The sequence below is a fragment of the Apium graveolens genome, chromosome 5 (assembly GCF_009905375.1).
Source record: "Apium graveolens cultivar Ventura chromosome 5, ASM990537v1, whole genome shotgun sequence".
In the NCBI taxonomy this organism is placed as follows: domain Eukaryota; kingdom Viridiplantae; phylum Streptophyta; class Magnoliopsida; order Apiales; family Apiaceae; genus Apium; species Apium graveolens.
The window spans coordinates 221,882,751-221,954,839 of record NC_133651.1 but is presented as its reverse complement, the minus strand read 5'-3'; the positions used below and the strand labels follow the sequence as shown (position 1 = coordinate 221,954,839).

The window sequence follows — 72,089 nt, the reverse complement described above, 5'->3', positions numbered from 1 at the left end:
AACCTTTGCTTCAGTTCTTAAAAGCTGTTCTCACATTTCTCTGTCTATTCGAACTTCTCAGTCTTATGAGTAAGCCGCGTTAAAGGGGCTACTATCTTTACAAACTTGAACGAACCTCTGGTAGTGACCGGCCAATCCTACCTCTGGTAGTCGACCCAACCAGGGTCATCAATTCATCAGTGGTCCTTTATCCAATCTCGTCAGGATCCTCCATGGGATCCTCCTCAGCAACTATCCCTTTTAGGACAACATCCTCAACTGCTACATCCTCAATATCAACATCATCCGGTCCTGCGTTAGGACGCTCTATTGGATCCACAATCTGATCTCCAATTAGTAATAAAACATCATCGCGTTGATGTTCCTCAACTTCAGGGTTCGGAGTCCCGCTACCATATACGATAACGAACTACGCTTCTATCGCTACATTTATAAGGGTTCCCATAAGGGTTTTAACTATCAGTACTACGTTAGGTAGTCCGACTATGAACTTGGCAAGAGTTCTTATTATCTTAGTGAACTTATTATCTTAACGTCCCATCATCTCTGAGGTTTATAATGCTCAGCTCTGATACCATTTCTGTAACACCCCCAGATCCGGGGTCGGGGATCCGGGTCGTCACGAGTTCCATTTCCCTTAATAACACCCAATCTTAATAATTACTCAACTACTCTGTACTGTGACCCCACAATAAACACACACACCACACGTTATAGTCTCAGAGATGAACATCCAAAAATAACCACAAGTCATTTTATTCCACAATTATCTGCCAATACACCTTAAAAGGTTTTCTGAATAAATTTACATTTCTTTTCCATTATTACAATTCATAAATATAAATAAATCTGGTACATCAAAAGTTGAAAGCCTAGCCTATTGGTAGTTCCTACCTCAGCTACGGCAGCATCAATGCTTCTAGAAAACTGCGGAACGTCTCCTAATCGCTTGCGAATCGGGAGCTTGGTTATGTTCATCTTTTCTATCTGTTGTTGTGTGATGAAAGAAGAAAGTAAGGGTGAGCAGCAAGCCCACCAAAATAATATGTATAATGATTAATAGTATATGAGCCTACTCATAATACTCATGAAAGTCTTGGTCAAAAGAAATGAACCAAGTTTGATATCTTAATGCGATGAAGTCGCAAAATATTCAGTATATATACATATATACTTTTCAAAATATTGGAAGTCCTCTTCCATGCATAATACACACAGAGTTCCAGTGTATAACTGTATAAAAATACCGTTGCAAGGTGATCTCATATATCTAACCTTGTCTCAACGTTTTTTCTGAAAATCTTTGTCATGCATAAGATAATCATTTACTAGATATAAGTTTTAAAAAAATGAAGTTACAAGATACTCCAATATACTTTATATCCACATACTACTTGAACTACCACCGTTCAAGTTATAATTAGTTTCAAAGTTCATCACATAGATGAGACTACAAGACAAGATTTGAATAGATTCAATCTTTGAAATATTACTGAATGAAATAAAGTTATGAGATACTTTATTTAGTCCCGATATATATATATCCACATATATATATCCCTTAAACATTTCCTGGAACCTCTGTTATGTAAAGTATGAACAGAGTTTGAAACATCCAATGAATTTTGGAAAGGAAAAGAATTTTGGCATAAACCAGATATCTTGCTGATCAGGCAAAGATACCAATAAGTAACCTTTTCTACTAGTAGATGGATGAATCCCCCACCGGTCATCACCCTGGCCACATAAGGACCTTGTGCTGGACCGCCACCCGGCCTCTTACGCGTTGATGGACTGCCACCCAGCCACTTACACTTTGATAGACCGTACCCCGGTCTGTCGCTTATGCCGACTCAATTAGATGGGCTTACTTCCCGAACATTGGGCAAGTAATCAATTCATTTACCAAAACTGCAACCTCGTTGCGAATATAAAATACACCACAAAGCCGGATTCCCCAGGTTTTGAGCGAGTATTTAAATCCCCTTAAAAAGGAAGATCTTAAATATAAAAATGAGTTTTGGGATCCGCTCTGACTTTTAAAAATCATTTTGAAGACTCGAAAACATTTTAAAGAGTGTTTGGAGTAAAGCTGATTTAATGAAGTAAATCAGTCCCCAGAATATTTAGAAAATGACTGAATATTATTATTTAAATAATATTCCCATAAAGAATAATCTTTATAAAAATAATTGAAGTAGAAGTATTAAAACTTATACTTGAAACGAGTATTAAATAACCAAAGATATACTTATATGAAAGTATTATCTTTATTTGAATAATCAAAAATAAGTTTGATTATTAACACCTTATTCTTTAATAAAATAAAGAATATATCTCAGCAAATAATCGGAGTCATAGATCCTCAAATGAATATTCAAATAATATTCATTAAATAATATAAACTGAGTCATAAGCCTTCGAATGAATATTCAAATAATATTCAATAAATAATATAAAAGAGTCATAAGCCCTCGAATGAATATTCAAATAAATAAATAAAAGGAGTCATACGCCTTCGAATAATATTCGAAATAATATTCAATAATAAAATAAAGTTAAAGTTATCGAATAAACCTTATTCGATTAATAGTTTGGAAAACTATAACCATATATATATATAAATATATATATATATATATCCATATCCATATATACAAAATCTACTCGGGATCCTCGACTCCCGGTTTTAGAAAATATTTTCACCTTTGGGTCCCTATACTAAGGGTATATGCAAGTTACCGCTATCCTCTAGCATAGGTATTATCAACTGAACCAACAGATATATATGGCAAGAATACGAAACAGGCATGCATATATATACCATATCAGCATGTTTCAATATATCGCAACATTTGCTAATTAACCAACATGCATCTATCACAAGATAATGCATATGCATATATACATCACAACAACAGTATAACGGGTAGAAAACTTGCCTGAGCGACTTGGGGTGATAAAAGGCTCGGGATGAGTCTGGTAACCTATAAACAACAAGTAAGTTGGAATTAAACCAAAATCACTTGTAAATCTATACTTTAACTAACTTAGACTCTAACACTTGTTTTGCGCTCACTGATTCGCTTAAGTCACTCGGGTACCCTCGGCTCCACCATTTTTAATAATTTAACCTTTACGAGTTTTAAAGCGATTCCTTCGCGAGTGTCTTACCAACTTCCTAACACACTTACCATAAATGTTTCATACATTAATTAACCCTTTTTGGTCTTTAACCTATGTTTCAAAGTAAGGCGAGGGGAAAAGTTTCGTTCGCGAAACGCCGTTACTTGAAACGGTCGTTTCTCCTAAACCGTGCATCGGAATCGAACGAACTACATACCAAAACGAAGCTCGTAACATGAGCTATCTAAACATGGCAGTGGTCATAATCTAGCAGGGGGTTCTCGGGTCCTAATGTTATGCACAAAAACAGTCCAAAGAAAATCGGACGTTACGACGGCTATGTTTACGCGATTACCAATGTTTAAACTACTCCAATTAACCACCAACCAACTCATAACCATCAATACAACAAAACTTCACCTAAACCATACCACATCAGTCCATAATCTCCAAGGTTTTCAACTCAAACAACCACAATCAAGACCTATGAACTATAATCAAGCTTCAATTACCAAAACACTTCCAAATCAAACCAAACTACTAATAATCACAATCCATGTTTCTCATTTCACAACACCAACCATTAAACTTACTAACAAATAAAGTAAAGGCTAGGGTTTGAAGTTTATACCTTCCTTGGGAGGTGTTAAGTTGCTAGGAAGCCTTAGGGAGCCTCCTACAATCTTGATCTTTCCAAAGAAATCAAGAACACAAAGTTAGGCTTTGAAGTTTCTAAAAGTCCAATTTAAAGAACTGTAAAAATGAGGGTCTTACCATGATTATTTGGACGAGACTTGTGAACAAGAGTTGTAGGCCATCTCAATACCTTTCCAATGAGCTATAGAACACAATATTTGAGTGAAAAATGAAGGAGATACAGCAGTTTTAGTGTTCTGGTTCTGTTTTGGCCGAGAGCATGAAGAACAATGCCTTGGTTTCTTTTTGATTTTGATGAAAAATGATTTGCTTGGCTTGGTTGGTTTGATTTTTGTGTTTGTTTTAGTAAATTACCTAGTTGCCCTTGATTTTGTGTGATTAAAAAGCCACCACATCTCCTTCCTTCCCATGTCATGCTTGTGTCATCCTCATGATGTCATCCTCCCCTCCTTGTCCTCTTTCTATTGGTTGGATGACATCATCCCCACTAATCCCCTTGATTAACTTCCTAATCATTTGCCTAATGACCGCTGATCTGTTATACGGTTCGCTTAACTTTCGTTTTCGTTTATCGTTTGAGGGATCATACCCGGGATCTTATTACTTAGGTTCCCTTAACCTTTCTCAATATATTATATTCCTTTTATGATCCTCTCCTATAATCCTTTAATTTAAATTCTTTTTATCCTGTTACCTTTTTCTCAAATCTTTCCGTATCTAGTGTATTTCCGGGAAAAATCAAAGTGTTCGGATTTGGATTCTGACGATCTTTACATACACTTATATCCCATATAAAGTACTAATAAAATCTCAGAATATCCATATCAGAACCCCTACATAGTGTGGCATGAAAAGTTTTCTCATTCAGCAAAAACACTATTCATAAGGGTTTCAAAAATTTCCCAAAAATTGGGGTTATTACAATTTTGCTCCTGTTGGGATAAACATGATTATTTGATTGTTTTGTAAGACATATAAAAATTATACGTCAATTTTAATGGTAAAAAAGTAATCAACCAAATTACCAAAGTAATGAAAATGGAGGGTAATTAATTGACTTGTGAATTACAGATGTGTTGAAAATTTGTGAAGGGTTTGGTTCAGTCGGTTTGTATTTGGTTTAAAAAATATTAAAACCAAACCGCAACCATATTATCGGATCGGTTTTTATTCGGTTTGGTTATTAATTGGTTTGGTTTTTCATGGTGCGGTCTGGTTTAGTTTTGTTCGGTCTTGGTTTCGATTTCAGTTTTTGGTCCGGGTTTGCTCATCCCTAGAACAATCACAAACATGTACAATAAAATCTCGATGAATGAATACATTCGGGAATGTAATTTTTTTTATTTATCGAGATTATTAATTTATTTGATGAGTTTATTTATTTATCGAATGTTCGTCTAACGATACTTTATATTTTATGCTTATGAATATTCTACATTATTTTTTTATAAAATTAGTATAAAGAGGCTAACATGGTTCAATGGTTACAGAGAAAAATATATTTTTAAAATTACTATGATTAGAAGATCATGCTTCGGTTCGCTGATTAGAATAAGTTAGTTATGTTACACAAGAAATTTGGGTTTAAAACGAAATTTTTTATTAAAGTTGTCTATGAACTCTAAATTTAATTATAAATAAAAAGTTGTACAATTAAAATACATATAATCTTGTTGTTTTGCCCTAATATAAAGCTAGTATATAGAAATGAGTTAATTAATCAAGCCTCAAATCGTTATATTTTATAGACATATCAAAATAAATATAGAGTAAAACACGATGTAAATAAATAACCTCTACCTTAACACTTAATGTTATCAAGAGTTTCACAAATATGTCTCTAGCTCAAGTGGTTGATATGCTAAATTTACAAATAGTTGACTTGGATTCGATTCTCATCCAAAATAACAATTTTTAATATTTAATAAACTATAGGGTAAAATAGTAAATACGAATAAAATATTTTCCAACAAACTTGGATGAGTTAATTAGTCGTTATATTTGATGGAGAGCCTCCTGAAAGAAGGGGAAACGGAAGTCCAGCCTACAACTCCATAAAAACTCCAGTCATGTGGCTCATCTAAAGATGCTATTTATTTCAATTTCTTCACTTGTCAGGATTCCTTCAGTTTAATCTTTGCATTTGATGTAGTCATGTGGTAACACTATGATAAAGTTAAATAAAAAAATCAAAGTTAAACCGCTGCACCTTATATTGTAGTGGAATTTCTGCTTTAAAAACCTTATATTTGTAGCGTCTGAACAAGGGGTGTACTCAACCGCATCCAACCGCTTAACCGCTCGTAACCGAACCGTATTTGCGGATAATCGTGAAACGCGGGTTGGTTGTGGATTTAAATTTTAAAAACCGCTCATTCGCGGTTTGGATGCGGTTTTAAATTCTTGAAAATCGCAAAATCGCAACCGCAACCGCAACATATATTTATAATAAAATATATTTCCAAAAATTAGTTGATATCATATAAATTAATAAATATACACATTTATCAACTAATCTTAGGTTAATGTTAAGATTGTGTTCATAAAATTCACAATTATTATAAGAGATATAACCAAACAAATGAAAAATAGAATCAACATGTAATTTTTTTAATCCTTTTTTTTCTCTCGCCTCCACATTTTTGTATGTTTTTAATATCCTTACTATACACGGAGCATTAGTTTATATTTTATTTTTGAATATAATTTATCACGTAACTTAAACTTCAATTTATTAATATTCAGAATTTATTTTTTTGCAAAATATTAATTATTTTAAAATAAGTGGTTGAACCGCAAATCGATCCGCAATAACCGCAAACCGATCCGTAATAACTGCAAATTCGCAACCGCAAATGACGCGGTTGCGGATGACAATTTTTTAAAACCGTTCTTCGCAATTTGGTTCGATTTTTACCCCAAAACCGATCCGATCCGAACCGCGTACACCCATAATCTGAACCTCCGGTTCCCAGCAGGATTTCATAAGTTTTATTCAATGAAGTAGGTGGTCATAACTAGTACCGCTGCCTCGTTGGTAATAGCGGATTTGCATTCTGTGTGCGTTCACAAAACTTGTCTCAGTGGGGATCCCGTCTCATTGCACCTGGACCATGATAAAGTGAATATTGTGATACGTTTGCACCATAAAAGATTGCTCATATCCAACTGCACTTGTTAAATATCACTTCATTATGTCAAATCCATGAACTAACAAAAGAGAAATAATCTCTTCACGATAGAGTATCATGTTGCAGTTCAGCGATAGTTGTAAGAATATATGCTGTTTGGTTAACTGATACTCTAACAAAAGATTTTATAAATATAAACTTTATGAGTTTGTACTAGAGAACAAATTTATAAAAAAATTGTTAGAGTTTATACTAAAGTACAAAGTTCTATGGAGTAGGTAGAGTGCTAACAACAAGCTGATTGATTCTACAACTGGTCCTTGAATTTAAAAGATAATTATACAGTTAAGAGTGGACTGATACAGCCAAAAGACTATAAACAAAAAACACCAATATAATGTCAGACATCACATAACCAAAGAACACACCCTTTAAGTTAAACAAATTCACACAATCAAGCTAACCAAACTTGACTAGCAATAATACGAAGCTCCTGTGAATTATATAGACAGATATGCCAAACGAAAAGGTGCTTAATTTAATGATTCTTGCAATCATAAACTCAACAAAATGTATAATTTAAACACAATAGCTTTTTCCAGGAAAGTGATATCATATCAGAAAGTAACCAGATAAGGTCATCAGAGAACCTCTCTTGAGATTACAAATGGAACCCTCCTATAGGAGTTTCGAGAAAGCGAGGAGTCAGTCAAGGGGATGCAGGAATACAATCTGTGGTTGGTTTTTGGAACAGGCTTATCTAATAAATTTGTTGTGAGATAAAATATATTGCTAAATATTATTCGAGAAAAATACGATTTTAATAATAATAAAAAAATAATAATCTACAGAAAGACAGTAGATGCCACTGTACCAGACACTACAAAAGACAAAAATATAGGATGTTTTACTACTCAAATAACTGTAGCATTTGAGTTGAACAATAAGCAGGTATTCAAACATAAAACAGTAATACTTATTTAACCAATACATGAAATCCAACTGGGAAGTTTTGTTTGCTTTGAAAACTATGATATAACCAAGTGTATCCAGTTGTAAATTATAAAAAGTTTTTAATAAATAAATGTATTCTTTAAAAAGTTAAACAAGTCAATCTGATTAGTTTCAGATCATGATCAAGCAAATATCATATACCACAAATTCTTATCAGATAAGATCATCTGAAAGCGCCTCACAAATGGAACTCTCTACTAACAGTTCTCAGGAAGCGAGGAGTCAAAATGGTGCAGGAATACAAACTCATGTGGTTGGTTTTGAGGATGATGCAAGGAGACTAGTTGAGCAACTTATGGGAGGTAAAAAGCAGCTTCAGTTCATATCGGTTTTTGGCATGGCTGGACTAGGGAAGACTACTTTGGTTAAAAAGATCTTTAATGAGCCTTCAGTTGTGTACTATTTCTATGTTCGCGCCTGGACTACTGTTACACAGGAGCCCAACAAGAGGGATCTCTTGGCATTTTAAAATCAGGTTTTAATGAGGAGATTGAAAATTGCAGCGATATGGAACTGAGTGCAACTTTAAAAAGAAGGCTAAGCGGTCAGAGATATCTTGTTGTCATGGATGACATATGGGATAGTAAGAACCGGAACGATCTGATGTTGTGTTTCCCAGATGACAATGTTGGAAGTAGAATAGTATTCACAACTCGACTTGCAAATGTCCCCCTACAGATTCAATCCAAGTGCTACCAGCATCCTTTGCGTTTGTTAACAGAGAAAGAAACTTGGGATTTGCTAAGATACAAGGTTTTTCTAGAGGATCAATGTCCATCGTCGTTTATTGAGATTGGACTAGATATAGCTAGAAAATGCAAGGGACTACCACTTTTAGTCGTAGTGACTGCTGGAATTCTTGCAAGTGATATGACAGGAAACTGGTGGAGTAAGGTGGCCCAGGAGATGATTTCTTTCACCAGCAATGCCCCAGAGGAGTACATGGAGACAGTAGTTCTGAGTTACAACCATTTGCCAGATCACCTGAAACCGTGTTTCCTTTACTTTGCAGCATTCCCGGAGGATTATGAAATACCAGCGTGGAAGTTAATATTGTTATGGGTGGCTGAGGGATTCATCAAAACTCAAACAGCAGAAAACAACTTGGAGGATGAAAAAAACAATGTGGAGGAAGTAGCAGCAGGTTACCTAACGGAACTTATCACTAGAAGTCTGGTGATAGTTTCCAAATGGAAGTCAAATGGTGGAATCAAAGCGTGCATTGTTCACGATGTTTTGCGTGATTTGTGCATCAAAAAAGCAGCCGAGGTTAATTTTTCACATCAAATGCCAAGAAGCCAACCCTTTGTTTCTCTAATTGAAACTCCTGCCACGACTATAGTACATAGACTTTACTCTCGAGAAGTTGACGAGGAGAATTTCATTAGTCAGCTTAAAAGGTACTTTCATCTTGAAACTCCATTCACACTCTTGGTTGATAGACTCTACACTTGTTTTGGTTCATATAAACGTACCCACAACATATCTCCAAAAAGTTTGTACCCCGATGTTCGAACAATTTTATGTTACCAGAAACCAAACCAAACCAAACATACTCAATTTGAATCCGGTAATCCCTTTGCAGAAACAAGGCATTCTACTTATTATCTTTTTAACATACTAAGGGTATTCAAATATCTTAGAGTAATGGACTTGTACAGTATTGGATTGTCTTACATTCCAATTGTAATAGGATCTCTACTAGAACTGAGATATATTGCAGTTTGCATCAAGGCCAGAGATAACGATAGTGTGTTGTATATACCCAAATCAGTACTTAAACTCAAGTATCTGGAAACTCTAATCATACAGAACAAACACAGTGAAGGAATTCATGTGCCCAAAGAAATATGGATGTCATGTAGACTTAGACACCTTATACTAAAAGGGAACATAAGTGCTGAAGAAATTAAAAGTCCATATCTATCAGGAAACTTGCAAACTCTTTCACACTTGCAAACCCTTTCGCACCGTATATCACTTGAGCATTGGGAGAAAATCCTTGAAATCACTCCAAATTTGCGAAGGTTACGCATCAATGCAGGGCTGTATCTTTTATCCTCAAAGTTGACAATTACAAATCTTGACAACTTACAACATCTGGAAAATTTGAGTGTGCAAAATGATCTATACTCAGGAATTCCCTCCGACAATTTGTTATATAGAGAGATTTCCAGTCCAAGTATGTTCCCTGTAACACTGAAGAAGCTTACACTAGTATGCACCTTTTTAAAGTGGGGCGAAATGAAGAAAATCGGAATGCTACCTAACCTTGAAATTCTCAAATTACAGTGCGAGGCATTCCGCGGAGGACATTGGGAGACAAATGATGGTGGATTTTGTCGGCTCAAATATTTAGCATTTAAGTTCATTAAAATGGTTCAATGGAGTGCCTACAGTGAACAATTTCCAAACCTTCGACACTTAAAGTTGGACGAATGTCGGCAACTGCAAGAGATTCCAATTGGTATACGAGATATATACACCTTGGAGATGATTGAGATTAGAAATTGCAACCACACTGTTGTGCAGTCTGCTCATGACATAAAAGAAGATCAAATGAGCAAAGGAAATGATATGTTGAAGATATCGATTTTTCAAGCATAATGTATGTTGTGACAGTTCTTAATCTTATTCTCGCTATTACAGTTTAATTGTTGCAGAACTCTTGAATTCTTGGTTTGTTTATCTAGACTTGACTAATTATTCGGTTGTTCTCAGAAGTTTGCCTTTTCGTTCTTGACGGTTGCGTCTTTTAATTCTTGTTCCGTAGCAGAGATACGAACAAGGAGAAATACAGTAGGTTGGAAAGAAATGAATATCTCCATTGACTCATCTACAAGGGGGTATATCTGAGTGGGATGCATTCTGTGACGCTGTTATCTTCTTTTTTTTGTGCACAATGAAAAAAAACCAAGTATGTTTAGGAGAGCCACACTTTATGTTTACAACTGAACAATATAATCTTATCAATAATAACCAAGGGAATCATTATGTTTACAGTTTACTATTGAACTACGTTATAGTCTGTCAATAATTACTACGAAAACAGGTTGCGATAGATGATTGTTAGCATACTTATTATCAATATAAAAAGTGTGGTAAGTTCAAAATCCTAAACGTTTTGCAAACTCCAAGGGTGAATTACTCCGGTACCTGCCCTTTCCCAGATTTTTTTTCTTCTGATAAATCATATTTTAGACAACTAGTCTTAATTCAATTGTAAGCAAAAAAATCCAAATTTTCTGTTAGAAATGATAATATTAAAAAATGATACAATAGATAAGTTCACACCCACCTTAACTTAAAAATGTCCATTATCAAATATATTATAGGATCCATGATGCATTCTGATAGCCTATATTAGTGCATGCCCAATAAAGGGAGCCCAGAAAGCACTCAGCATCAACTCTGGAGAGCCCAAGACGCGTGGCAATACCACCACTGTCCAGGTACCCCGGATCCAGAACATTCCTACGGTCCGGATTCGGTAGTACATCGGCTCATCCCAGGCGTCCACACGTCCTACAGTCCAAAAGACACACCTACGGGACAAACCCTTAAACCCCCATAAGGGAGTGGGGGGCAAATGATAGTCTATATTAGTGCAGGCCCAATAACAGAAGTCCAAGGCCCAACAAATAGAGCCCAGGAATCACTCAACATCAACCTTGGAGAGCCCAAGACACGTGGCAATACCACCACCATCCAGGTACCCCGGATCTAGGACATTCCTACGGTCCGAATTCGGTAGTACATCGGCTCATCCCAGGCGTCCACACGTCCTATAGTCCAAAAGACACACCTACGGGACAAACCCCTAAACCCTAGTGGGAGGCCTATAAAAAGGCCGGACAAAAGGAAGGTTACAGTTTGACACACTCACTCTCTCTCAAACACACACATGTACACACACCACAATAACCACGTATAATTCCCGTTTTGCCCCTTTCTCCTTCAAAACCCTTTCTCATTCTCACGTCGGAGGTGCCGCGGGGACGCTACCCCCCTCCGGTTCTGTTTTGTAGATTCCCACCATACATCTACACCGCTTGCCACCGTTATTCCTGTCCAATTGGAGTGATAATCCGGGCCACGCAAGGAGAAGACCCCGGGGTGAATTGGGATTATCACATTCTTTACTAAAACTCCAGAAAAAATATGCTCAACTGTGGAAACAGACATATACAACACTTAAACACTACCTCTTTTGCCAAGAGACTCTTTACATATCTTGATGAAGCCAATATCAGATACTTCATAGTGGTAGAAGATAAGCCTATATTCAACCAGGTAAGATCACCTGGCCTCCCAAATGGAACACCCAACGGATAAAGATTCAAGGTGAAATATTCCATCTGTATCCGGTAGCCATCGAAGTAGAGGACTTAGGAGGGTTCAAACCCGGAAGGGTACCGACTCTGAAAAAACATGTCATGTATAAAATCTGGTATTCAATTTAATTATGGATTTGTGGGGGATTGTTAGAAAATGGAAAGTTTGAGGCATATTTTATATATGTTCTTGATATGATTTCTGTAAACTAACACTTGAAGGTTGTTCCTTGACACGAGGACTTAAACTTTCATATTTGGATCTAAGACATTTTCTTAGTGGAATCCATAAATTTATTGAGACAAAGTTGCTTGTTTAAAATGGGGTATGGGGATTTTGTCCTACATTGAGTAAGGATTTATTGAGTAAGGATTATTTTAATCATACTCTGAATATGTTTTGTAATATTAATATTAATTAATCAGGATATTATATAAATAATAAGGAAAACCCATTTTGTTTACTTTTTCTGTTTTGTTACTTGAGATACTACATCGAGTAAAATAGAAGAAGAGCAACTTGAGATGCCTATATATTGAGAGGTATACTTGAGATAAAGATAACACAAGTCTCGGTGCCTACCTCACAAACATATATGAGTTGCATAGGTTTTTATGGGAAAAACTGAGATGCGAGTCACCGTTGATCATTGCTGGTTATGTGGCGATATTGCTGCATTCCATCACAACTTAAGTGGGGAACAATAATCTCTTTAAGAACAGTCAAGTCTTCTTGAAGGGTTTGGTAACTCAGCTGTTGTGTTCTTCTTCTTATTAGAATTTGGAAAGCGATAAGAGATTAGTTTTCTTTACTTTTTTTGTCAATTACAATCTTTATAGTTTTTTATTACCTTCGTATTTTGTTTCGTTAGTTGATTATTTAATTATTTGTCTTGTTTTTGTTATTATATATATAACCGCCCATTGTTGATGTGTAATTAAAATTATACCCAATAGTTTCCTCTACTTTGCAGCATTCCGATAGGACTATGAAATACCAACGTGGAAGTTAATTCTGTTATGGGTGGCTGAGGGGTTCATCAATATCCAAACAGTTGAAAAACAAGTTAGAGGATGAGGAAAACAATTTGGAGGAAGTAGCAGCACTGTACTTGAAGGATCTAATCACAAGAAGCCTGGTGATGATTTTCAAAACCAGATCAAACTATGGAATTACATCTTGCGTTGTTCATGATGCTTTGCGTGATTTGTGTATCACCATTATTTTTCCCATCAAATTCCCACATTTTACAAATATAAAAAGATATACCAACATTTTGCTTCTAAAATGGAGACTCCTACCACATGTTTGGTACAAAGACTTTACTTTCTAGAAGTTGATGGGGAGAATTTCATCAGGCAACTGACAAGGTACTTTCATCCTGAAACTCCATCCACACCTATGTTACATACTTCTAAGGGCATACTTAGACTCCACTTTATTATTCCGAAAGCATTTAAGAAATTCAAATACATATTTAGAAAGAGTTTGTACCCAAATGTTCAAACAATATTGGCCTACAATGGATCCGGTAATTCTTTTGTAAAAGTAAGGTAAACAAAATGCTATCTTTTCGATGTTCTCAGAGTATTCAAATTTCTCACTGTAATGGACTTGTCTAGTGTTGGAATATATAGCATTCCCGTGGTAATCGAATCTCTACTACAATTAAAGGTACATTGAGGTGACAAATCGACTTTATGCACACGAGCCAGATCAGTACGCAAACTCGAACATCTAGAAACTTTTGTTGTGCACAGCGAAAAGATAGAAATAATTTTTATAAGCAGTGGAATGTTAGAGTTGAAAACACTTTCAAATTTCCAAACTCTTTCTCTGCCAATTTCACTCGTTGATTGCGAGAAAATCTTGGAAGTCACTCCAAACCTGGGTGTCAATACTGGCCTTTATCTATCCTCCACAACATTAATGATTTCTAATCTTGCCAAGTTACAACATCTAGAAAGTGTGAGTTTGCAAAACAATTTAGGCCCGGTTCCTCTGACAACTTATCGTGTAGGGAGTTATCCAGTCCAAGTATGTTTCCAGAAACACTAAAGAAGCTCACACTGGTATGTACATTTTAGAAATGGGACGAATTGCAAAAAAACGGAATGCTGCTAAATCTTGAAGTTCTCAAATTACAGTGTGAGGCATTCCATGGAGAACAGTGGGAAACAAATTATGGCGGGTTTTCCGGCTTAAACATTTGTCATTTAAATTCATGAGAATCGTCCATTGGAGTGCGTACAGTGATCAATTTCAAAATCTTCAGCACTTAAAGTTGGATAAATGTAAACAACTTGAGGAGATTCCAATTAGTATCGGAGATATATACACTTTAAAGATGATTGAGATCAGAAATTGTCACCAGGCTGTTGTTCAAATTGCACGTAAAATTAAGAAATATCAAATGAACAAAGGAAACCATTTGTTGAAGGTGTCAATATTCCAGGAATAGTGTTTTCTGGGTCAAGGTACAAAATGTCAGTGTGCTTTATGAAATTACTTTTAGAACTAATGTTGGTATTTAATAAGTAAAACCTAGCTAATGTTTTCTCACTCTTTACACTCTTTAAACTGATTTAGTTTTTACAGTTTGATTGCTGTGAAGCTCTCTCATGGTGATCTATCTCATGTAGCTAGACTTGAGAGAGATTATTTTTTGTTTTCTCAGTTTGTTTCGTCAAGGTTGGTACAGTACTGAGAAATAAGGAAAAAAAACAGGCTATAAGTAAATGGACATCTGCAGCGACCTTGCATCTTAGAGGCGGTAATCGCTAACCTGTGTAAAGGAGATCTCTAGTATCTGCTTGCAATGTGATCGTTTTTCGTCTCTTCTCTATCTTATTTGGAATATAGACATGTTCTATACTTGTGAATTTGTGGTAATCTAAACTCTTATTTAAATCTGAACTAGTTCCTTTACCCCAGATTCCAGAAAGTAAAAGGAGTACAGACTTCAGTTATCACCTCGAAGCTAGGAGTGTTCCACAATTGCAATGTAATCTCTTTTCTGTTCTGATGTTTTCTGTTCACTTCTGTGACAACTTCTTTGTTCTTTGTTATCTATGAAGCTGTGTTCTGGCACTTCTATATTTTTTACTTGCTAGCACATTGATGCTATGTTACTGTGTAAATTTATAAAATACATTACAACGACTTACCAATCTGCAGGATGCCAAATTTCTTAAAAATGAAATGGAACCAATATAATTAAGTATAACTAGAGCTTTTAGGACAATACAAAGCTGATCTTAACTTACAAGTCTAAATGTAATAATATGGGGATCACCATCACTTAGGCCAAGCCATTTTTTCCCATTTTCATCGAATACCCCTACATTCCCACAAACAAGCTTACAAAAAGAGCAAACACTTGGACAGAAAACTATCTTATACCCATCACCATTCTCATTCTTTTCAACCTTAAACCAGTTACTCACCGTATTCACCCCTGGGTGCCCCGTTAACCCTCCACTCTTAACGTATCTCCGTCCGGTTATCTCATCAACCCCTCCAACTTTCCACCCAGTGGATTGCACACAAATTGTAGCAGCATGAAACACAATATTCATATCACTAGACAAGCTTACATTGGCATTCATTTTATAGTTCACTGGTAAAAATCTTACTGGTAGGCCATTGGATTGTTTATGACTCTCTTGCATCACATTAAAAGGGCAGGCCCCAGCTCGCGACGAAAGGCCAAGACCACCACCATTTCCTCCACCCTGGACAGCAGGTAATATGTAGTACTTTGCACCAGGTTGCAGCACTTGACCATCTACATCCAGCACTGCCTGGAAGTTTCCAGGATCCAATGATTGACAGAGGATTAAGCCGGAAGACGAGAGGACTATAATACACAGAAATGCAGCAGCAGATAATTTAAGGTGGCTATAGAAGAAACACATGGTGTACATCTCTAAACACTTATCTTAAGATAATATTGATGCAAACCATACTAAGCAGTGGAAGGCCTTTATGTAGGAAAATACAAACCATACATTGGACATTTGGACTAAACAGAACATTAACTATGTAAGTGGTCAATTAGTGGTTACCTCTGTTGGATTTCATGACAACTTAGGAAGATTTTTGATGTGGTCCAAATGCATAACAATGTATTATCAAATGAAGACAAAATTGAACGTTCACGAGGGGAGATAACATTAAATTTTCTTAGTGTTTTGTAAGTTAACAGATCACAGATGTAAGGTCATTTCTTTTCTTGGTTGGCGTTGCTTATGAGAGGGAATTCTTGAATGCAGGCAGTTGCTATCAACAAGAGAACATGTGACACAACCTAACCAAAATAAATGCTTTATAGGGCATAGGGTCAACCTTGTAAATTATTATCATTTGAGCTACAAAAAAAGTGGAGATGCAGGGGATCGAACCCTGTACCTCTCGCATGCAAAGCGAGCGCTCTACCATTTGAGCTACATCCCCTTTCATTAATCTTAATTATCCTTTTTACACTTTGACGTGAATATCATCCTGCCTAGTCCTCAGTGCTCACCATGCAGTCGCCCTTTTTACATCAATATTTACAGGTTTAAAATTTAAGTTTGTAACATCTGATATTTTTAACGTCAACCGTTGTTCAGCCAACAATCTATTTTCTACGGTAAAACTCACAACACAAGTCATAACACTAATATTACAATAACGGCATAATAAGTAATAACATTGACATTAGTACGGGAGAGTGAAATAAATTTATTACGACATTTCAATTCTGTTCTCATCGATCAATCATTCACTTGTTTACAACAAAGAATACATTATCACCTGACTATCTATTTTCCAAAATTACAAAATTAATAGCATAAAAATCAGTCTCTAAGAGTACAGTTGGATAGCTCAAGTGGTTATGAGTTTATCCTCGTCCCAGGTCCTGGGTTCGATCCGGCTCACCCCGAGAATTTATGAGAACAAATACTCATTTGTAGGCTATAAGCCATATACTCATTTGTAGGCTATAAGCCATCCGTAAAAGATTTCTATCTACACTCCATATATTTGATCCTGCATGCCACTCTTCATTGCAGGCTTGGTGAAGAGTGAAGTGACCAAGTACAAGTAGAATCATGTATTGGAAAGGCAGTCCTTGCTTGTTGAAAGTTGAAATGCTCCTAGTTCTGTGCTATCCATATCTCAGCAGCAAATCTGTCAATTAATCACAGTGCAATTTTCGCTTTTGGCACCGTTCCAAGTACCAGGTTGCATGTTTCTGTAGGCCCATGCCAACCATCATTTTGAGAGTTGTAAGCATCATGAAGGTTATGGCTGCTAGGAAGAAGATACAAAAGAGTCTCCACAGAAAGGGGCCTTGAGGTAGATGAGCAGCGTACACAGGAAATAATACTCGAATAATCTGACATGGGAATTGTAAATATTTGAAAATATTCTCATTTTTCACATGTTAACACACTTTAGGTGGTGCTAATTTACAAGACATCACTTCTTTTATACATATAATCATTCTGCTTAGAATAAAACAAATTGTAAGCTAAAAAACGCTATAAACAAATTTTATGCTTACCACACATGCAGGTGCCAGGGGAACGAAAGTAAGCTTTTTCTTCCCATTTTCTTCTTCTAACTTGAGTCTCTGCAACAGTTGAACACAATCTCTATGTCAATGAGGCAAGCATGATGAGCACAAGTTTAGTCTGATATGTAAAAGCTCATGTCAGATACACACTACAAACAACATAATCCATCCAATACTCAAATAGCAATTATGCTGATTGTAATTTTCAAGTAAACAACTTGCCATTCGAATCCAGAAGTGTTCTATTCTACGATATATAATGAAAGACAATATTTATTTTGAGTACTCTTTTTTTTTGAAAAAATATAGTGTTATGCTAATTAATAAGTAATTTAATAAATAAATAAATAAATAAAAGGAGAGTAGCAAGTACTACATATGCATATAAGAAACAGCAACAGCTGCCAAGCGTTTTGAAAAATAACGTTGAGACTACAACCTGGTCATATATCATCTACTTGCAAGAAAGCTTAAGCATATCACAAAAAAATAAAAAAATTAGCCCTTACCCATAGACAATTCACTAATTCTAGCAAACTAATACCCATCAGCCAAGAAGCAGGGACACTTCGGTCGCTGCCGAGTCCCTGTGTCGGATTCTCGGATACACGTATCCCCGTATCGGACACACGGATTCTTTCATGATACTAACATGAAATTTTATCTTTATAAATTGTAGTTAAAATCTATTTTAGCAAACTACATTTACAAATTAAGTATCCATGTCTATTAGTTACTATATAAGTATTGATTATCGTATTTATTTTTGCATAAACTAAAAGATTTTACTTGTAGTTTTGTGTTTTAGATTAATAAATGATGCATTTGATTCATTTTTCAAGCAATTTCTGGTATTGTTAGTAAGTTTTATTATGTTTAACATGAAATATATATATGAATATTTTGTTTATTTTTTCCGTGTCCCCCCACACCCGTATCCCCATATTTTTATATTTGTCGAATTCCCGTATCTCCGCACTACGCACTCGCACTCCCCCACCCCGTGTCCTTGCTTCCTAGCCCATCAGTCTCAATAATATCAAAATAAAATATAAACTTTCGATTTCATTGCTGGTTAAAGGTAGGAGTTTTCTGAAGTACCTCGTATACAAGGCCACACATCAACTATCATAAAATTTCTAAATGAAATAGAAACACTTAAAAATTTATTGCGATTAGATTTTCACTAAGATTCTTTAGAATCTTCATTTCATTCTGCTGTATGAGCTACAGACCTACCAAATATAAGAAGGCAACAAGAAGATTGCAGAAAGTAGTTGGTTATCGTAACCATACTTTTCTTTTCAATTTTATGCATAATAAAAATTAATGTCCCCTGGCGCTATAATCGGTCATAATTGTCTACTACAACTGTAGATAAACTAAGTGATCATTTCCAACCAGTTAAACTGCAGACTGCCAGTGTGTTGGGAGTGGTGGGAGGGTGTGGTGCACGTGTGGGTACTAGAAATGCATTTTAAAAGAACCGTTGCTTCTAATGATTTAAAGCCAAAACAAGAACAATTTTAGTTCCAGCACAATGCAATAATAAGTTCATATTGTCAGATGATATACCTGTCTGTATAGGTCTTCCAGGAATTCGGAGAACACGATGGGCTTTATGTCATTGAACTTCGCAATAAATGAATGCTTGATTATGTCAATCATTATTTCACAAATATAAACCATAGAAGCATTCTGGAATTCAGGAAAAGGACAAATGCAAACAAAAGCCAATATAAGACAAACAAATTCCTGTAATATTTTTTTTACTATTAAATTCAACATGCCACATCTCGTATTAACTCGGAGAGATGAACTAAACTTACTACAAGGAATTTTTCAAACCAAGGATACTCTGCTTCCACGGTATATTGAGCGAAGACAAATAATATGAATGAAGAAATGTGGAATCTCTCGACTGAATCTGGTAATCAACAACACAATTGAACATATCAAACCAATCATGTCACATGTTGTCGTAATTTGAAAAACTTGAGCATAAAAATACTAGCTAAATTTACGTCCTCTTCTTTACATACAACTGTTTTTAGTATCAAATAAGGACAATTTTAGTTTGATTGCAACATCTCTTCTAGGTACTGAAATCTCACTTACATATACAGTTAGAGTCTCATCCTTTATCAAAATCTGACAAGTAAATACATTGTCGGTTATTCCATTATCATTATCGGTCAAAACTCATCAATTTAAGAGTTGATAGCAGTATGGTAATTGCCTAATCAGGGTACACGTTTCGTTCACATATATAAGGAGATATAGATGGGGATAGTTTCACTTTTGGAAAAGGAACGTCATTAAGTATAAACAACCTTGTTCAAGCATATAATGATATATGTGTGTGCGTTTAAAGTCAATTTCAAGTATTACTATCAGTACATTTTACCTTGACATATGAAGGGAGGTGAGATCTTTTTGATAACCTGAGCACGTTTTATTAGGTAAGTGGCTAATAAAAATACCTACATTCCCATGTTCGCTATATTCTTTTCCACCCAGTCCACCCACCTCATCACTATGTTAGTTTAGGAATCAGAGGAACTCGGGACAGCAAAGCAACAAAGAGTTCAAAACAAGAAAAAAACAGGAAAGCTGGTGTAGTTCTTAAAAAGGCTTAATTACAACTTGAACCTTGAAGTATGATGATGTGTGCACATAAACCCTTGAAGATAAAAGTTGTACACATCTACCCCTTATGTATCGAATTTGTATAGCTTGACCCTTACTCCAACAAACACTCCTAAATCGTTAAATGATAGTTATCTTGTGAGGGTTATCTCAGGAAATAAATTAGAAAAATACATAACATGTAATATAGGAGAGAGGTTAATGTGTTGGACGAGAAATTGACTTAGGACTTTGGAGACAGAAAACAATTTTCTACCCCCGAAATTTGCCTGAAAATGTGACATTTCAGAATCCAATACTTTTGCTGAAGTAAGGGTCACGATGTATACATTTGATACATTAGGGGTTGATGTGTATGACTTTTTTCTTTAAGGGTGTATGTGTACATCAGATCATACTTCGGGGTTTAAGTTATAATTAAGCCTCTTAAAAATGTAAGAGAACATTCTTTAGGAAGAATCTTACCACTATATACCATAACTTGTACATTATCCCTACTGAAACGCTTAAAAACGCTGCCTTTGATCTCAGCAAAGTTGTTAGATACTAGCAAAGCCAGCAATGCGTTATTGTGAGCAACCACACAGGTTGAAAGAGTAATTGCCTCGGCTAATAATACAAATGAATGAACTAGTATAAATAGTTAAGGAATAAAAAGTTTAGGTAGCATATAAAATAACTATTCTAGTACCAAAATGAACAATGGTATAACAATTAAGACAAGGATATTTGATGCAGCCACAGCTAAAACTTCATCAGAAAGAAATCTCCCCAACCAGTATCCCGTTTCTTGGTCACAATTTGCCAGTCCCTCTGCAGAACTGAAAAGGGTATGCAACACATCTCCACCAAAACTTTGGCACATTTTGTCAAATATCTGTTACGCGGGGAACATATTAGTTCAAAAGGATTCTCTCTAATATTTAATAAACCCAATGCAAGTAATAGATGAGGCAACAAGAAACTTTATCTAACCATCAAGTTGAATGCGGATGTTTTCAAAGGATAAAATGGCTATATCATCATTTAACTGGAGCCTATTTTGCAGTACAGAGTCTTTGGGGTTAGCCTCTATTTTAAAGTTGTAAAATTATTTCTCACCTCCAACACATTGTACACCACGTAGAGTTTGATTGTCCCTTGACCACGAATTATGTGATATATTAGGCTGATATCTGAGTCACAGGACATAAACAACACCTGATTTTAGATGCTCTATCCGATCTCTACTTAGCAAATGCGACAAAAGGTAGAAAGAAAATGTGAAGGAGATGAATATCCTTATCAAACCTGTCTGCTGTAAAAGAAAAATTCCGCAGGTCAGCGCAACAAAACAACCGAAATCAGATAGCTCTGCTGCAGAAGGTCTTGTGAAGCGCCTGCCACAAACATGATCTGGTTTATTCAAATTATAGAGTTGGGCATACTCAACAGCAAACTGTTAGGTACATGACACAAACCAAGTTTCATAACACATACAGGTGCAAACACAGAACCTATCTATGTAACCAGAAGTTCCTTGGAACCTAAGTGGGTTACTATATATATATATATATATATCCATATTTGTTTCATTCAATTTAAGGTTGGACAAAGGAACTGTTGGTTCTGAGGTTTTGTGATTACACAAAAACATAAGAACTTGGTTACCGAGACCACGCATGGTCAGCACAAATTGTATAGTCATATCTATTATTATGTGATTCAGTTTACCAAATATTACTACGTAACTTATAGTGACGGTGGTTAACACAATAGTTCAAACACATTTTTTTTATAAGCTGCATATGTATATATAGAAATAAAGAATATGCATGGATTGACCCTTGCTCTATGACATGCCATAGAGAGACCTATTATAAACAATCTAAAGAAACAGATAGTGAATAAAAAGTGAAAAAAGGGCAAAACATCCTAACGCAGACAAGCTACAATCAAATGCTATCAGTCTCTAAGCTAACCTGCTTCATAAACCAAACAGAGGTACAAAGTCTACTTCTAATATCAACAATGATCCCATCAAGCAACTTATTCGGAGTGAAGCAGCCATTGTCGTGAGCATGAGCGTTTCTTTCCCTCCAGATATGATAAGAAAAAACCTCAGCTACCATGGGAACTAGAAGTTGTAACTTGTAACTTATTTTCAGGGATCTTGAGATTTCACAGGTAACTACAAAAACATTGCCACCAACGAGGCCTCTGTGTGTGTCCTGTTCTTCCACTCTTTAGTCTTCTGACTTCTGGCCAGCATAGTTTCCATCAGAAATACATAAATTCCTCGTTCTCAAAACTAATATGTAGCAACTATATGTCATTTGTATTCGTTAATCGATAATATGTAATTTGAACCCGGTCTCTCTCTCATTCCAGCAATCAATACGCACCCCGCATGGAGTAACATTTACTCTTAGCCAACATTTTGGGTATATTAGGGCACCAACCTATTTCTATTCCCAATAATATTACATCCCTTTATTGTTTTCAGAAGACATATGCTGCGGGACATGTCTTTTATATAGACTTTGCCTAACACAATTACACCAGTTTAACTGAATAAATGTAAGTGGAAAATGTTAAAGTAAATCACTTAAAAAATAGTTGACCAAAATACACTCAGGCCAATGATACTTTAAATATATTTTTTCTTCTTTTCCGCATACTACTTGTACAGCATTCAGATTCAATATAAAAGCAGGATAGAAAACATAATTGTGCATTTTAATCAACGTTTAAAGAATGGAAAACTAAATCTAACCTTGCATTAAAGCTCCTCCAAGCAACCATGACGAGTCTTATGGGCATTACGGTCACGATTGATAGAAATGAATCGAGGCATACAAAGTAGCCGACACTTATGAGCTGCATAAGCAGAGCTATCTTTAGAATTATCGATCAGTAAAAAAATGCAGGGCAGTGTATTGCATTGTGCAGGACAGGTCTCAGATTTATAACATTTATTTGCAATTATCTTTTACTGATCTATAAAGGCATCTAAACTCTTACATGAAAGAAGCCTGCTTTCGTAATAATGAATGATGTACATGCTTTTTCAGTATAATGAGGAAAATGCATCTCACCAGTTCACAACGCCAAGGCAAGTGGAATATGGTATCATATACTCTTTCCCGATCTTCCTCATTGGCAAGAGTTGATGTTGTCCGTAAGGAATTTCCACAATTCATTTCTTCTATAAAGAATTTCAGTGGAGACTTCTCCACAGAAAAAAAATCTGACAAGATAAAAAAGATAATAAGTCGAGAAACAAAGCCTAAGTGTATGTTCTTATATTATCACCAGCCCAAATTATCCAAACTTCATATATGATCGAGCTAAATAAAATTTGACTTTACAAGATTTAAAACCATTTCACATTTTTCCCTACCATTTAACAGTGTCATAACGATTGTCATGTTGGTCCAATGATTTATTTGCCCGATTCATGACTGTAAGGCGTAAGGTCATAGGCTCAACTCTCCTATCGGATATGTTATGGGTCATTTTCTGAGTAGGGGTAATGTAGTGTACATCCCATCCAGTGAGGTCATAGGTTCAACTCTCGTGTCGGACGTGGGTGTAAGGCTACGTACATCTCATCCTCCTCACACCCTAGCTACTCTTCGACAAGTGAGTACAGCCACTTCCCCTTTTCAGTGTCATAACTTGTCACAACTTAAGAAAGTATGCAAATGGCTACTGGTATACTTTATAACAACATATACTGTAGTAAGCTTTGTGCTCCCACATTTATAACATATACTGTAGTAAGCTTTGTGCTCCCACATTTTGTGTTTTACCCCAACTAAGCTAAAATTGGCAAGTTCTTGCATACGAGGAACAGCCTAACATTTAATTTTAACTTAATTTGAATCGTAAGCTTTTCTTTTCTATTAATTTTCCATATACATTAAAAATGACTGGCAAATATTATACACTTGAAAAACATAGCAATGAAATTAAGTATTTACAAAGAAGCAAAATGTATATTATTAACAAAAACTCACAATTAGGATCCTTCTGCGCCATCAATTGTTTCCAATTCAAGGATTCCTCGCGCTCCAGCTTCCTAGACCTCGTATGATCATCAACACCCTCCACTCCTTTACTATCACCACTAAAGTTGTCATTCGCATTCGCATTCTCATTCTCATTCTCATTCTCCTCCCTCACACTAAAACTCCTCTGACGTAATTCTCCGCCATGCAAATTACGAAACTCAATGCTAACGATACTCTTTTCCTCAGGCACACTCATTTCCTCATAAACAACAGTTTTATAATCTCCATTTGTTTCTTCTAAACCATCGCTCGCAATCTTCTTTTTCAAGCTTTTGTTTTTGCGTTTTCGACGATTACGTTTCGGTGATTCCAATACAAAGTCGGTTTGAAGAGCAGGTGGATCGGATCTGGATCGGCTAATGGCGGTGTTGGTGTCATTGTCTTCAAAGGTGGTGGTGGCCAGAACGTCGAATGAGAGGTTGCGTAACCTTACCATTATTATTACATATATAGATTCTTTATATGGCGGGAATATATAGTACGAGGAGCGTTAGGGTTTTGGTTGTTGATCGTTTAGATTTGATTTAGCTTTCAAAGAAGAAGAGTTTTTGTTTTATGTGACACTTTTAATCGAACACAAAGTGCATGCTGCGAGCGATAGAGTGATGTATTACCGCCAATTAATCAATGCCACGTCTGCAATTTGGTTAAGTACACGTTAATCGATTTTGTTGCAATTTTTCTAAAGTACACTTAAAAAACTTTCAAGAAAATAAATAAATTTGATAACACATTAGTTTATTTTACAGTTTTTCTATACTGTGTTTATAGAATAAATTTTTAGATAATATTTTTGTATTGATATTTGGCTCATTATGCACAAAAAAATTATACTAATTAACAAAGATAGGACAATTAATCAAAAATACATTTAATTTAGTATTTTGAGTGTACACTTGGAAAAAAGGGGATTTTTTTATTCTGTCCAAAAAAATAGGGGAATGCGCATTTGCTTAGAAAAAATTTCGAGTACCAGAAAAGTCCTTTAATTTTTTTCCCTTTAATTTAAATCCTGTACAAATTGGCAAAAAGACAAAGCAGCTAATAGGTGGTAATTTATGAGAGGGACAAAGCAGTTTCAGTTTATCTCAGTTGTTGGCAGGGACTATTAGGTTGTAACAGCCTCAGTTGTTGGCAGGGACTATTAGGTTGTAACAGCGGCTCCGTGCCTTTTTTCATATGTTTCAATGGAAAAGTCATTTATTTGGTAAATCTGTTCAAAAAATCTCATTTATAGTACAGAACACATGTACTTGTGGAAATCTCCCATTGACGCCATTTTATTATTTTTTTTTCTCTTTTCTATGAAATGAACTTGTGTTAGTGTGTTTTTGAAGGAAATAAAATTAGGTGAATGGCTGTTTTTCAACTCCTATATTAAATAAATGGAAATTGTTTGTAGTTAATTTTTTTTGTTGGGTTGTAATGTTAACCTATTTATGTGTGTATTTTTTAATTTAAATAAAAAACCGTATAAACAAGACTTTTCTAACTCCAAAAAGGGTGCCGTGCAATGTGAGTGCAAAATTTTTTAGATGAGGGCATGTTTTGTCACGTGCGTATGTAAATAACCGTAGATTTTTTGGGTTCCAAATTTTTTTGTTGTGTTGTAATGTAAACCTATATTTTGGGAAAATTTTAATTTTGAATTAAAAATTTATATGACTAACACTTTTGTAACTTCGAAAATGATGTCTTGAGCGGCGAGTGCGTAATTGTCACGCGATGACAAATTTGTGCACTGGCATATTTAAATAACCGAAAATTTGTTTAGGTTCATTTTTCTATTGTTTGGTATGTATGTAAATTTTTTTTGAGTCTGTATGATTAAATTCAAAATTTTATTTATTCGAGAAAGGGTGTCATAACGTTAAATGTAAAACCGTTAACTGTTAGATGTAGACATAAAATGAATGTGCAGTGAGTATTGTAAACCAAAATATTATGATATAACAAGTAAATAATGAAATGGAAAACAAGGAAACAGAACCATATTACAAGTAGACTGCTTGTAATAGCAGTAGTACATATGTTTGGCAACAAGATCACGTGTTTTAGTATGGGCGTCCTGGGCATTTCTTACTACGCTTGGTGTGACCTTCGTGGTTACATAAACTACATTTCTTTCCAGACTGCGGACCATCAATCTCCGTTCGGATCTGCACCAATTGTCCCTTATTGTGATGACGGAGAATTTTACGACGTAATTAAGTCAATAAAAGTATGCTTTATGCGATGTGATTATAATTATGTGTTAAAGTTTTGATTAATTGTCTTTACTGTATATTAGAATCTAGGAGCGTAAGTAAAAACGTTCCAATTTAAAGAGTCAGCTTAGGAGTTAAACTGTGTTGTCGGGCCGTCAGGTGGAACGGAACCCGTCCTAATAAGGAGTTAAAGAATATAAAATGGGAAATATGTGTGATTGAGTGAAATAAATGTTTAAATAAAGTATTTCATCCTAAGTGACGTGTCGGTCGATAATGTTAATGAGAAGCATAATCGAAACGCTGAGCGTCAGGCCGTCAGGTTAAACGTGACCCGGTACGCGTAGAAAAGGATAAAGATTAAAGAAGGACAAATTCTCTGATCAGACCTGAGTTGTTATGTGTTCGTATATGTGTGATTGCTGGTCTGTGTGCATGACTATGTGCTCTATGACATTTTTATGAATTTAAAGGAATTATTTGATTTAAATAAAGGTTTATTTAACCTTCACGCATTTTTATAAAATTATCTGAGTAAGATAAAAACATGAAATTTGTTCTGTTATTATCATAATAGTCCTAGAGACTTTTTAAAAATGGTGGACAGATTTATTTGTTGGTCGTTGCATTTTAAATTGATTTTTATGTGCTAAATTGCTATTACTAGCACGAACTTGCGAAAATCATATAAAATCAACCGTTCGCTCAAAATTTTATTATGAGTAATGGTTTGAAAGCTAATTTCGAGATCTACGTATTAAAATTATCATTTGCAATAATTTTCGACTTTCTGAGAGAGATATATTTTATATTTAATTTTTATTGTATTTGAGTAAAAAGAAAGGATCAAATAAGCATAAAAGGGAATTAGTAAAGTACTAAATTGCCATTGTCCCTGATTGTTTATAAACTCCTCCCCCCCCTTTTCTTTTCTTTTTCCCGTGCACCCCATTCTCTCTTCTCTCTTTCTTTTTCACTCTCTCTCGGCTACTCTCTCTCTCTCTCGGCTCTCCTTTTTCTCTCTTGGTATACTACTTGTTTCTTTGATAACTCTCACCAATCCTTCTCAAAATCTCTTGTTAAACACATATAAGTAGTTATTAGAGTGTGCATGTGTGTATATCCCCTTGCATGCAAAGCTCGATGTGTGTGTTTACCCGAGAGCTTCTCGATTCTTGGTGTTATTGTTGAAATCATTTTGTTTAAGCATGATTCTTTGTAAATGATTGGTATATAAGATGTGCATGTTAGTTGTTTTGAGTATTTAATGGAAAAAAGAGGTTTCGTGGTTGGACACCCTCGAATGAGGGCACCACCGTGAGGCCACCGCCACCGGTGATGAACTCCGGTGAACCGGTGGTGAGTAATGATGTAACCACTGAACTCTACTACATCAAACTTGTTCTTTTGATTATTGCATGTGTTAATTTTGAAAACCAGAATGTTTTTGGTTTTTGGAAGTTATTGATTTGATTTTGTTAACTAAAGTGATTATGGGTTGATATTAAGATGATTTATGATTGAAGGATTAAGAAAAACATTTGCATGTGTTGCTTCTTGAAAACCCGAATGGGATCTTGGTTTTTAGAAGATCAAAAATGATTTTAGTAATGGATATGACTTGTTGATGTTCATTCTTGGAAATTAATGATTAATTAGAGAGTTTGGATGATAAATTACTTAATGTTTGCATGCATGTATCAATGAGGGTTATGTTTCTTTTGTGATTTAAGTATGTTAATTGATAACAATGAATTTTTATGATATTTGGACTTGTATGTTTGATTGGATGCTTGAGAATCAAATTAGGATTGCATGATGAAGGTTTTGGTTCGACCATGTGCCAATAAGAAGGAAAAGATTTTTGTGACTTGATTTTTGGTATAATTTAAGTTTAACTAGGAAGAAATGAGATTGCATGTTGATTTAAAAGGGGAATTGATGATGCATGTCTTGGTTTGATTGTGATTGTGATTAAGGCCGAATGGTTTATAGTACTTAAAATGGGTCAATTCTAATTTAAATGCTTGATTTGATCATAGAGATTAATTAAGGATTGTAAGTGAGATTTTTGCTTAATTTGCTATATTTGGTTCGAATTAAAGTATAAAAAGAAAGGGGATGATTGATTTGTAGTTGTCGTGTTGGCTTAAAGATGACTTTAGGGTCGATATTGCAAGTTGTGCCGTTTGTTTATTCATATAAGAATTTCTAGTAAAAAGAGCTATGTGTACTAATATAAAGTACGATTTGACTTCGAAATGAGATAAGGATGTTTATAAGCGATGGTCGAGTCTTTAAAGGTGTAAAGGTTAAGAGTAAAATATATGACGTGTGATATGCTATGTGCTTATGTGTATAAGCTATATTCGTATACTCGAGTCAAGGGTATAATCGAGCTATCGTATTGAGTGATCTTTCTGGGAACGAGAGTTGAGAACTGATTAAGATTTTGGTTTTTATTGTAGATTCGGAGCGTGAGGGCATTCAGGCTAGGAAAGGAAAGAGTATACTAGGTGGTAGTAGTTCAACTTTCTAGAAAGAAAATTCAGGCAAGTAACTCTCATTACTTGTGAAAATAAGTTATAAAGAGGTTATTGTTCATATCATGTAAAGTATGGAACTGTTAATGATTTGAGATATCCCGTTTTGATCTTGATAAACTGTTATTTATAAGCTTACTGATTCAACCCTTTGGTAACCCGTCTTTTCGGTTCAAGTTATTTGTTAAGCCATGAACTGTTATAAACCCTATAATTACCTTTGCGAACCCCTAGTAATGATACCTTATTTCTTGATCACCATATTTCCTACTGATTCCTGAAATAGATATTGATCCTTATAATTTAAGTACCCTGTTATCCTTGATTCAAAAATCGTAAGAGTTGTTCCTTGCTTATCTTTGAATCACTCCCTAAACTTTATTTTCTTGGAATTTGACTTAAGAATGAGTTCTGACTCAAAAGAGTCCGAATGATTTCATATTCTTGGTAATGATAAAATGAATTTAGAAAACCTATCTTTTTCCAAACTCAAGGTTTTCCAAATGAATTCCTGATGGATTGGATTGGGACGTAAGAGGCTAGTGGGACTAGTCCAGTCATGGTAAGAGGCTAGCGGGGCTAGTCCAACTTAAGGATGAAATTATGCCGATTGGTACCTTAAAGACGTGATGGAGGTCGGTACGGGCTGATCACCCGTATTATAATGAAATGAAAGATAAAGTGATCCAATCAAGGGTTTTAATTGATTATTTAAAAGAGAACTGAAACTTTCTGTTCAGTAAATTGATTCTTGAAAATGAAAATGGTTTATATTGCTTTGAAAAGAGTTGATTGTGTTAATGTGAAGCTTAAAGCTCGAGAACCCTGATTTTAATCTGTTGATCATATGATTGATTCCATATAGTGAAATACTGTTGCTTTCCTCTTCCTGAAAGGTCTAATCTGATCCTTTAATGATTTGTGATAAATGTCGGCTTTCACCCTGCGTTGAGCCTTGTTCCTTGAAAGCCTTACATTTTTCCTTCATAACCCTTCCTTAACCCAAAAGATGGAAATCTGCCACCTAGATCAAATAAAGTAGAATGCCCTGAGATTGGTAAAGTATATTGTGGATTTTGTATCGTAAAACCGCTTTATAGTTACTTGCTGAGTTTTATACTCATATGTTTTGTTTTAATCTAACCTTGGCAGTTAAGCAAGAAGATGGCCAGGCTTAGGCGCACTGCTCGTAAGAGCGTACCTGGTGGTCCCTATCGTGTTGAGGGCTTCCAGTTACCAGAGCAGGTAGTGGTATTTCTGAGTGAGCAAGCGTTTAGAAGGAAAGTTGTAAAGATACAATAGGTTATCTATCGGTTCCCAGCCGGAATCGATTATATTTATTTAATAATATTTTGGGGCTGTAAGTTATATTTTATGATTGGTAGTTATAATCTTGTCTCATACTTTTTCCTGTTTGATCCTGTTTGTAGTTAATCGGGGTTTATGCATATTTAATTACTAGAATAAGGGTGTGTGGGTCCTCATTTCCTAACCCCGAGATTGAGGGCGTCACAAGTTGCTATCAGAGCGATATGATCTAGTCCCTGAGATAAATTAGGAATAAAAAGGGTATTTTGGGTATATATCTATATCGCGAGAGAGTTCGACTCATATAGAGTTGAGTTAGACTATTAGGTATAGTCTAAGGAAAATATGTATCAGTTAGAGTGGAAACTAGAGTTAGGGTGTGAGTTAGCTGGAAGCTTTATTTAACCCCAACATTGTTTCTTGGTTGTTATTTTATGTTTTCTCTTAGGATCCCAGTAGTGGTAGTGACTCAGATTCAGAGATTAGTTTGACCGGTACCCCAGTGGACCCCATTCCACCCTCTCCAGAGGAGCCTGTGTATGTTAGTTCAGACCCAAAGGAGGACCCTTCTGAGAGTAGTGAGATCCCTATACAGATTTCACCCTTGAGGCCAGATTCAGAGACCGCTGCCCCTGAGCCAGAGTCTGAGATGCCTAAGACTGTACCTGTCAGTGTTGGTGGCAAGTTAGCCCAAGACCGAGACTTTGTTTACTCCCGCATTCCTGAGTTGGGAGCTTTGGTGGATAGGCTGATTCGAGACTCTAGGCAGAGGACTTCAGTAGTGATGGAGGAGTGGAGAGCTAGGATTCAGTTGGTGGAGCAGGTTGCCAGGAGGAGATTGGATGAGGGACCATCCACTAGTGATGTTGATGCTGAGGCCCGGAGGCTGCATAAGATCATTCGCTGGATGTTGGTTGTGTTAAGAGAGATTCTGGATGATTAGACGGGACTGTTGGTTGAGCCCGTAGATTGTTGTTTTTCAGCGCCGGTAGGCTTTGGGATACTTGGTCAGATGCCGGGATCCCTTTTTCATTTATCTTGTTGTATTTCAAAACTATGTTGTAGTAGTAGTTGTTAGAAGTTAGGGGTAGATAGGGGGATATTTTCCAGTTTTTCCTCTGTTTAACCCTGCTATATTATTGTACCTTATTTCAGAACTTGTGATAGCCAGACTTTTCTTTATGTACCCTTTATTTAAATAAATCCATTGTCTTGTTTTCCATTGTGCACCCTAGATATCTCATAAACTGTTCTCAATATCATGTTTCCATACAACCATGTTTAAAATTTGTAATACCCTATTCTGTGCCATGATAAAACAACACTGATATGAGAATTATGTAGTAATAGGATTGCATGTGCAAAAAAAAATTGGGTAAAGCTTAAAACCCGCAAGGGAGATTTTATAGAAAATGTTGTTATATATGCCATGCTATCATATTGCTAAATAAGTGCTCAATCAGGTTTATAAGAAATGGCCAACTCACCAAATCACCAAGAAGAAGAAATTCCAACCCAAGACCCAGAAGTAAACCTAGAAACCACCATGATGAGCAGACTTGCTCAGCTTTTGCAATAACCTGTGGCCCCTAAAGTTGAAAACTTCAAACACTTTCAATCTGTTCATCCCCCAGAGTTCTTAGGTTTTTCAGACCCGATCAAAGCACAGTCGTGGTTGAGAGAAATGGAAAAAGCTTTTGAGTTAGCAGAAGTTAAGGACGACAAGAAAGCTCAGTATGGAAGTTATTCCCTTAAAGATGAAGCAAGTTTCTAGTGGGAGTCTTCGAAGGCGTTGTTGGAAGGTAAGGACTTAACATGGGAGAAGTTCACTGAGATATTTCTGGAGAAGTATTTGCCGAGCTATATGCAAGATCAATTGGAAATGAATTTTCTGGACCTTAGATAAGATGATATGTCAGTAGCGGAGTATCAAGTGAAGTTCTCGGAGTTGTCTAGATTCGTACCTGAATATGTGAATACGGAGGCAAAGAAGGATAAGAGGTTCCAACAGGGACTTAGGCCGTGGATTAGGAGTCAAGTAGCATTGTTGGAGATCAAGAATTATGCTGCCTTGGTTCAAAAGGCAATGATAGTGAAAGGTGAGCGTGAAGCTGCGAGGAGAGATAATGAAGGAAGAAAGAGGAATTTCGAAAGCTTGGAGCAAGAGCAAGGGAGTTCAAAGTTTAGAGGAAAGTTTGGCAAGAATGGTGGAGGTCAGAACCAAAAGTTTCAGAAGTTTAAACCCGGTAATGGAGCTCAGAAGAACCGTTTCCAGAAAGCTGGACAACCGGGGAAGGATAACAGACCTCAGATTCAGGAATGCAAGAATTGTGGAAAGAGACACCCGGGAAAGTGTAATAAGTTGGATGTGACGTGTTTTAAATGCAACCAGAAGGGGCATTACTCTTCAGAATTCCCAAGTGGAGCGAGGAAGCCTGATTCGGCTTGTTTCAAGTGTGGTAAAGTGGGCCATATGGCCAGAAATTGCAAGGAGCCTGTTTAGAAGGCCAATATTCTTAGGATTGCTGGAACGCCGTCTCTCCCAGCACCATCAGCTCAACCCAGAGCTAGAACCTTTAACATGACAATGAAAGATGCGGTACAAAATATGGACGTGGTAGCAGGTATGCTTGTTATTAACTCAGTAGAAGTAAAAGTATTGATGGATTCTGGAGTAACTAGATCTTTTATTTCTAAAAGTATTCTTGATAAGTTAAATTGTGTTGCGTACCCTCTGGAACCTAGTTTGATTATAGAGGTAGCAAATCAAGAGAAAGTTATTGCTTGTAAAGTTTGTCCCGATTGTGTTGTGGCTATAGAAGGTCGGCACTTTTCTACTGACTTAATCCCCTTTAAGTTAGGAGAATTTGAGGTTATACTAGGAATGGAATGGTTGTCAAACCATGAAGCACAAATAGAATGTAAAAGTAAGAAGGTGAAGTTAAGAACCAAGGATGGTGAAGAAGTGGTATTCAAAGGAAAGAGGCAAGAGAAGAAATTGCTAACAGCAATTAAGACGAGAAGATTAATACGTCAAGGATACGAAGTATATTTGGCTCATGTCATGGATGTGGAGAGAGAATCTATAAGGATCGAGGATATTCCGATAGTAAGAGATTTTCCAGATGTATTTCCTGATGAATTGCCTGGACTACCTCTAGACAGAGAGATCGAGTTTACGATTGATTTGGTTCCTGGAACGGAACCAGTATCGAAAGCTCCCTATCGCATGGCGCCAGTCGAGATGAAGGAATTGGCAGCTCAGTTGCAAGAATTGTTGGACAAAGGAGTAATCCGACCGAGTGTATCCCCGTGGGGTGCATCGGTGTTATTTGTAAAGAAAAAGGATGGAAGTATGAGGTTGTGCATTGATTATCGCGAATTGAATAAATTGATGATTAAGAATTAATACCCTCTACCGCAGATCGATGACTTGTTTGATCAGCTAAAAGGAGCTTCGTGTTTCTCTAAGATTGATTTAAGATCTGGGTATCATCAGTTAAAGATTAAAGCGGAAGATATACCCAAGACAACATTCCGAATGAGATATGGACACTACGAGTTTTTGCTAATGGCATTTGGCTTGACGAATGCGCCAGCCGCATTTATGGATCTTATGAACAGAGTGTTCAAGCAATATTTGGATAAGTTCGTTATTGTGTTTATTGACGATATACTAATTTACTCCAAGACGGAAGAAGATCATAAGGATCATTTGAGGATTTTCTTGGAAATTCTGAGAAAAGAGAAGTTGTATGCTAAGTTTTCGAAGTGTGAATTTTGGCTAAAGGAAGTGCAATTTCTTAGTCATGTAGTTAATAAAGAAGGAATCAAAGTGGATCCAGCCAAGATAGAAGCTGTAATGAATTGGAAAAGACCCAAGACTCCTACGGAAGTCAGAAGTTTTCTGGGATTAGCCGGATATTACAGGAGATTTGTGCAAGATTTCTCTAAGATTGTCGTTCTGTTAACGAAGTTGACAAGAAAGAACGAGAAGTTTGTATGGACGGAAAAGTGCGAGGAAAGTTTTCAAGAGTTAAAGAAAAGGTTGGTAACCGCCCCAGTGTTGGTATTACCAGATGAAAAAGGGGAATTTGTGATATTCAGTGATGCTTCGTATAAAGGACTTGGATATGTGTTAATGCAACACGGGAAGGTAATAGCATATGCGTCAAGGAAACTCAAGCCGCACGAGCAAAAGTATCCAACGCATGATTTGGAATTGGCAACAATTGTGTTTGCCCTTAAGATTTGGAGGCATTATTTATACAGGGAAAAGTGCGAGATTTATACAGATCATAAGAGTTTAAAGTATATCTTTACTCAGAAGGAATTGAATATGAGACAAAGAAGGTGGTTGGAATTGATCAAAGATTATGATTGTGCGATAAACTATCATCCTGGAAAGGAAAATGTGGTAGCAGACGCTCTAAGTCGCAAGGAAAGGTTGAATATGTTAATGTCATCGGAAGAATTGATCAAGGATTTTGAAAAGATTGAAATAGAGGTGTAGACTCCAGAATTTGGAGATGAAGCTATATATGCGATGTCATTTCAACCCGAAATCTTGGAAAAGATTCGATGCTGTCAAGAGCAAGTGATGAATCGCGAAAAGGATAAGTTGATAGGAGAAGAAATTAAAGCTCAAAAGGATGGAAAGGGAATATACCGTGTTAACTCACGTATTTGGATACCTAATGTTGTGGAGTTAAAGCATGAGATTTTGCAAGAGTCGCACAACTCGAGATTTTCAATTCACCCTGGAAGTACGAAAATGTACCAGGATTTAAAAGAAAGTTATTGGTGGCCAAACATGAAGAAGGAAATTGTGGAATGTATAAGTAAGTGTTATACGTGCCAAAGTCAAGGCGGAACATCAGAGGCCAAGCGGATTTCTTCGACCCTTGGATATACCAGAATGGAAATGGGAACATATAATGATGGATTTTATGGTAGGATTACCTAAAACCAAGTCAAATCATGATGCGATTTGGGTGGTAATCGATCGGTTAACAAAGTCAGCACATTTCTTGCCGATAAATAAAAGGTTTTCGTTGGAAAAGTTGGTCAAATTGTATTTGGATGCGATTGTAATGCGTCATAGAGTTCCTGTATCTATCGTATCTGATAGAGATCCAAGGTTCAACTCGAGATTTTGGAGACAATTCCATGATCATTTGGGAACTAAGTTGAAAATGAGTACGTCATATCATCCGCAGACAGACGGACAAAGTGAAAGGACAATTCAGACAATTGAAGATATGTTGCGAACCTGCGCAATAGATTTCAAACGGAACTGGGATGATCATTTACCGTTAATTGAGTTTTTCTACAACAACAGTTATCACGCGAGTATTGGCATGCCGCCTTATGAGCCGTTGTATGGAAGAAAATGTAGGTCCCCTACATATTGGGACGAAGTTGGTGAGCGCAAATTAATTGGCCCGGAGCTAGTTTAACAAACGAAGAAAAGGTAGAAATGATTCGAAAGAGATTAATTGCAGCTCAAGATCGACAAGTAAAGTACGCAAATCAAGAACAAAAAGATGTGCAATTCGAATCTGGAGACAAAGTCTTATTATAGATATCTCCTTGGAAGGGTTTAACCCGATTCGGAAAGAAAGGGAAGTTGAGTCCTAGGTATATTGGACCATTTGAAGTATTGCGACGAGTTGGGAAAGTGACATATGAGTTGGCGCTACCTCCGTAAATGCAACATTTGCACAATGTATTTCATGTATCTCTTCTGAAAAAGTATAATGCTGATGCGAGCCATGTGATTGAGTTGGAGCCAGTGGAAATCCAACCAGATTTGTCTTGTGTGGAATAACCAGTGTGAATTTTGGACCGAAAGGAGAGGACACTCAGGAATAAAGTTGTACCTCTAGTTAAAGTGTTATGGAGAAATCCATTAGTTGAGGAATCGACTTGGGAATTAGAAAGCGAAATGAAAGAAAAGTATCCCCATCTATTTGCTTAGATTAGATTCTGGGGACAGAATCCTTTTAAGGAGGGTAGATTGTGACGACTGAGAATTTTATGACGTAATTAAGTCAATAAAAGTATGCTTTATGCGATGTGATTATAATTATGTGTTAAAGTGTTGATTAATTGTCTTTGCTGTATATTAGAATCTAGGAGCATAAGTAAAAACGTTCCAATTTAAAGAGTCAGCTTAGGAGTTAAGCTGTGTTGTCGGGCCGTCAGGTGGAACGGAACCCGTCCTAATAAGGAGTTAAAGAATATAAAATGGGAAATATGTGTGATTGAGTGAAATAAATGTTTAAATAAAGTATTTCGTCCTAAGTGACGTGTCGGTCGATAATGTTAATGAGAAGCGTAATCGAAACGCTGAGCGTCGGGCCGTCAGGTTGAACGTGACCCGGTACGCGTAGAAAAGGATAAAGATTAAAGAAGGACAAATTCTCTGATTAGACCTGAGTTGTTATGTGTTCGTATATGTGTGATTGCTGGTCTGTGTGCATGACTATGTGCTCTATGACATTTTTATGAATTTAAAGGAATTATTTGATTTAAATAAAGGTTTATTTAACCTTCACGCATTTTTATAAAATTATCATAGTAAGATAAAAACATGGGATTTGTTCTGTTATTATCATAATAGTCCTAGAGACTTTTTAAAAATGGTGGACAGATTTATTTGTTGGTCGTTGCATTTTAAATTGATTTTTATGTGCTAAATTGCTATTACTAGCATGAACTTGCGAAAATCATATAAAATCAACCGTTCGCTCAAAAGTTTATTATGAGTAATGGTTGGAAAGCTAATTTTGAGATCTACATATTAAAATTGTCATTTGAAATAATTTTCTACGTCCCGAGAGAGATATATTTTATATTTGATTTTTATTATATTTGAGTAAAAAGAAATGATCAAATAAGCATAAAAGGGAATTAGTAAAGTACTAAATTGCCCTTGTCCCTGATTGTTTATAAACTCCTCCCCCCTTTTCTTTTCTTTTTCCCGTGCACCCCATTCTCTCTTCTCTCTTTTTTTTCACTCTCTCTCTCTCCCTCGACTCTCCTTTTTCTCTCTTGGTATACTACTTGTTTCTTTGATAACTCTCACCAATCCTTCTCAAAATCTCTTGTTAAACACATATAAGTAGTTATTAGAGTGTGCATGTGTGTATATCCCCTTGCATGCAAAGCTCGATGTGTGTGTTTACCCGAGAGCTTCTCGATTCTTGGTGTTATTGTTGAAATCATTTTGTTTAAGCATGATTCTTTGTAAATGATTGGTATATAAGATATGGATGTTAGTTGTTTTGAGTAATTAATGGAAAAACAGAGTTTTCGTGGTTGGACACCCTCGAATGAGGGCACAACCGTGAGGCCACCTCCACCGGTGATGAACTCCGGTGAACCGGTGGTGAGTAATGATGTAACCACTGAACTCTACTACATCAAACTTGTTCTTTTGATTATTGCATTTGTTAATTTTGAAAACCCGAATGGTTTTGGTTTTTGGAAGTTATTGATTTGATTTTATTAACTAAAGTGATTATGGGTTGATTTTAGGATGATTTATGATTTAAGAATAAGAAAAACATTTGCATGTGTTGCTTCTTGAAAACCCGAATGGGATCTTAGTTTTTGGAAGATCAAAAATAATTTTAGTAATGGATATGACTTGTTGATGTTCATTCTTGGAAATTAATGATTAATTAGGGAGTTTGGATGATAAATTACTTAATGTTTGCATGCATGTATCAATGAGGGTTATGTTTCTTTTGTGATTTAAGTATGTTAATTGATAACAATGAATTTTTATGATATTTGGACTTGTATGTTTGATTGAATGCTTGAGAAATCAAATTTGGGATTGCGTGGTGAAGGTTTTGGTTCGACCTTTTGCCGATAAGAAGGAAAATTGATTTTTGTGACTTGATTTTTGGTATAATTTAAGTTTAACTAGGAAGAAATGAGATTGCATGTTGATTTAAAAGGGGAATTGATGGTGCATGTCTTGGTTTAATCGTGATTGTGATTAAGGCCAAATGGTTTATAGTACTTAAAAGGGGTTAATTCTAATTTAAATGCTTGATTTGATCATAGAGATTAATTAAGGATTGTAAGTGAGATTTTTGCTTAATTTGCTATATTTAGTTCGAATTAAAGTATAAAAAGAAAGGGGATGATTTATTTGTAGTTGTCGTGTTGGCTTAAAGATGACTTTAGGGTCGATATTGCAAGTTGTGCCGTTTGTTTATTCATATAAGAATTTCTAGTAAAAAGAGCTATGTGTACTAATATAAAGTACGATTTGACTTCGAAATGAGATAAGGATGTTTATAAGCGATGGTCGAGTCTTTAAAGGTGTAAAGGTTAAGAGTAAAATATATGACGTGTGATATGCTATGTGCTTATGTGTATAAGCTATATTTGTATACTCGAGTCAAGGGTATAATCGAGCTATCGTATTGAGTGATCGTTCTGGGAACGAGAGTTGAGAACTGATTAAGATTTTGGTTTTTATTGTAGATTCGGAGCGTGAGGGCATTCAGGCTAGGAAAGGAAAGGGTATACTAGGTGACAGTAGTTCAACTTTCAGGAAAGCAAATTCAGGCAAGTAACTCTCATTACTTGTGAAAATAAGTTATAAAGAGGTTATTGTTCATACCATGTAGAGTATGAAACTGTTAATGATTTGAGATATCCCGTTTTGATCTTCATAAACTGTTATTTATAATCTTACTGATTCAACCATTTGGTAACCCGTCTTTTCTGTTCAAGTTATTTGTTAAGCCATGAACTGTTATAAACCCTATAATTACCTTTGCGAACCCCTTGTAATGATACCTTATTTCTTGATCACCATATTTCCTACTGATTCCCGAAACAGATATTGATCCTTCTAATTTAAGTACCCTGTTATCCTTGATTCAAAAACCTTAAGAGTTGTTCCTTGCTTATCTTTGAATCACTCCCTAAACTTTGTTTTCTTGGAATTTGACTTAAGAATGAGTTTCAACTCGAAAGAGTACGAATGATTTCATATTCTTGGTAATGATAAAATGAATTTAGAAAACCTATCTTTTTCCAAACTCAAGGTTTTCCAAACGAATTCCTGATGGATTGGATTGGGACGTAAGAGGCTAGTGGAACTAGTCCAGTCATGGTAAGAGGCTAGCGGGGCTAGTCCAACTTAAGGATGAAATTATGCCGATTGGTACCTTAAAGACAGGATGGAGGTCGGTACGGGCTGATCACCCGTATTATAATGAAATGAAAGATAAAGTGATCCAATCAAGGGTTTTAATTGATTATTTAAAAGAGAACTGAAACTTTCTGTTCAGTAAATTGATTCTTGAAAATGAAAATGGTTTATATTGTTTTAAAAAGAGTTGATTGTGTTAATGTGAAGCTTAAAGCTCGAGAACCCTGATTTTAATCTGTTGATCATATGATTGATTCCATATAGTGAAATACTGTTGCTTTCCTCTTCCTGAAAGGTCTAATCTGATCCTTTAGTGATTTGTGATAAATGTCGGCTTTCACCCTGCATTGAGCCTTGTTCCTTGAAAGCCTTACATTTTTCCTTCATAACCCTTCCTTAACCCAAAAGATGGAAATCTGCCACCTAGATCAAATAAAGTAGATTGCCCTGAGATTGGTAAAGTATATTGTGGATTACGTATCGTAGAACTGCTTTATAGTTACTTGCTAAGTTTTATACTCATTTGTTTTGTTTTAATCTAACCATGACAGTTAAGCAAGAAGATGGCCAGGCTTAGGCGCACTGCTCGTAAGAGCGTACCTGGTGGTCCCTATCGTGTTGAGGGCTTCCGGTTGCCTGAGTAGGTAGTAGTATTTCTGAGTGAGCAAGCACTTAGAATGAAAGTTGTAAAGATACAATGGGTTATATGTTGGTTCCCAGCCGGAATTGATTATGTTTATTTAATAATATTTTAGGGCTGTAAGTTATATTTTATGATTGGTAGTTGTAATCTTGTCTTATACTTTATCCTGTTTGATCCTGTTAGTAGTTAATCAGGGTTTATGCATATTTAATTATTAGAATAAGGGTGTGTGGGTCCTCTTTTCCTAACCCCGAGATTGAGGGCGTCACACTTATCCCCGCGATTTTTCTTTAGCTTTTTCAAGGACTCTTCCGGCACTAACTTTCCATACCCCTGCCAAGGTACGGGTAAGTCGTAGTTCCAATATTCAGGTGGTTCTAACAGATAAATTATTGGCCTGTACAAGTCCTGCATTGTTTGGTTCTTATGGAAATTTTTGATGAAATGCGCCCAACTCAATTCATGTGTTATACAATCTGCCATTGCATGGGAGCACAACATGTGATAGGTCGCCCATTTTCCACAGGTGCACGTATGGTCATTGAGGTTGACAACCTGGGTTTTATCTCCCTTTACCGTCCCCTTAGTAGTTGTGTACTGATGTGTTAGTATTTTCATAATGCCGCGGAGATGATGGAAAGTAATAACCGTATGTCCTGTTGCCTTCCTCCGAATTTTTTCTAACATAGCGGCGGACCGTGCACATAACTGTTGCCCCTCTTGTAGACCGTCATCCACTATGTTTTGATGTTTGTCTACAATTGTGACCGCCTTGTAGAAGAGGTACTCCATCATTGCTGTTATTGGAAGAAAATGAGCCCTCCTTATGTTATCGTTGAAGCCCTCAAGCATGTTTGTGGTTGTTTGACCGTTGCGAACACCACTATCGTGGGAAAATGTCCACCTCTCCATAGGTATTGTAGCAATATATTGTAGGGTGGTGGGGGAAATTTCACCAATCCTTGACATATATGTGTCTTGATTTGAGACTTGTGTGGTTCTTCCAGCTTTCCACATTAATTTTTTTAGTTCACCACCTGGGTGATGACTACAAAAGTTACTTCTTACATGGAGGAGACAGAACCTATGGATGCCGAGTGGCTCAGCAAAACCGTTCTGAGGGTCTCGTTGGGCGGAGATAATGCTTGCTGCACTGTTAGAAATGATGCAGATGCCGGTCCGTTGCTGACAGACATGTCTTCGAAGATGCTGCAAAAACCAAGACCAGTTCTCGTACGTCTCCTCATCGACCAAGCCATAACAGAGAGGGAACGGGTGGTTGTTCGAATCAACACCCATAGCAATAAGCAGCTTGCCCCTATATCTTCCTTTCAAGAATGTCCCATCTATTGAAATCACAAGACGTGCATGTTGCCACCCGTCCATCATTGCCTTTAAAGACCAAAAAATTCGCTTGCAGAGGGACGTGCCCCGTTCCTTAGCATGAGGGACAACATCGATCTCAGCAATGGTTCCAGGATTTGTCTTCATAATGGCTACCAGGAACATGGGTAGAGCTTGGTATATTGTAGCTCAACTGCCATACACTTCCTCAATTGCTATTTGCTTCCCTCTCCACGCTTTCTTGTACCCCACTATGTGGTTGTGCTCATTGTTGATCAGCGGGATAATGGTTTTAATGGGAATTTCTGGTATATTTATTACCTGTTTCACATAAAACAGTAAATGTCAAAAAAAATTCGGCCTTAATAAGTGGCGTTTGCTAAAGATTTACTTACAAATGGTTTTACAATCTGCGCAATCATCCTTGCAGATAACTTCTTGTGATCTTGTTACGGCTGATCGACCATGCATTTGTGTTCCTCTTTATTAACATTAATCTGCCAGTAACCGGAATCATGCATGAAAGCAGCCCTCATCCTCTAGTTATACCCCTTAGCCTGGCACTGTACAATAAGTTGTTCTTTGTTACTCCTTGTAGTTTTATATGTACGATCAGCGTTAATATGTGCACGCCTCACTGCTCCTAACAGCATTGCTTTGTCACGGTAACACATTCCCTCACCCAGTTCCCCTTGTCGAGGTCTTCATCAGCATATATATCATTAGGGTTATCTATGATTGGCGGAGTGTATTGCTCTGTGCGAAACCATGGAACCCTTGGAACATGATGTTCTTCTCCAACTACCGGAAATGTATTGGAAATTCCTTCATTTCTCTCTGAATGTCCTTCACCATCTTCGGTGGTAGAAGATTCCTCATCGTCATCATCGTGAAGGTGAAAATTCTCCTCACTTGATGAATTGGCTACAACTCCATCTGCCAGCAGGGCTAACCGCTGACCTGAACCTCTTCCCACCACATCACTTTCATAACTAGCCCCCCTTGAAACCCGCCACTGTATTGACTACTTTCCCCTCCATACCCTCCACCATGTTCAGTAGTCCCCCCTCCATACCCTCCACCATATTGACTACTCCACCCTTCATAACCTCCACCATGTTCAATAGTCCCCCCTCCATACCCCTCACCATATTGACTACTCCCCCCTCCATACCCTGCACGATATTGACTACTCCGCCCTCCATAACCTCCATCATATTGTACACTCCCCCCTCCATACCCTCCAACATATTGACTACTACCCCCTTCATACCGTCCACCATGTTCACTAGCCCCCTACCAGACCCTCCACCATGTTGAGTACTCCTCCCTCCATACCCTACACCTTGATCAAAAAGTACATTTGACCACAGTGGTTGTACATCACCACCGTATGTTGCTGTTGTTGGTTGTGATCCGAAATTATGTTGGAATGAGTATGGGTCATCAACAACAATTTCTTCTGTTTCGATGAACAAAGAAACATCTCCTTGAACATTTAGCAACATGGCATGAACATTTAACATGTGTGTAACAACATCATCACATAAAATATCCATTTGATAAAAACCTTCAACTAGGTTGTACTGACCAATATATGGATACTTCAAACTCAATTTTAAATTCCACTGATACGAATTAATGTTCATTAAATTATACACGACACTTTTAAGCTCATCGTACGTGGTACCAAACCTAATAAACATCATTTTTTTGGATCAATAGAGTAGTTGATATTACTACCATCTCGAATAACTACTCCACCCCAAAAAAATTTGACGTTCACGTGGCCTTCCATCTCCCTGCATTGAAGAGAACATTAACAGTTAGGAAACCAAAGTAAAGATTGTAAATGTAAACAAACATACATATAATGATGACATAACTTTTTTGATAGAGGAGTGTTCTACAAGTATGAACGATATTATTTTGCTAAAGATTTAGGAACTTAGAATTGCAGTATGTTTTGAATACATGCAATGTAGGAGGACACATATAAATATGATTAGAAGCTATAGGCTAGAGATAGATAAACATTTTGTGAATTCGGATATGAATGCATTATTGATTCTATCCAATGGAGATTTCTGATAGGATTTTTGTTAAAGATAAATCTAATATTTTTGTCCCATTTGGAAGATATGAAAGAAAAGATAAGATTCTTGAAATTTACAACAAAAGCAAATGTTGTATTATGTTTTCTATGTTTTTTTGTTTAATTTTATTTGAGTCCGTGATTAATAATTATGTCTTACACCGAATGGACTTTGGCATAGGTAATTGTCTTACTCATCGTCAGACAAAAAACAATCAGAAACATAATCAGGACCTATAGCGAAATGATGATACATCATTGCTGTGTGGAGGTCGCCGTCTTCAGCATACTCCTTACTTCTTCTTTGTAGGTCTTTACGGTTTAAGCGCATCCTCATTCGATTCTCTTTCTCTCTAGCATGAAATAATGCTAATTCCAGCTCATGAGGCGTGTCTCGCTGCATGTGTATGGCGCGTTGTTTTGGTATTCGCACTCCTTCCTGGACACATTGGCCCATACAACTGTTGAGACATTCAACACGCCATTCCCATTCCCTCTGCATCGTGATTATTGAACTTCCTGCGTAACGTTCATTCGGATCCATTGAGTACCTAAAATTATCATCACAAAACCATTGAGTACCTAAAATTGTCATCACACCCCTTGTGCGAATCTCCTCGAAAATAAGATAAGGTGAAACAAGTACTGTGTGTTTTCAAAGGTAATGCACATGTAATAATTCAGAACTTTAGTCACGTGCACATGTTTAAAATGATTTGATAACTCAAACTATTAAATTCACCTTCATCATTATTGCCCCAGTTCAAAGTTTAAAGTTTTACCAGTCCATTTTTTTGCCTATAAATATCTGTGAACCTATAAGTCATCATCTCAATTTCACCCCTCTCTAGTATAACATTCTCCATATTTTAAGATTCATACACTGAGGTCATGGAAAAGGGCAAGGGACACGCAAGCTCGGAAATGCGTAATAACGGGGAAGTTAATTGATATATATGGACTGAATCTCAGGCACCTACTGAATCTCACAGAGCAAAAATTAGTGAGGTCAAGCAATTTGTCCGAAGAATGCGAGCTATACGGGCTGCACAAGGATTCGCCGTCCGTGACAATGAACAATTTATTGGGTGCGGGGAAATGTACTTCGAGTTTATGAAATCATCGATCTGGTACGAAGATAACATTAATAAGAATTTCAATGCTGGTAATATTTCAAAGGAAGAACATGATTATGAATTAAAAGAAATTTGTCGATACTACCACTTCATGGAGGATGAGCTTGAGATGAGGAAAAGGGAGGCCGAGGATGTAGTCACAAGGTGTAGGAGTGAAAAGATACGTAAAGAGGAACAACAGTGGGATAAGAAATATGCTAAGTATATTATCAAACTTGGGGATTTTTCTCAAGGCCATGATGATGCTGATGTGGCTACAAACATCTATTATAGCACTCACGGCCCCGACCCGTGGCCACCGCGTCAAACTCAGTCGAGTAGGCACGCATCGACCCACAAAAATGGGGAGGGAGGTCATAAGCATACCTCCCCTCACATTCAAGGGGATGAGGAAGAAAATGATGAGAAAGCTAACGAGATTGAAGATCAAGATTTTGATCATTATGTAGTTAATCTTGCAGATGACCAAAGAATTTGAGAGTTCTTTCATTATCCCTTTTTCAGTTGCAATGTACTTCCTACATTATCATTTTCATTATCCCACTTTCCGTTACAACGTACTTTTTAATTCATTCTCCCTCATGACACCCTTTCTCGAGCTTCAAATTAAAATATAAAATGTAACATGTACACTACAAATATATTTTACATATCTACCAAACAATAGAAAAATGGACCCAACAAATTTTCAGTTATTTAAATTTGCCCGTGCACAAACATGCCCTCGCTTGACAATTACGCACTCGCCGCTCAAGACACAATTTTCGAAGCTACAAAAGTGTTAGTGATATTAGTTTTTAATAAAAAAAATTTTCCCAAAATATAGGTTTACATTACAACACAACAAAAAAAATTTGGAACCCAAAAAATCTACGGTTATTTACATACGCCCGTGCCAAAACATGCCCTCACTAAAAACATTTTACACTCACATTGCACGACACCCTTTTTGGAGCTAGAAAAGTCTTATTTTTACGGTTTTTTTATCTAAATTAAAAATTACACACATAAAATAGGTTTACATTACAAGCCAACAAAAAAAAATTAACTGAAAACATTTTCCATCTATTTAATATGGGAGTCCAAAAATAGCCCTTCATCTAATTTAATTCCGTCCAAAACAAAAAAAAACACAAGTCATTCTGGGCAGAGAAAAAAAAATATAAATGACCCCAGAACGCCACTTGTTCTGGGTGTCAACTGGGAATCCCCGAAAGTACAGACGTTCTGTACAATTTTTTGAATTTTTTGTACACGTGTACCAAAAACCTGAACTTTTTGTTCATCTATACCATAAAAGGGACGGAACCTGTAAGAGCATCTGTAACCATATAAAAGTCTTAGCTAAAAATTATTAATATATATTATAAATAAAAAATATAGAGATTATGTAAAAAAATTATCACATTCCCCTTATTTATAAATATAGCCAACCTCTTGATGTTGACTATATTTGTTGAAACACTACTGAACTGTAAGAAATTTATAAAAAAACTTAATCATTTATTACCATATTGAAGTAATATATTACTCCCTCCGTCCCACTGGATTGTTTACGTTACTTTTCGGCACGCTTTTCAATGCTCGTTTAAAGTATAGTTTCATAATATATTTTTTTAATTTTTTTTTGAATAAAAGTTTTATGTTTAAACTTTTATTCAAAAAAAAATTTGAAAAAACATTATGAAACTATACTTTATAGAAATCTCGAAATGCGTGCAGAATACTAACGTAAACATCCCAGTGGGACGGAGGGAGTATATTTATAACAACATAAAACTTTAATAAAATACTATTTTTAAAACATAGTTAACCAATATAGTCAACTATAATGTCTTATATAGGTTCAACAAATTTTATATGTTGTCCAATATGTCCGATTTAGCCAATCAATTATAGCCAACACTATTGGACTCTAATATGTCTATGATATCATGTCAAGCAGCTATTGTACAGGACTACAGGGGTGGTGATATGATACCCCTGCTGCAATTAACGTTAATTGTATCAATATTTAATTTTTTTCCATAAAAAGCTGAATATGGAAAAAAAACTATAAAAAATATTATTCATATTCTTATATTTATTTTATTTATCATTAAAGCTCCTAATATTCTAAAACATCTAAAATACTACTACATACAGTTCCACCATACCTGTAGGTTTGGGTGTTTCGGAATAGTAATATGAAAAATGGAGTGCTGAAGACCAGACATATACCTGTGCTGTAGAACACTGAACTGGAGTTTTGATAGGAAATATCATTAAAATACTTCTTGTTACATTTTCTTTTCCCTGAGATAACATTGTTAAAAATAAGCGTTGTAATTAGCATAAGCATGATTGTGTTTTTTGCACTAGTGACACATCATGTGGTGGATGCAAAGTTCATACTGTATGGTGCATTACAACATGTTGACGGAGGAATCTGGTAACAACAAAATTTGAGATTTCTCGCTGGAATTAAGATCTATGACGGTGGTTCTTCGCCAGAAAATTAAGCGGTGTGTGGTGGTTTGTGGTTGTTTTAGGTTGAGATTGATCAGAGTAAGTGGCAGCTCCCTTATCAGCTCTCAACTTCTTACCCCTCTCAATGTGCCTACGTACCCTTTATATAGGGATCAAGCCTGACGTAGTTCTTGGGGAACAAAAAATCTAATGGGCTTATTCTTCTTATTTCTAGGCCCGGTAGAAGCCCATCCAGAATTCATCTTCCGCTAGCTTTAGGAATGCCCAACTATGAGGCCCAACCGTGAAGGCCCAAGGCTCGTCCGTAATCATAGGACTTCACGGATAGTGCATCTCCCTACGCAAGGAAAACACTCTGCTACAACTATCTCCCTTGATTTACGAACGTAGGTATAGCCACGGTTCACCCCAAATACCGGACGCGTCACTGTCTCCCGAATGAGGATAACCCACCAGATAACAGGACAGGTGATCCCAAACTCTTGGGTGCAAAGTGCATGATGCCTCCATAGTTATCCAACGAGGACAACCGTTGAATACAAGAGCAGAGTTCTCAAAACATACACCAATAATAACCCCACATCCCCAACGAGGACACCCGTTGAATACAGGAGGAGGCCTTCAATCATCAGGCATACTCTTGGAGGCCTTCAAGCTTTTCACGGAAATCCCCCTCCTTGACCGTCTCAAGGAGGGAATTCTTTAAAGAGTACTTGCAAAAAATACGTTAGTAGAAATAATCATCCATTACCCCTTTCCATGCATGCTTTGTCCTGAGCTCTCCTCATGAGAATGTACTGACCACACATAGGATGCGTCCTAGGACATTGGACGCGTCCTGACCTTCATGAAGCCTGTATTGTTTTCTCAACAACTACCTCTCACAGTATTCCACAGTGACAGGACGCGTCCTAAGCCTCAGGGCGCGTGCTCCAACCTTCATTGCTAAAAGACCACAATTGTTAGATACCTCCAACATTGTGGACGCGTCCTACCTCTTTGGACGCGCTCTACACCAGGTAGGTGCTTCCAAACTTCCTTACCACAGAATCATCCTTAATAAACATTCCCACGAATGGTGGGCGCATCCTGTGCACCTAGGCGAATCCTAACCCTTTGCAATGCAGTACCAAGTTTGACTGTAATTATCCCGTGTTTGCCCCGAATTGATCCAATGCTAATTTTTGGGTATAACAACTACCCCCCAAATTTCATATACAGTTGAAAAAAAAATTGGAATTTTTATCTTTAGAAATATTAGCAAAAAATTTGGGCTTGCAATCCCAAGACATCAGGACGCGTCGTCAAATTAGGCGCGTCATCAATTTATGCAAGTATTTCCAGGAATCGAATCATTTCTAGCCGTTGCATGACAGCTTTCCATACATCATCATCACATTCTCTCTATAAATACCCTCATAAAGTGGCATGAACTACTTTACTCTCTTCTCTCTCTTAAACCGTCGTTGCCACCACCGAAGTTTGATAATACGGCGATCTCTCCGTTTATTTCTCGACTTTTTTCATTCAATCCACTCCTCTACTTACAAGGTATGTAAATCCATCTTCATTTTATTGTTTCACCACGTAATTTGGCCCTAACAGATGAAAAACCGTTCATGTTCTATACTTAACTGTTCTTCCTTTAATATTGTATGTATATGTATATATCTATAAAAACATCATATTTTGCGCTTTTGATAATGTAATTGCACGTTTCTAGGGTTTTAATTGAATTTTCCCAAATTGACCATAATCGATTGAAATTCTGCTGCATTACAACCCTGGTGGACGCGTCTACCACCGAGGGCGCGTCTTGTTCCCTATTGTATTTTATTAGTCTAAGTTATTTCCCAACATAAATAGAGTAGACACGCTTTCGTATTAGGACGCGTCATACACTATTTTGTCTTGATTAACTCCCTGCGATAGATTCTGTAGGACACGTCTTTTCATAATTTCTCACCTGCTCTTTCATACATATATGTTTCTTTGCACTTCCAATTATATGTTTCTAGGACGTGTCTTCTATGCCGGACGCGCCCTAGTTCCTGTCTACTGCATATAGATTTAAGAAGGACACGCGACCATACTAAGACGCGTCACGTAACAACGACGCATCTTCATACCAAATCCCTTCATTCCACTTCCTTTACTCTTTCTTTTACTATTTTATTTTATTTTTTAAGTCATCGACGCGTCCTCAAAATTTTCTTCCTTCTTATTTCAGCTGGAGGAAGCTTCTTCTTCCCCTTTTCATCCTTTTAAGGCTATCAACAAGCGCATAGGGATCTACTCTCCTCCCCCAATTTCTTTCCTTCCTAATCCTTCTGAATCTCATAGGAATACTCCCTTTCTTGAGGCGGAAGCACGCATCCTTGAATTTCTCAAATCAAAATCTTCGATCATGGTAGACTCCAGTTCTGACTCTATGGATCACGTCCCCATAAGCTCTAGGATGGGAAAAAAAAATTTAAACATAAAAGAACTCAGATTCTTAACACTAGGTCAGCTATCGAAGATTGGTCTGATGATGAGATTATCCCCACAACTAGCCAACCGCCTTGTCGCGTGATTGTTTCTGATGAGGACGCGTCTCCTTTTCAGGAGGCATCACTTTCTCAGGGTGTGTCCTCTTCTCATAGTGAAGGGGAATTTGAACAAAGGGCTCCTGATCCCGACAAATATCCCATTTCTCCTCAAAAGTCTGACACTCCACTCGAACATTGGGAACCAGAAGATGTAGAACTTGATTTTGACTGGAAGGAGCTCGAGGACCTTCCCGAAACAGAGAAGAATGTCTAGAGGAAGAGAGAAAATATGTTGGCTTGTGTTGGCATGAATTCCACAGCCACAGAATTAGAGATTGGCTGGAACATGAAACACTATGACATGGAGCGGATCTGGGTGCGTCCTCTTCGCAAAATGAGGCCTCATCTCTTTTCCATGGAGAACTTGAGGATTCCTAGGATGGTGCTCACCTCCAAACTCATTTCTCTAGGTGTGGGCACGCCCTTGCACCCATACATCAAGAAAATCCTAAAATGGTATGATGTAGCCCCTGTACAACTCTCTCCCAACTCATACAAACTGGTTTGGGCCTTGTACATCATGTACCACAACTTGGAGTTGGGCGCGCCCTCTATGAAACAGTTTAGCTATTTATTTAGCATCAGTAATTCTTTTCCTGGATATATTTCTTTGTAGTCAACAAATGGTTGAATAATAAAGGATTTAATGAAGGCAAAGTAAGCCACAAGAGAGACTAGAAAGAGCCGTTTTTCTACGTCTATGATGTAAAAAGAACCCGAGTCTGTTTTAACCTTAATCCCAGTAAGAAATAATTTCTGGACGCGTCCTATGCACAAGATGCGTCTTCTTTATGCTTACTGTTCTTCCTCTCTTTCCTTGAAGTGTACCCTATTATTAGTTCCTCTTTTATTTTTCTTTTTAGATAAGAGAACTCAAAAGGAGTTAACTGGAAAAAGAAAAAAAAAGAGCATTGAAAGTTCTAAAGTATGCCGAGGATCGCTTCAACCTCAAGGAGATGATCACTGAAGAAAATTTAAAGAAAATTGGGGCTTTATCCCCACGAGTAGGTTCTCTTTGTAAGTTTCGAGAGTTTTATAAGGGGAAACCCATCCACACAGCTTCCGAAAAGGCTAGAGGGCTCAATGCCACAGAAATAGTCCAACTGGATATTAGTAGACAAGTGGATTTAGATCAAGGTAAGAATTATTCGACATATGACGCATCTTGGGATTATGATGCGTCATGGGTGCCTTGCTTGATATACATATGCATTTACATGCCTTTACATGTATTTTACTTGACATGCATACACGTATTGATAATTTGTATACTCTGCTCAGGGCACGTCTTTCTATTAGGACGCGTCTTGGCATCCCCTATGTGGTCTAGATGCTTACATAAAATTGTTGCAATGCACGGTTCTCACGGGATACATCATATCATACATGACGCGTCCAGTTCTTCACAAAATTTTATTGTGTATAAAACCGTTATGTGCACTTGCGTTTTAATATTACTGTCATAACTTATTGGGCACATCCTCGTAACTTGGCGCGTCCATGTCTAATGTTTTTTCATGTTTATGCCATATACATGACTTCTCTTCCTAAAGGGTTTGCCATTGGGGCCACTAAGAAACTGAGAACCAGGAAGCAAGCTCCTGTTAAGCCAGATCCAAAAGTCAAAGATCCTTTGCCTGCTGTCACTCCTTCCCCTCCGCCAAAGATCATTGATACTACAGTGCCAGACATTCCTGATAAGGAGGACGCGCCCTCCAAGCGTCAGAAGACACTTCCAGATGATCAATCCTTCGTCCTCAGATACCTGGGCAAGTCCTCATATGGGGCTTTCACTGAGGAGGAGGTAAGGGGATGGACTTTCAGAATAGAGCAGCAGACTGAGGAAGCTATGGTGAAAGCAGCCGCCCAGCTTCACTTGCATGCAAGACATAGTGCCAACATGGCTGTCAGACTTAGGGCGCGTCTTGCTATCACAGAAACTGCAAAAGGTGAGGCTGAAGATAAGATCAAATCTCTACAAAAAATAATTACACCGCTCACCAAGGAAAAGGATGTTGAAATCCTTCAGTTGAAATAGGATAAGGCGCGTCTTGAGGGTGAAAAGGCGCAGCTTGAAGGCAATGTCATCTTTGTGGAGAAGGCTATGGAGAACGTAGTCACTCTAAATTCCACCATGCAGCTGGAGCTTGATACTTTGAACGATGACAGACTGCACAGATGGAAAAAAGAGAAGAAATTGGTGTATCAAAATAGGTTTGCAACTAGTTTCGAAGAGTGTTGTTCTGGGTTCATAGCCAATGACCCAGAATACACTTTTTCCAAGTTCGATGAGGATACCCAAAAGTGGGTGAATAATTTCAAAATCAGGGCCGCAGACTCAATCAAGAACAAAAGGATCATCCTAGGCCTGAAAGAGGATGACGCGTCCCCTGCGCCTTCTCCACTTCAAACTCAGCCTCCTCCTTCTTCCCCAAAAGACCAGGACAAGTCTCAGGACGCACCCCCTGTCTAGGCCGCGTCTCATATTTATTCATGAACTTTTTATCTGAACTGTCTCAAGGGTGCAGGCCCTTTTAAGCCTTGCAAGTTGTAAACTTATTTCTGAATTTTATTTTCTGGTATTTTCATAAGGGTTTTCCCTTTTAAATTATCTCCATTTCTATCTTTTTTACTTTTCTTAATCTTGTTCTGTCATACATATGGGCGCGTCCTAAGCTGAGGATGCGTCTCCTAATTAATCTTGATGTTATCCCCTTTATCATTACAAGCTGAGCAGATGTCGTGCAAGGGCGCGTCCTCATTTTAGGATGCGTCTTCCTTATGTATTAATTCCAGCACCATAGACCGTATGGCGCGTCCAAATACTTGGACACGTCTAGATTAATCCATTTACTTAGGTTGATTTGAATTTCCTGGATGGTAATTTTTTTCCTTAGTATGATATCATGTTGTTATACTATTTTCTACCCTTGCTATGCAATGCACAATATATGTGCGCATCCTCATGTTTGAACGCGTCAACACCTGACTTCGAATGATAAAATTAAAGGTTTAACAGAGAGGACGCGTCCTACCAGAGGGAGCATCAACCAGGATTATGCGTGTATTTTCAAAGTTTTTATTAATAATGTGCTCTGTTGTCAAAAGTGCACCAGTCCCATGGCTACTATGCTCTGTGGGGAATTTTATTCGAAAAATGATCCTTCAACTAGTTTTAAGGTAAGTAGTACATGCACTACCCCCTAGGCTAGGAGGAATTTTATTGCTTCTAACCTATAATTTGGGCACAACCCTAAGTATATAATTTAAATATAATATGTAAGGGGCCAAAGCTGCACCTTACTGATAATACTTTCGAAGATGTTCCGCGTTCCATGCTCGCAAAACCAGCTTTCCTTCCAAATCTTCAAGGTGATAAGTCCCCTTCCACAAGATTGCTTTTATCTTGTATGGTCCTTCCCAATTAGCTCCAAATACTCCATGCTGGGGGTTCTTTGTGTTTCGCATCACCTTTCTCAGCACCAAACCTCCTACCTTTAGCAGCTGTCCCTTTACCTTCTTATTGTAATACCTCGCAGCATGTTGTTGGTATGCCGCAATTAACTGAGAGTTTTCCCTTACTTCTTCCAAGAGATCCAAATGAAGCCTCTGGTTAACTTCTGCATTTTCCTCCGTGTAATGATCTCTACGAAGCGATCCTGAGCCAATTTCTACGGGACCATAGCTTCATACCCGTAAGTCAGCATAAACGGAGTTTCTCCCGTAGTAGATCTTGGAGTAGTGTTGTAGGACCACATCACTTTTGAGAGTTCTTCATGCCAATTCCCTTTGCGCTCTTCCAGTTTCGTCTTAAGGGTATGCTTTATTATTTTATTCACGACCTCTGTTTGCCCATTTCTTTGAGGATGATAGACCGCAGCAAATTCCTTCTTAATTTTCAAATCCTCACATAACTGCCGCAACTCCTTGCTGTCAAACTGCTTTCCATTGTCAGAGACAAGTTTGTAAGGAATACCAAACCTGCACACGATAGAGTTGAAGAAAAAGTCTTTAATTTTCTTTACGGTTATAGTTACCAACGGCATAGCTTCTGCCCATTTAGTAAAGTAATCAACCGCGACCACTGCATTTTTGACATCTCCTTTAGCCTTAGGTAGTTCTCCAATAAGATCAATCTCCCACATGGAAAACGGCCATGGGCTCACCATAGGCATCAAGAGCATTACTGGCATAGATGAGTAATTCGCAAAACATTGGCAGTGATCGCAGGATTTGACAAAATTTGTGGTATCCTCCTTCATAGTAGGCCAATAATAACCTTGGCGTAAAACTTTCATTGCCAACGAGTTACCCCCGAGTGATTACCACATATTCCTTCATGTACTTCCCTTAAGATGTAATTTCCCTCTTCTTCATCGACATACCTGAGCAGTGGTAGCGAAGTCATCTAGCCTTGAACTTATCCTCAGGAAGCGCTCCCTTATGAATATAAGAAATAATAGGCGTCATCCATGTTTCCTTGGGAGCCTCATCTACTTGCATCACCTCAACCTCTGGGATACTAGGAATCTCCTGGATTTCTAGGGGTATAGATCCCAACAACACAGCCTCCTGCTGGGATCCCATTTTTTCCAGGGTATCCGCGTTGCTGTTCTTTTCCCGTGGTACACATTCCAGCCTAACCTCTTTGAACTTTCCAATCAGGCGCTGCGTGCACCTCAAATACAATTCTGTCTGCAATCCTCGAGCTTGAAACCCCCCATTCACCTGGTTTACCACCAACTCCGAGTCGCTCTTTGTAATTAGGTTCCGCACTCCCATTTCCAAAGCGATCTTCAGGCCATTAATTAATGCTTCATATTCCGCATCATTATTCATTGCATAAAATTTGAAGTGAATTGCACTCATCAGATGATGTCCTTCCGGAGACAAGAGTACTATGCCCGCGCCCGCTCCTCCATTGTTAACCGCCCTATCCACATGCAAGATCCACCAGGGATGTGGGAACTCCTCTAAAGACTCCTCAGTAGGAGGGGGATGTAGCACTACCAAAGCCTTATCATGAACCGCAGAATTAAATTCCAACAAGAAATCGGCTAAGGCATGTCCTTTAATCGTTGTACGGGGCATGCATTCCAAGTCAAACTGCCCCAACTCCATAGCCTATTTCAACATTCTCCCCGATGATTCTGGCTTATTAAGGACCTGCCGCAGAGGATATGCTGTACGGACTTCAATTCTATGGGCCTGGAAGTATGGGCGTAGCTTCCTTGATGTAAGGATCAAGACATAAACCAGCTTCTCCATGCTTGTATAACGAGTTTCAGCATCGTGCAATCGCTTGCTCACATAATACACTGGTGATTGTTGCGCATCCTCTTCTCTTACTAGCATAACGCTGATTGAATACTCAGAAACTCCAAGGTATAGGATTAGGGATTCTCCATCTAATGGTTTTGACAATATAGGAGGGTTCCCCAATTGTTCCTTGATCCTCCTAAAAGCCTCTTTACATTCTGGTGTCCATACAAAGCCTTTCCCTGCCACTTTGATCGCCCTAAAGAAATCTTTGCACCTTTCGGATGATTTAGAGACAAATATGTTCAACGCGGCGATCCTTCCAGTTAGGCTTTGCACCTGCTTCACACTGGTGTGAGATTTCATATCTAGCAGTGCTTTGATCTTTATAGGGTTAGCTTCAATTCCTCTATGATTAAATATGAATCCAAGAAACTTGCCCGACTCCACACCGAACATGCACTTCCGCGGATTCAGTTTCATGCGAAACCTCCTTAGAATGTTAAACATTTCCATCAAGTGCTTGACATGATCGTTTGCCTTCTTGGATTTTACCAACATATCGTCCACATACACCTCCATGGTTCTTCCAATCTGATTCTTGAACATCATGTTCACCAATCGTTGGTAGGTCGCGCCTGTGTTGATCAATCCAAACGGCATCCCTATGTAGCAGTATAACCCTCTATTAGTAATGAAGGATGTATGCTCCTTATCAGGACCGTACATGGAAATTTGATTGTAACCGAAGTATGCATCCATAAAGCTTAACAAGGCATGCCCTGCCGTCGCGTCGACCAACTGATCAATTTGTGGAAGCGAAAAGTTGTCCTTAGAGCAAGCCTTATTGAGATATGTGAAATTTACACATGTCCTCCTCTTCCCATTCGGCTTTTTCACGACCACTGGATTCGTGAGCAACTCGGGGTAGTATGATTCTTTGATCAACCCCACTTCCAACAATCGGTCCACCTCTTCTTTTAATGCTATTTCCCTTTCCCCGCTCACCGGGCGATGCTTTTGTCGTATGCCCATGCAATTAGGGAAAATGTTCAAACGATGACACATTACTCCTGGGTCGATTCCCACCATATCTGAATGGCTCCATGCGAAGACATCAAGATTTTTAATCAGAAAACAGGTAAGTCTTTCCCTCATTTCATAACTTAGTTGAGATCCCACCTTTAAAACCTTGCTCGGGTCATCCTTTTCGACCGGAATTGATATTGTGTCTTCGGCCGACCCCGTTTTCTCAGGTGGCATAGGGATTCTGGGATCTAGATCAAAATCAAAGTCCCGGGGGTCCTCAACCCCCAATTCTACTGTTAGGGCGAAAACACGCGCTAATAACACACGCAAGTATACGCATTCACAAGTAATATAGAATACTTTCTAGTTCATTCCCACAGAGACTCAGACTAATTATGTTCAATTACACTCACTCACCAATGTATGATTACTTCTCAATGTTAAAACAATAACACTTAGATTTGATTAACTAATTATTAACTACAATTAACTACGAGAATTAAGCACTTAATTAATACTTGAATTAACAATATTAAAACACTCATGAGATCATAACTTCATTACTACTTCCTTCAATAGTCATTGTTATTACCCTTAGCATGCAACAGTGATGATATTAATCGAATAACACGAAATTAATAAAAGCCAACTTTCATTATACTAATACCATTCCACCAAGCATCCACAATTAAGATAGAAGTTGAATAGGCATCAATTATGTTGAGTCCCTATATGTCTACAGAAATTGACAACATAACGATTTAAGCACAAGTTATTCCTTTTGATTACACAGGGCGAATAAAACGGTTAGAGTTATCCACTAATCATGCATACTCGTACATGAACCTATGCTAGCATGGCAAGTTCTAAATCTCAAGTTCCACCGTCGCTTCACAAGAGATTAACACCCTATCTTATATGTTCGTGACGCACATAAGACGAATACGTACAACCAATACTAGATATCATACAATCATCACACACTAAGATATTAAACAATCAACTAAAAAATTCCATAGTAAATCCGTTACGACCCCATGATCACGATTAGCCCATGATAGCACTCATCATCATCATGGGTTCATATGAAAACATGATAATAACACACAAGAATAATAGCTAAAACTACTTATATTAAACCAGAGTACGTCACAAGAGTAATAGGTTCAAAGTAAAGAAAACTAGCATCCAACGTTATAACGAAATAAAGAATCACAAGAAAATATGCTTCCTCTTCATTGCGGTGTGCTAAAACGGTATTCTTCCTTATCTCCTCGCTCTTCGATTAATAATACGATCCAACCTTTGTGAAACATCTCTGAAATGTACTTATATAAGAGTCCCACAAAACCCAGCTAACTCAGAAGTTGGAAGTTAAACAGAATCAGGAGTCTAAAATATTAATTCTCCTGAGCGGGCGCTCAGCTCCCTACTGGAAACTGCTCTATTTTTCTCCCTTTTCTTCGCTGCAATCTGCTCCTATCTTCCCGCTTACAATGCTAAACACATACCAAGGCTTATTATTGATGAAATCTCTCCCGAAATGCAATTAATACCCTAAAACGCACAAACACTAGAAAAACGCATCAAATACACAAAATACTTGATTTCAAGACATCAATTCAAGCCATTATAAGACATTTTAAGTGGTATAAAATGCCACTTATCACACCCCCAAACTTAAATCGATGCTTGTCCTCAAGCGTCACAGACTCAAAAATAAAACAAAAAACATGCATGAACGCAATCTATATGAAATGCAGCGATCCCCCTTACTACGACCAAACCAACCAACTTACGACATCTCAACAAATGCAATTAGGCGAATAAAGATCAATCAAACCATGCAAACTAACATACAGCTAGAAACGTGGTGTGTGAAGATGCTTAACAGATATGCTTCGAAACTAGATCAATTATCAGAACTCGACTATCCTCAAGGCAATCACATGATTATACGAAGAATAAAAATTCTAGGCACAAAATGACTTATAAAACTTCAAGATTACTGGAGCTTATTACGGAATCATGCTTTTATTTAACATAACAAACAAATGCTTATTTGACCGTGCAATGAGTGAGGTCCACAAAAGACTTATACAATGGCATCCATGTAGCGAGCGTTAGGTTAGAGGATCCCAGACTATAAAAGCCTTAGGTCACTAGGCACAAAGTCCCCTAAGAACTTAATAACTCGAATACCAAAGAGCCCACTCGTGATCAATTGTGCATAAACTCTTTTTTTTCTCTTTTATATTTTTTTTTCCTTTTTTTTTGAAAATTTCTGAGCAAGTGTGTTTCGCTCCATCTTACTCAACCCTAGACTACTCGCATAAAAATACGAGTCGGCTACTAGCCATTTGACGCCTAGCCACAATTAGCAATGAATTCCATTTTTTCACTCCATTTTTTTTCTTTTCATGCCTTTTATCACTAAGAACCTATTATAAAATTCTAAGCATAATTAATAGATTAATCTCGAAAACCATCGAACTATAACAACAATCTAGTCCTTAAGCATTCTCTAAGACTTAGTGAAATTACAAGTGTTTCTAGCATGCATATCAACCTACACGACTCAACATTACTTTAACGCTATCACTACACTCGCATCAACATCACAAATTAATTGGTAAATCAGCGCAAAAGGGATCATGGTATATGTATGAGCTACATGACATGATATATAAAGCTATAAAAAAAACTATAAGGCAAAAATATGCAATTATATGAACTAAACTATCATGAATATGCAACTATATGACACACACAAAAAATATTTCTTAACTACCACCCCCAAACTTAAAATCTTCACTGTCCCCAGTGAAGGTAGTAGAAAGGAACACAAGGTATACCTACTCGGAGAGATCATCATCATCATTATCACCCTCAGAGGGTGGTGTATCAGGAGGCGGATATGTAGAGTCCTCACCAAAAACTGGCCACTGGATGTCAGCTCCAAGGCCTCGAAAAGCAGTCCCAAGCGCAAGGGTGAGCTCCTGAACAAACCTGCTCTGTGTCTAGTACATAGCATCCATCCTCCTTGACAGCCTCCTATACTGGGCATCAGCCATCCCAGCACCCTCCTGAGCTCTAGAAGAACCAGCCTCATCTCGCCTTGGCCTCGCCATGGTAGCACCACGTGCTGAACGCCCTCCTGGAAGATGATAACCCATCCCATGCTCCTCGGGCTCTCCACCAGTCCACTCCTGCATTGCATGCAGAGTCCCGGAGTCAATAGGAGCGGCTGGCAACTGCAACTGCTCATGAGACGACCACTGAACTCCCACTTCTCGGCAAAACTTTGTAACCGTGGATGCATAAGGGATGTTCATGTGCTTAGTTCCCCTCAAAAACTTCAGAATCCCTTGGTAGATGAACTCACCAAGGTCCATATAGTACTCCTAATTCAAAATTCCCCATAACAACTGTGCTCTCTCAACTGTGACCTCATGTGCATGGAAGTAGACAGAATATTAGCGCAAATAAAAGCATTCCATGCACGGGCATACCTATTCATCGCTATCTCCGAAAAATGGCGATACTCGTTAGTCCCAGTCTTGAAAGTCCAAACTGTGCCCGACCTACAGAGAGTAGCACAAATCAAATCCAAGTCAAAATCCTCAGCAGTCTTCTCATTCCAATTCTCCTCCGTGGGCTTCCTCTGTCACTGCCGAATCACACGGCGAATCGCCGCAGGGTGATAATCCACCGTCATCCCCTGAACAACAGAATACCCATTCTTTTCAGCCTTCACGTTCGCATAGAACTCGCAAACAACGCTCATCAGAACTGCTTCAGGAGATTCACAGAAAGCAATCCAACCCTTCTCAGCAGTCATAGGCAACAACTCACCATCCCTCCCTAATGGTAAGAACCCCCTCTCCTTCAAAATCGGCTTACCCAGAAGCCTAGTATACTCCTCCTCAGCAGCCCTATCAAACAACCGAGGCCTCGCAGCAGTACCCCTCGAAGAATCAGCAGTAGGGACAGTGCTACTGCTATCAATAGTCCTGGATCTCTTGGGTGCCATCGAAACTGAGTAAAAGTGTTTAAGATTTATGTTTTTGAATATAGAAGAGAGTTTAAGGTTTGCAAGTGAATGGGGAGTATATGGAATAGGTGTATGTATATATAGGGTATATATTAGGGTAAAATTTGATTAGGAGTGGGTTTGAGGGTTAAAAACATGGGATAATGGGGAAATAGGTCGTGGGTAATGGGGCTATGTTTTGTTTTTTTATTTTTCAGATTTTTTTGGATTTTTATAGGACTTAAAAAAAAATTCTTCTAGTCGGGCCCTGAGCGGGCGCTCAGGGGTCTTCTGGATTTTTTTTTCCTTGCCCTATTTTTCTGATTTTTTTGTGGTTTTGGATAGGTTACTAACTTCTAAGGATTCCTGTAACAACAAATCATGGGTTGCCTCCCAAGAAGCGCTTCTTTTTCATCATTAGCTTGACGTAACATCCCTTAATCAAGTTGACAAAAAAATGGCACTTACCACTTCCCAGTTTTCCGTGTCCCTATAGTAATGCTTCAAACGCTGACCATGAACCTTGAATGCTTGGTCCGGATCATTCTCAAAAATTTCCACCGCTCCATGTGGAAACACAGTTTTGACAATAAAAGGTCCAGACCACCTTGATTTCAACTTCCCAGGAAAAAGTCGGAGATGAGAGTTGAATAAAAGAACTTGCTGCCCCGCCACAAATGACTTAGGATATAGCATCCTGTCGTGCCACCTTTTCACTTTTTCCTTGTACATTTTGTTGTTCTCATACGCTTGGAGTCGAAATTCATCAAGTTCATTTAACTGAAGCATTCACTTTTTTCCAGCTGCATCTAGATCCAGGTTCAACTTCTTCAACGCCCAATAGGCCTTATGCTCAAGCTCCACAAGTAAATGACATCCCTTACCATACATAAGTTGAAACGGGGACATTCCAAGTGGAGTTTTATATGCTGTTCTGTAAGCCCAAACAGCTTCATCGAGCTTTAAAGACTAATCTTTCCTTGACGGATAAACAACCTTCTCTAAAATGTGCTTGATCTCTCTGTTAAACACTTCCGCTTGACCATTCGTTTGCGGATGATAGGCAGTAGCAACACGATGATTCATATTATAGCGTGGCATCATAGAAGTGAACTTACGGTTGCAGAAATGTGACCCTTCATCACTTATGATTACTCGTGGCGTTCCAAACCTTGTGAAAATCTGCTTATGAAGAAAGTTCAACACTACCTTTGCATCATTCATTGGCAGAGCTTTGACTTCTACCCATTTTGAGACATAATCGACTGCCATCAAGATGTACTGATTATTGCAGGACGAGACAAATGGCCCCATGAAATCGATTTCCTAAACATCAAAGACCTCGACTTCAAGCATCACATTTAATGGCATCTCATTCTTTCTCGTAAGATTTCCCACTCTTTGGCAACGATCACACCTTAAAAAAAACTGATGAACATCCTTAATCAAAGTAGGCCAGACTAAACCTGCTTGCAGAATACGAGCTGCCCTTCTCACCACCATAATGTCCACCATAAACTGTGGAGTGGCAGTCTCGTAATATCCCCTCCGTCTCACAGAATGGGATACATCTCCTGATGATCTGGTCAGCTCCCTGTCTAAACAAATACGGTTCATCCCACATATACCACTTCACCTCATATAGAAACTTCTTCTTTTGAGCTGTATTCAAATTAGGAGGCATTATATTGCTGACAAGATAATTCACAATATCTGCGAACCATGGTTCTTCCTCCTGAACTGCGAACAACTGCTCATCCGGAAAAGATTCGTTGATCAATGTCTTATCATGTGAAGTAGACTCCGGATTCTCCAATCTAGAGAGATGGTCAGCTACCTGATTCTCAGTACCTTTTCGATCCTTGATCTCTAATTCAAATTCCTGTAACAAGAGCACCCAACGAATGAGTCTGGGCTTCGAATCCTTCTTGGAAACCAAATAGCGAATGACCGCGTGATCAGTGAACACTGTCACCTTTTTCCCAAGCAAATAAGATCAAAATTTTTCGAAACCAAAGACTATAGCCAAGAGCTCCTTCTCAGTAGCGGTGTAGTTCATTTGAGCTCCATTTAAGGTCTTGCTAGCATAGTAGACCACATGAAAGAGATTATTCTTGCACTGCCCAAGAACTGCGCCCACCGCATAATCACTCGCATCACACATCATTTCAAAAGGCTCTGTCCAATCAGGTGCTGTAATAACTGGTGCAGTTATCAAACTCTTCTTGAGAGTCTCGAATACCGTCAATCATTCATCATCAAATTTGAAAGGCACATCCTTCTCGAGCAAATTGCATAACGGCTTACATATTTTTGAAAAGTCTTTGATGAAACGCCGATAAAAACCTGCATGACCAAGAAAACTACAGATTCCTTTCACAGAAATAGGTGGTGGAAGATTTTCAATGACTCCCACCTTGGCTTTGTCCACCTCAAGACCCTTGCTAGAGACCTTATGCCCAAGAATAATGGCTTCACGCACTATAAAGTGACATTTTTCCCCATTGAGCACCAAATTAGTTTCCACACACCTTTTGAGTACTACACAAAGATTATTCAAACATTCATCATATGAATGTCCAAAGACGGAGAAGTCGTCCATGAACACTTCGACATTATTTCCAAACATATCAGAGAATATCGCCATCATACATCTCTGAAAAGTGGCCGGTACGCCACATAAGCCAAACGAAACTCTGCGAAAAGCAAACGTGCCAAATGGACAAGTGAAGGTAGTCTTTTCTTGGTCCTCTGGTGCAATACATATCAGATTATAACCCAAATAACCATCCAGAAGACAATAGTACTCGTGACCGGCCAACCTGTCAAGCATCTGATCAATAAACGGAAGAGGGAAGTAATCCTTCCTCGTGGCCTTGTTCAACTTTCTGTAGTCCATGCATACCCTCCATCCTGTGATTGTTCGAGTGGGGATGAGCTCGTTCTTCTCATTTGCTACCACAGTAATACCTCCTTTCTTAGGTACAAATTGCACAGGACTCACCCAAGAACTGTCAAAAATAGGATAAATGATTCCTGCATCCAGCCACTTCAGAATTTCTTTCTTCACCACTTCTTTCATGATAGGATTAAGTCTGCGTTGTTGCTCAACAGTCATCTTACTACCCTCCTTAGCAGAATCTTATGCATGCAGTATGAAGGGCTGATCTCTTTGATGACTGTTATAGTCCATCCGATATCCGATTTGAATTCTCTCAAGATCCTTAAGAGCTTATCCTCCTCACTACCTGAAAGGTCAGATGTAATAATGACAGGTAAAGTAGATGCATCACCTAAAAAAGCATACCTCAAGTGTTCAGGCAATGGTTTAAGCTCCAAGATAGGTGCTTCCTCAATAGATGATTTGAGCCTTCCTTAAGCATTTTTGAGGTCAGAAGTACCAAGAGATTCAAATGGCATGTCTAGCTTTTGCCTCCAAGGAGAAGCATTTAGATATTGTAATTGCTCATTTCCATCCTCATCATCACTGTCAAAATCCCCTACTAAGGCCTTCTATAATGCATTAGACATTAACATATTATCAAGTTCTGAAGTAACCACAGAATCAATCAAATCCACTTTTAAGCACTCCTCATCTTCTGTAGGGAATTTCATCGCCTTGAATACATTGAATGTCACATCCTGATCCTATACCCGCATAGTAAGTTCACCTTTCTGCACATCTATCAAGGTACGGCCTGTAGCCGAGAAAGGTCTCCCCAAGATTATGGGAATCATCTTATCTTCCTCGAAATCCAGAATAACAAAGTCTGCAGGAAAGAAGAGCTTATCCACCTTTACTAGCACATCCTCCACTATGCCTTGTGGGTATGTAATAGAACGATCAGGCAATTGTAGAGACATGTAGGTGGGCTTTGGATCAGGAAAATTCAACTTTTTAAAGATCGACAACGGCATCGGATTGATGCTTGCTCCCAAATCACAAAGGCACTTGTCAAAAGACAACTTGCCAATGGTGCAAGGAATGGTGAAGCTACCTGGATCTTTAAGCTTTGGAGGTAACTTTTGTTGCAGCACTGCACTGCATTCTTCCGCTAGAGCAACGGTCTCAAGATCATCCAGTTTCACCTTCCTTGAAAGAATATTCTTCATAAACTTCGCATAACTAGGCATTTGCTCCAGAGCCTCAGCGAAAGGTATGTTGATGTGAAGTTTCTTGAACACCTCCAGAAACTTACCAAACTGCTTATCCAGCTTTTGTTGTTGCAATCTCTTAGGGAAATGTGGTGGAGGATAGAGCTGTTTCTCCCCTGTATTACCCTCAGGCAGAGTGTGTTCAACAGTAGTCTTCCTTGGTTCCACCGCTTTCTCCTTTTTCTTAGCTTCTTCATCACCAATTTCAGCTTCTCCTACTTTTGCTTTTTCAGCATCAGCAACTTTTCCAGACCGTAAGGTAATAGCCTTGACTTGCTCTTTAGCTTCCTTCCTGCCTGGCACTTCAGTATCACTGGGAAGTGTGCCAGGTTGATGATTGAGCACTGCATTGGCTATTTGACTGATTTGATTTTCCAAGGTCTTGATAGAGTCCGCCTAACTTTTGCACAATAACTTAAGTTCCTCAAAATCAGCACTAGAGGGTGGAGCTGCACCTCCTTGTTGAGGATATGATTGCCTTTGAGCATACTGCTGTGGTTGCTGGAATCCAGGTGGATTGAACTGTTTACTTACGCCTTGCTGATATGGTTGCTGAATAGCATTCTGATTATTACTCCAGCTGAAATTTGGATGATTTTTGTTGTTAGGATGATAAGTAGCTGCGGACACAGATAATTGTTCACATACTGAACAGATTCGTTAACAAGAGAACACTAATTCGTAGCATGTGAACCTGCACAAAGCTCATAGACCATAGCTATCTGATTGACTCCATAGGTGGCTAGAGAATCGACCTTCATAGACAGCGCTTGGAGCTGCGCTGCAATAGCTGTAGCTGCATCAACTTCCAAAATACCTGCTACCTTCCCAGGGATAATCCTTTGAGTTGGGTTTTGATGCTCATTTGTAGCCATAGTCTCAATAAGAATATAAGCCTTCATATAGCTTTTGGCCCACAAGGCGCCTCCAGCTGCTGCATCGAGCATGGGCCGAGATTGGGCCTCAAACCATTATAGAAACCAGCGATCACCATCCAATCAGGCATTCCATGATGTGGACACTTTCTCAACATCTCCTTGTAGCGCTCCCAAGCTTCGCACATAGATTCTGTAGGTTGCTGCGCAAACTGAGTAAGAGCACTCCTCATAGCCGCAGTCTTCGCCATTGGATAAAACTTCACCAGAAACTTTTGCGCAAGATCTTGCCAAGTAGTGATAGAGCCAGCTGGTTCAGAATGTAACCAGTCCTTAGCTTTATCCCTCAGTGAGAATGGGAAAAGCCTCAGCTTGATAGCCTCATCAGTCACACCATTATATTTGAAAGTACTACAGATCTCGAAAAAATTCCTTATGTGCATGTTGGGGTCTTCAGTCGCAGCACCTCCAAAAGAAACATAATTATGCACCATCTGAATAGTGCCCGGCTTGATTTCAAAGTTATTGGCCTCAATAGCCGGGTGCATGATGCTAGACTGAATGTCATCAATTTTAGGCCGAGAAAAGTCCATAAGAGCTGGATATGCCGGAACAATACGATCACCCATGATTACTGGCTCTTTCTGCTCACTTCCTGAATCTGAATCTTCAAAATCTATCTTCTCCGGAATATCAAGAACTTCGCCTGTCTCCTCAGCCGTATCTAAAGTCCTCTTGCAAGTACGAGAACGTGTTTGCATAAACGCTCGCTAAAGTACCTGAAATACAACCGGAAACAATAAGTAACACGTCTTAATCACTGAGTCCTAATGACCAATGATGGTAAGTACATAAACTAAACAATAACGCCGAGTCCCCGGCAGCGGCGCCAAAAACTTGTTAGGGCGAAACACGCGCTAATAACACACGCAAGTATACGCGTTCACAAGTAATATAAAATACTTTCTAGTTCGTTCCCACAGAGACTCAGACTAATTATGTTCAATTACACTCACTCACCAATGTATGATTACTTCTCAATGTTAAAACAATAACATTTAGATTTGATTAACTAATTATTAACTACAATTAACTACGAGAATTAAGCACTTAATTAACACTTGAATTAACAATATTAAAACACTCATGAGATCACAACTTCATTACTACTTCCTTCAATCATCATTGTTATTACCCTTAGCATGCAACAGTGGTGATATTAATCTAATAACACGAAACTGATAAAAGCCAACTTTCATTGTACTAATACCATTCCACCAAGCATCCACAATTAAGATAGAAGCTGAAGAGGCATCAATTATGTTGAGTCCCTATATGTCTACAGAAATTAACAACATAACGATTTAAGCACAAGTTATTCCTTTTGATTATACAGGGCGAATAAAAGGGTTAGAGTTATCCACTAATCATGCATACTCATACATGAACCTATGCTAGCATGGCAAGTTCTAAATCTCAAGGTCCACCGTCGCTTCACAAGAGATTAACACCCTATCTTATATGTTCGCGATGCACATAAGACGAATACGTACAACCAATACTAGATATCATACAATCATCACACACTAAGATATTAAACAATCAACTAAAAAATTCCATAGTAAATCCGTTACGACCCCATGATCACGATTAGCCCATGATAGCACTCATCATCATCATGGGTTCATATGAAAACATGATAATAACACACAAGAATAATAACTAAAACTACTTATATTAAACCAAAATACGTCACAAGAGTAATAGGTTCAAAGTAAAGAAAACTAGCATCCAACGTTACAACGAAATAAAGAATCACAAGAAAATATGCTTCCTCTTCGTTGCGGTGTGCTAAAACGGTCTTCTTCCTTATCTCCTCGCTCTTCGATTAATACTACGATCCAACCTTTGTGAAACGTCTCTGAAATCTACTTATATAGGAGTCCCATAAAGCCCAGCTAACTCAAAAGTTGGAAGTTAAACAGAATCAGAAGTCTAAAATATTAATTCTGATTTTTCGTCCCTAAGCGGCCGCTCAGCATTCCTGAGCGGGCGCTCAGCTCCCTACTGGAAACTGCTATGTTTTTCTCCCGTTTCTTCGCTGCAATCTGCTCCTATCTTCCTGCTTACAATGCTAAGCACATACCAAGGCTTATTATTGATGAAATCTCTTCCGAAATGCAATTAATACCCTGAAACACACAAACACTAGAAAAACACATCAAATATACAAAATACTTGAGTTCAAGACATATATTCAAGCCATTATAAGACGTTCTAAGTGGTATAAAATGCCACTTATCACCTACATCCAAGGGCGCGTCCCTATATGTGGGAGCATCCACCTCAGGACAAGGCATGGCTTTGTGCAATGCATGTGTGGAGGGCGCGTCCTCATTTTGAGGAGCATCAACCTCAATTTCATTTTCACTTTCCAAGGGAGCGTCCTCGTTTTGAGGAGCATCCACGTTGAGGCTACTTTTGAGGCTTTGTAAAATTTTGCTTCTTCCTTACAACTTTTCTCTATTAACCTCCTTCTGCATGATCTCTTGATTCACCAAAACTTCCTTCACACTACGGATCCTCGAAACATTCCCTAACGTCAAAACAGGGGTCTCGGTAACATGAGTTTCTTCTTCATCTGGACCTTCCACAAAATAATGGGCATGAAGCTCTCCATTTATTTTTTTCTGAATGTCCGCCGCATCCTCAAATGGAAGACCTTTTCCCTCATATCTTCTCCTGCAAAATTCTTTGACAGCCTTATGATAGTAGTCGCGTGATTCGTACTGTGACCCTCTCAGATTGCCCACTCCGTTAGGTGTTGGGAACTTTACCATCAAGTGATATATCGAGGTTATCACCCGGAACGCTCGAAACCAAGGTCTGCCCACCAACACGTTGTGCGCGGAGTCCTGATCCAGTACTTTGAAGTCTATCATTTGAGTGACAAACAGAGCTCCTTCCCCAAGTGTGACAGGAAGCCTAACCGAACCATGACTCTCACTGCCTCTCCAGTAAATCCGTAGACGTGTGCATCTTCAAAATTCATGTCACAATCTGGGAAACCCAATTTTTCGTACGTATTGTAATACAGGATGTTCGCAGAGCTCCCGTTGTCCAAGAAGACTCGATGCACGTTCATTGCTCCAATAAGCATAATTATTACCAGCACATCATCATGAGGATGTTGTACCCATCTTGACTCTCTTTCCCTGAACGTAATGTCAGCCGATTCCCCTTTGAATATTTTTGGAGGTCTATCTTTCAAGCTATGAATGTTGGTGAGTGGTAGGTGTCGTGCCTCTTTCGTATTTCTTTCTAATTCCCGATTACTATCACTAATAAATTGGTGTCCTCCAAAAATTACCCTGATACTACAAGCTCTTTGGAACTTAACCTCCGCTGTCTTTTCAACGTTCTCCGCCCGTGGGGGCTGCCTTTCATCTTTCCCCTTGTCATCGCTTCCTCTGTGTCATTTTACCTTGTCAATCCATTCTCCCAGTTTTCTAGCCTTGATCAATTCTTTAATTTCATCTTTTAGGTGACGACACTCGTGGGTGTCGTGACCGGTAGACTCATGGTATTCGCAGTATTTTTTCTTGTCTCTACTCTACCGTGAAGTCAAACGGTCTAGCTTCTTGAAGATTCCTCTGTCCTTATTCACCTCAAAGATGTGATCAATAGAGGCTTCCAGCGGAGTGTAATTGCTCACCCTCTTTTCATAGTTTGACGGCGGGCTCCACTCTCTCCGCATATTCACAGCGTTCACCCTATTAGGGCTTCGGGCATTCCGCCGATAATCTGAACTCATAGATCTGTCTCTCTTCTTAGCTCATCCCTTGGAGTTGTGACTGTTATCATTCTTCTTTGTTTCGGTAAGCGATTGCTCAATCGCTTTGAATGATTCCTCCTGCGCAAGTACATCAGCTAACGACACAGGGTCTTTTCCTTGCAGATGTTTCCAGAAATCTGTTCCCACACGCAGACCAGCTATAAGAAGTATTTTCAGTATCTCATCAGTTATGCCTCTTACCAAGGTAGACTCTGCATTGAACCTTTTGAAGTATGAGGTCAAGCTTTCCCCTTCCTTCTGTTTCACATTGGCCAGCCTGGTAACAGGTGGCGTATACTTCACCGCGGCCTGGAACTGAGTTAGAAACAAGGTTTTCATCTGTTCCCAAGATATAATCACCCCTGGACCAAGTTTCTTGAATCATTGTTGCGCTCTTTCTCTAAAGGTGGCCGCCAGGAGACGGCATCGTGCCAAGTCGGGTACCTGATATACATCCATCTCAATGTTGAAATGCCCTAAGAATTCTACGGGGTTGGAGTTTCCATGGAAATGCAAGTCATTAGTTGTGTTCCTGTATCCTGCGGGCAGCTGCGCTTCCCTCACAACAGCAGAAAAAGGGGAAGGAGCTTGTGCGATTGCTGTTACCCTACCTCCTTCAAGATGGTTGAGCAACCTCTTAAGATCATTCACATTGAACGTCCCTACCCCAGGAATGGTTTGAATGTTGGGTTGTTCCCTTTGGTTACCCCCTGGTGTACCGGTGGATCTTGCCGCCCCTCGCCCTGAGGCTGCAGCTGTGGTATGTTTCCATCTTGATTTTGAGCATTTTCTTGCGCATGAAGTTCCTCCTGACCGCGTCGTGGTATCTCATCATTGTTTTGCAACCTTTCTTGACCTCGCGCGCCGTCCCGGTCATGAGGTCGCGTCCTGGTTCCATTTCCTGTAGCACTGTAGGAAGCTAGAGGAACAATGACGAGGGGTTCTCCAGTAAAGGGCGCACCATCTCTTCTTCCGTTGTATGGCGCCCTTCCATGATGGTGTCCTATCCTTCCTCGTCCATTCCCTTGATGGCCTCGACCATAATTTCCAAACTTTCCTTGCGGAGGGGCATGCTCGTGCTCGCGGTGCCACACCCTATCATCCCTTGGGTATGCAGGGGGCACACGCGTTGTATCACGGAGACTCGTTTCTCCAGCGTTTCTTTCTTTCTGCCATTCCACCAGCAGCATTCTTAAATCGTGGTCTTCCAACCTTATGCCAAGCCTTCTCCTTAAGGTCGAAAAATCTCTTCTTTCCTCATCTGGGTTCTGAATATCTTCCACACGACGACGCTCATCCATCGTACGCCCAGACCTATGTGGATGTGGTGCATCCTGATTACCGGGACGAGGCCTCGCTCTACCGTCCGTGTCCTCATCGACAAGCTCTACAATAGGTTCTACATTATCAGAATATTCCAAGCACCGTGGAGTGATTCGCGGGTTTTCTCCGCTGGCCTGGGCATCCGACGACCCCTCCTTGTCCTGCGACGCTTCACCGTATTCAACCTTGACTAAAAATTGTTAAGCATATCCCCCATGCGGTACAACTGCTCCAAGATGTCAGCATTGCTGATGAGAACTGGAGGTGTTCCTCCCACATCTGGAGCTCTCGGGGGATCTGCCATGTTTCTGGGCACGTAGGGTTCATGGCGAGTGTAGCCTCCCCCGCCTTCTCCTTCAGATCTGCTCTCACTTCCATCATATGAACTTCCATCATGATTGTAAGACATCTTTTCCACCCAAGATTATGATCTTAATCAGCACCCCTCCTTCTAGCGCCAATTTGTTGACGGAGGAATCTGGTAACAACAAAGTTCGAGGTTTCTCCCCGGAATTAAGATCTAGGATGGTGGTTCTTTGCCGGAAAATGAAGCGGTGTGTGGTGGTTTATGGTTGTTTTAGGCTGAGATTGATCAGAGTAAGTGGTGGCTCCCTTATCAGCTCTCAACTTCTTACCCCTCTCAATGTGCCTACGTACCCTTTATATAGGGATCAAGCCTGACGTAGTTCTTGGGGAACAAGAAATCTAATGGGCTTATACTTCTTATTCCTAGGCCCGGTAGAAACCCATCCAGAATCCATCTTCCGCTAGCTTTAGGAATGCTCAAATATGAGGCCCAACCGCGAAGGCCCAAGGCTCGTCCGTAATCGTAGGACTTCATGAATAGTGCATCTTACTGCGCAAGGATAACACTCCACTACAACTATTTCTCTTGATTTACGGACGCAGGTATAGCCACGGTTCACCCCAAAATGCCGGACGCATCCATGTCCCCCAAATGAGGATAACCCACCAGATAACATGACAGGTGATCCCAAGCTCTTGGGTGCAAAGTGCAGGATAACAGGACATGTGATCACAAGCTCTTGTCTTGAGAAAAGCTAGGAGAAAGTGCATGAGGATTATCAATGGCACCTTTAAGGAATATATTGTGAAGCTATGGGATTATAAATCTGAGTTATTCAAGAGAAATCCCAACTCTACAGTTGAGATTGAGTTAGACCATGGTATTAATTCTTCATTTGTTCAATATTTACAATTTTTTTGGATTATGTATCAATTAATACAAGATCTATGTGGATTCCAGTTGTGCAGTTAATGAGAGTACCTTTAGGAGGATGTATATTTTCTTAGGTGGATTGAAACATGGATTTAAGCTTGGTTGCAGGTGTTAGGGATTCAAGCACAAAACACAACGGAAAAAGCTCCATAAAGAAAAAAACGAATCCCTACCGCAGGATCTATGTATAATGATTGGATAATTATGGAGAATAGGATCATGTACCTTAATAAAGCTTTTCATATGATAGTAATGGAAGTCCTGATCTTGATGAATTGCAGCAGCCCTCCTTG

The 72,089-nt window shown here is 38.3% G+C and overlaps 5 protein-coding genes, 1 long non-coding RNA gene and 2 other non-coding genes across 9 annotated transcripts; 2 read left to right on the top strand and 6 right to left on the bottom strand.

The window, feature by feature from the left end:
• Positions 1-2,942: 2,942 nt before the first annotated feature.
• Positions 2,943-4,061, bottom strand: LOC141659620 (uncharacterized). Its single transcript, XR_012549822.1, has 3 exons — positions 3,901-4,061; positions 3,758-3,815; positions 2,943-2,987 (listed from the first exon to the last, which is right to left on the bottom strand). It is a non-coding gene; the product is annotated as an uncharacterized LOC141659620 (long non-coding RNA).
• A 3,935-nt stretch (positions 4,062-7,996) lies between these two features.
• Positions 7,997-10,357, top strand: LOC141724863 (putative late blight resistance protein homolog R1A-10). Of its 2 annotated transcripts, none has more exons than XM_074527146.1 (2): positions 7,997-9,328; positions 10,221-10,357. In XM_074527146.1, the coding sequence occupies exons 1-2, from the start codon at positions 8,436-8,438 to the stop codon at positions 10,285-10,287; spliced, it is 960 nt and encodes a 319-aa protein (XP_074383247.1). In that variant the 5' UTR covers positions 7,997-8,435; the 3' UTR covers positions 10,288-10,357. The 2 variants fall into 2 exon arrangements, with proteins under 2 accessions (XP_074383247.1, XP_074383248.1); XM_074527147.1 differs by lacking the exon at positions 10,221-10,357 and adding an exon at positions 10,066-10,189.
• A 5,139-nt stretch (positions 10,358-15,496) lies between these two features.
• Positions 15,497-16,439, bottom strand: LOC141724862 (kunitz trypsin inhibitor 5-like). Its single transcript, XM_074527145.1, has one exon. It carries the CDS (start codon positions 16,187-16,189, stop codon positions 15,521-15,523), a length of 669 nt encoding a protein of 222 aa, XP_074383246.1. The 5' UTR covers positions 16,190-16,439; the 3' UTR covers positions 15,497-15,520.
• A 206-nt stretch (positions 16,440-16,645) lies between these two features.
• On the bottom strand, positions 16,646-16,718 carry TRNAA-UGC (transfer RNA alanine (anticodon UGC)). Its single transcript has one exon. It is a non-coding gene; the product is annotated as a tRNA-Ala (tRNA).
• A 265-nt stretch (positions 16,719-16,983) lies between these two features.
• Positions 16,984-25,137, bottom strand: LOC141661615 (protein POLLEN DEFECTIVE IN GUIDANCE 1-like). Its single transcript, XM_074468619.1, has 11 exons — positions 24,477-25,137; positions 23,553-23,704; positions 23,231-23,334; positions 21,766-21,854; positions 21,577-21,650; positions 21,205-21,352; positions 20,941-21,108; positions 19,656-19,753; positions 19,402-19,524; positions 17,815-17,883; positions 16,984-17,646 (listed from the first exon to the last, which is right to left on the bottom strand). The coding sequence occupies exons 1-11, from the start codon at positions 24,964-24,966 to the stop codon at positions 17,446-17,448; spliced, it is 1,716 nt and encodes a 571-aa protein (XP_074324720.1). The 5' UTR covers positions 24,967-25,137; the 3' UTR covers positions 16,984-17,445.
• A 15,482-nt stretch (positions 25,138-40,619) lies between these two features.
• LOC141660730 (uncharacterized) lies at positions 40,620-41,903 on the bottom strand. Its single transcript, XM_074467720.1, has one exon. It carries the CDS (start codon positions 41,901-41,903, stop codon positions 40,620-40,622), a length of 1,284 nt encoding a protein of 427 aa, XP_074323821.1.
• A 12,548-nt stretch (positions 41,904-54,451) lies between these two features.
• LOC141660729 (uncharacterized) lies at positions 54,452-55,168 on the bottom strand. Its single transcript, XM_074467719.1, has one exon. It carries the CDS (start codon positions 55,166-55,168, stop codon positions 54,452-54,454), a length of 717 nt encoding a protein of 238 aa, XP_074323820.1.
• A 10,359-nt stretch (positions 55,169-65,527) lies between these two features.
• On the top strand, positions 65,528-65,634 carry LOC141662374 (small nucleolar RNA R71). Its single transcript, XR_012550494.1, has one exon. It is a non-coding gene; the product is annotated as a small nucleolar RNA R71 (small nucleolar RNA).
• The last annotated feature ends 6,455 nt before the right edge of the window (positions 65,635-72,089 follow it).

Bases quoted from the DNA above. Each gene is read 5' to 3' on its own strand.
- LOC141724863 (XM_074527146.1), top strand. From the start codon at position 8,436: ATGGAACTGAGTGCAACTTTAAAAAGAAGGCTAAGCGGTCAGAGATAT. The intron at 9,329-10,220 runs GTACTTTCATCT...CTCAAATTACAG, and splicing joins TTCATTAGTCAGCTTAAAAG to TGCGAGGCATTCCGCGGAGG.
- LOC141724862 (XM_074527145.1), bottom strand. From the start codon at position 16,189: ATGTACACCATGTGTTTCTTCTATAGCCACCTTAAATTATCTGCTGCT.
- LOC141660730 (XM_074467720.1), bottom strand. From the start codon at position 41,903: ATGAAGACAAATCCTGGAACCATTGCTGAGATCGATGTTGTCCCTCAT.
- LOC141660729 (XM_074467719.1), bottom strand. From the start codon at position 55,168: ATGGAGTTGGGGCAGTTTGACTTGGAATGCATGCCCCGTACAACGATT.
- LOC141661615 (XM_074468619.1), bottom strand. From the start codon at position 24,966: ATGGTAAGGTTACGCAACCTCTCATTCGACGTTCTGGCCACCACCACC. The intron at 23,335-23,552 runs GTGAGATGCATT...CTGCTTATGCAG, and splicing joins TGCCTTGGCGTTGTGAACTG to CTCATAAGTGTCGGCTACTT. The intron at 21,855-23,230 runs GTTAGATTTAGT...TGTTTGTGGCAG, and splicing joins TGGAGGAGCTTTAATGCAAG to GCGCTTCACAAGACCTTCTG.